At 53.9% G+C, this 70,300-nt stretch overlaps 1 protein-coding gene across 1 annotated transcript; it reads right to left on the reverse strand.

Annotated features, from left to right (window-relative positions):
• Positions 1-13,751: 13,751 nt before the first annotated feature.
• On the reverse strand, positions 13,752-60,348 carry EPHA8 (EPH receptor A8). The gene is given in 18 exon segments (XM_029962415.1): positions 13,752-14,360; positions 15,735-15,904; positions 16,849-17,040; positions 18,232-18,381; positions 19,679-19,888; positions 20,285-20,346; positions 20,958-21,143; positions 21,945-22,103; positions 22,540-22,607; positions 23,239-23,335; positions 24,058-24,220; positions 24,352-24,476; positions 25,409-25,744; positions 27,039-27,119; positions 27,122-27,193; positions 38,292-38,955; positions 47,802-47,866; positions 60,169-60,348. Coding segments are annotated over 18 exon segments (3,000 nt in total). The 5' UTR covers positions 60,254-60,348; the 3' UTR covers positions 13,752-14,245.
• Positions 60,349-70,300: the final 9,952 nt, after the last annotated feature.

A 70,300-nucleotide genomic window follows, 5' to 3' on the forward strand; every position in this document is an offset into this window, starting at 1 on the left:
GCCTCCTGCAGCTGGTTGTTTGGGAAGGAGACAACCAAGATCTTGCTGAGTGTGAGCCACGTTATCACATGTGTGGATGGAGCTGGGGGGAATGGCTCCTGCCATTCCTAGGATTTCCTGCACAAGGAAAGCTGAGGGGAGTTGGATGCACAGAGTCTCAAAGCCAATGGCACATATCAGCTCCAAGGTTACCCTAGGAGAGCAGAGGGACGAAGAGAGATGCAGAGGCACTGCTGTGTTCCCTTCTCCTGCCCCACAGAGCAGCTCTGGGAAGCCTGTGAGCTCTCACATCCCAGATAACTGAAAATTTGAACAGTAGGAACGTCCTTGCTAGGCACAATTAGCTGCCTGAAATAGCCCAGAGAAATTCTCTAGAGCCAGGCCTGGTCATTAGGAAAATCATCAGCATTTTGCTGAAGAGAGGATTTATGAGCCTGATTGGGAACCAACCCTACGTCCCTGGAGCAGATGCAGGAGCTCTGTCCCTGGTGCAGGAGGTACCTGGTTGCAGACCTTCAGATCAGGCAGTGTCCCATCACCTCTTCCCTGGGCAGTGCTGCTCCACCTCCAGTCATGCCCAGTCCCAACACATGGGGAAACCCACTCTGCATTTGGCATGGGGATGACCCACGGGAATGCCAGCTTAGGGAGAAGGAGGAAGGCAGATGCCAGCTAGAGTGGTAGGGAAAAGCAGGAGACAGCGGCGGCAGGGACAGGAGGGAGGGCGAGGCCGGGTGGCTGCAGGCAGGAGCAGCAGGCAGGAGCAGCAGGCAGGAGCAAGGGCAGGCAGTGGGTGGTTAATCAGCCGTCTGCTTCCGTGACTGAGCCCGGCATTCGCGGCAGAGAGCTGCGGAGAGGAGAAAGCCTCTGGCTCATGAAAGAAACATCAGGGCTAATCGAATCCGGGTCCAGCCCAGCAGCACGCGACAGGTCACGGCGCCTCATCCATATTTCATGCCCTGCCCCACTTCGGCAACAGAAAGGCCGGTGCAAAGGGTGGGGGAGCCCTGCCTGGGGTGGGGAGGACCCCAGGACCGGGGGAAGGGGGATGCCAGAGGAGAGGGGAACCGAGGGCTGAGCCACACGTGGGCTGGGTCCAGGCTGTGAGACCTGGCAGGGACTCAGTGGTGTCCCAGGTAAGCTCAAGTCACTGGTTTCAGCTTCTGGCCTCTGAAGGTCAGCAGAGTAAGTGGGTTGCATGGGACTCCATGGCTGCTGGAGGCTTTTCCTGGCCCCTGGGTTTGGGCATTTGCTCCTCAGTGCTGCCAGGGGTAGGTGAGCACCCAGGGAAGTCCAAGCTGGTCCTGGCTGGCAAGAGGAGGAGAAGACAACGCCCATGGCAGACAGCGACTAAGGTCTGTTTGCCCCCAAAAAGCATCTCTTTTGGGGCTTTACCCTTGTCTGCAAGAGAGACTGAGGACCCTGCTGCTGTGAGGTGAGGGTGTGAGGCACAGATCCCAGCAGCAGGGCTACTACTGGTGCTGGAGAGGCAGATTGCAGGCAGGATCCTCAGCCCATGGCAGGAGCTGAACCAGCGTGCTGGAGCATATCCAGAGGAGGGTAATGGAGCTGGGAAAGGGGCTGGAGCACAAGTCTGATGAGAAATGGCTAGGAGCTGGTGGGGCTCAGCCTGGAGAAAGGGAGACTCAGGGGGATCTCATCGCTCTTTCCACACCTGAAAGGAGGTTGGAGCCAGGAGAGGTCGGTCTCTTCTCCCAGGTAGCTGTGCCAGGAGAGGTTTAGAATGGATTTTAGAGAAAATTTCTTCACAGAAGGGGTGTTCAGGCATTGGAACAGGATGCTCAGGGCAGTGGTGGAGTCACTATCCCTGGAAGTGTTCAAAAACCTTGCAGATGTGGCACTTGGGGACATGGTTTAGTGGTGGCCCTGGAAGTGCTGGGTTAATGGCTGGACTTGATGATCTCAGAGGGCTTTTCCAGGCTGAATGACTCTGTGATTCTAAGGTGTCTGCTGCACAGTGAGGGATGTGAGCAGCTGTGGGGGGACTTGGCTGCAAACTCCCAGCAGGAATGGCAGAGGGAGGAGTGGAGGGAAGGGAAGGCTGATGGAGCCCATGATCAAGGCTGACAAGGCAGGAAAAGAGAAAAAACAGGATTAAAGGACAGGCAAGCTGGAAGTTACACAAATGGGCAGGCAGCCATCCCCATTCCTCATGGAGCTCTGCCAAGAGGCACAGAGGACCAAGATAGGAAACTCCCATTTTAGCTCCACTTGGCCCTTTCCTGGTGCTCATCCCCAGCATGCCCAGAGCAGTACACTGGCTGGTGGCAGCTGGTGAGCCTGTCACTGGGGAGAGCCTGCTGACTTTCCCTTTCCTGTGCCAGGTTTCCACCTCCAAGCACTTTCTGCTTTGGCCTTTCATAGAATCATTACGATTGGAGAAGCCTTCTAAGATCATCAAGTCCAATCATTAACCCAGCACTCCATCACAAAACCACATCCCCATGTGCCACATCCACACATCTTCTAAATCTCTCCAGGGATTGTGACTCTTCCACTGCCCTGGGCAGCCTGTGCCACTGCCTGACCACCCTTTCAGTGAAGAAACTGTTCCTAATATCCAAACTAAACTCCCCCAGTGCAACCTGAAGCCATTTCCTCTTGTCCTCTCTTATCCTTCCATGTGGCTCAGGAATGCCACGGAGATTGCATGGTAAAACAACTGGTTTTGGTGGAAATATCACTGGTGCTGGCTCAGAGCAACCTGTGGTTGTCTGCAGGACGTTCCAACCATGCCACCACCCTTCCCTCCCTGCCTTTCTTCCATCCCTCCTCTGAGACATTCCCAGGAGCACAAAAACCAGCGGCAGTTCAGAGATCCTGACGTGATGCAGTGGCAGCTGGTGGGTCCTGCACTCCACAGAGCATGTTTTGACCACAGGCCACGTGTCCTGACCCTGTGGGCTGTGCTCTGGCAGGCACTGGGCTGCCTGCTCAGCCAGGCTGGGGGGGAAGGCTCCAGGAGCAGAGTGCCAGTGAAAAATCTGGGGACCCCTCCAGGGCACTGCTGTCTCCCTGGGACTGCACCCTCCTCTCAGCCAGGAGCCATCTCCTGGGCTCCCAAAACTTTCCATTAAAAACTGGTGAGTCATTTCAGCGTCACATGAAGAGGTCCAAAGGCATTCCCAGCTCTGTGGTGCCGGGAGTCATCAGCAGGGAAGTCACCTCCTCCCCAGAGCAGATCAGTCTTCCCCCAGGAAGATGTTGAGGCAGGAACTTTGCTGATCCAGGCTCAGGGGTAACAAAGCCATGCAGGAGCAGAGCAATGCCACCAGAGAGGAAGAGCAAAGAAAGGACTGGCAGCAGCAGCTGCTGTGGCTGGGGTTCGTCAGGGATTGCCATGAGGCTGTGGGACCCCTCACCCTCCTCCCAGGGTAACAGAGGATGCTAAAATGCTCTGGGGTAGTGACTGAAAGGGTGATTGAACCCTCCAGACTGCAGGTCTCCCACAAGTCTGTGGTATAAGGCAGCATCCCACAGTGGGACCTGTGCACAGGGAGAGGTCTGGACCAGCATCCCCACACAGCCTGCAGCCCCACTTGAGGGCAAACCCAGCCTGGACCAGCATCCCCACACAGCCTGCATCCCCACTTGAGGGCAAACCCAGCCAGGGAGGTGACCCAGGGCAGGGTGTACCTGTCTTGGCCCCACAGGCTACATCCCCACCTCTGCCTCACAGAGAAGATGCCGAAACTGCAACAGGGAAAAGAAGGGTTTGGGCAAACCAACAAAAATACCTGCAATTTCCTGCAGGGTGTCTGCAGATGGAGCCTTCCCCACCTCCTCCTACCACTGAGTGTAAACTCAAGACGTGTTTGCTGCATCTGGTCTCTTGTCTCACGCCCCAGCTTCCAAAGCCCACACAAAAACACAGGCTCAGTGAGAGAGAGCCACAGCAAGACCTGTGGGCAGTCATCACAGATGCCTCCCATGGACACTGAATATTCTTAAAAGACAAGGAATGTCGCCCTCAGCTCTAATGTTGGCCCTTGAAAACCTGTCCCAGTGCCAACCCTGTGTAGTGTGAGTGGTGTGTCGAGCCCCTTTCAACTGCTCTTAAACTCTACACAACCCCCCTAATCTCCCCAAAGCACTGGGATTTTAGAGAGGCTTGAAAAGTAAATGTGAATACAGACATAGGAGACCTGGAAAACTGAGAACAGGAGGATGCAGGACACTGGAGAGAAGCAGCTGGCACAGACCCACTTGTTTTCCCAAGACTGCTTCACAAGGCTGGGGGAGAACTGGGGGTGGCCCTTGTGCAACTATTCCTTGAGCTCCTTTTCATTCCAACAGCTTTTTCCTCAGCCTGAGCTGTCCTCAGAGAATCACAGAACCACAGGAAGGTTTGGGTTGGAAGGGACCTTCAAGGTCATCTTGTTTCACCCCCTGCCATGGGCTGGGACACCTTCCACTAGCCCAGGTTGCTCCAAGCCCTGTCCAACCTGGCTTTGGACACTTCCAGGGATGGGGCAGCCACAGCTTCTCTGGGTAACCTGTGCCAGAGCCTCCCCACCCTCACAGGGAAGGTTTTATTCCTGATATCTAGAATAAACCTCCTCTATTTCAATTTGAAGTCATTTCCCTTGTCCTGTCACTCTCTGCCCATGTAAAAAGTCACTCTCCCTTGTTTTTATGAATTCCCCCTTAAGTACTGGAAGGCCACAGTGAGATTCCCACAATTACATGCTGTGAGAATAAAGTTTTTGTCAGCTGCACCAGAGCCCTGAGACAGAGCAGGACCAGCAGCCTGGGGATGCTCTGCAAGGGCAGGGCAGGCAAGGAGAGCTCTGTCCCGAGGGCAGGATGAACCCCTGTGCCAAAGGAGCCGTGTCAGGGTCTTGGCTGCTGGAATGAGGATGTGTAAAAGCCGAGGAGGAGCTTTTGTCAGTGGTGGGAGCAGCCCTGGGGGAGGATGAAACCGAAGGCACAGCTTTGCAGCTGTCAGCACCAGCGCTGGAGGGCTCATCAGAGCTCAGGGAGCTCCCCCAGCCCACCCCGAGCATTGCTCAGCCCAGCCACGTCCGTCTGTCCATCCTGTCCTCCCAGAGGTGGGCGTCTCTGACAGGCTCTCTGCAGAGAGAAAATAAAACCCAGCTCCCCCCAGCCCAGCGCCCCTGCTGACTCCTGGGATACGTGTGTGAGGAATTTCAAAGAGGCTGCAGGAAGGAGCTCTGTGTGCCATCCTCTTGCAGACAATGCACCGTCCCCATCACAGCTGCCCTCGGGCACTGCCCTGCTCAAAGGACATCGGCAGGGAGGTGAAATCTGTTGGAATCATAGAATCTGAGACTGGGAAAGATCCTGCCGTGGGCTGGGACACCTTCCACTGTCCCAGGTTGCTCCAAGCCCTGTCCAGCCTGGCTTTGGACACTTTCAGGGACGGGGCAGCCACAGCTTCTCTGGGCAATCTGTGCCAGGGCCTCACCACCCTCACAGGAAAGGATTTCTTCCTAATATTCCATCTAAACCTTTCAGTTTAAAGCCGTTCCCTCCCTGTCCTATGAGCACCTGAGCACCACGAGATCCCTGACCACCACAGATGCTTCACCACCCTGCTGGGTGCCCTCAGCAGGCTGGGAGGAAGGTGAAGGAGACACGGTGGGAGGCTTTCAGGGAGCAGCTGAACACGAAGTGCCAGGAGAGCAGGGGACAAGGGAAGAGTACGGAGCAGGTGAGCTACAGAACACCTCGGGGCCGCTCTCCCCCAGGACGGTGCCTCCAGGCTCGTTGCGAGCTGGAAGCGAAGCTTTGCCTGCAGGAAGCCGTCACAGGTCCCTGGACCGTGCCTCCTCCCGGCCATGTGCAGACACAAGCTGAGGCTGCCACCGTCTTGTCTGCGGGGGCACTGCTGCCTCACACGCTTGCCGGCTGTCAGCTCTCTCCACAAAGGCTGTGGGAAGAGCAGCTCCTCGTGCTGGCTGCCCTCTGCATCCAGGAGATGCCGGACAGGTACAGAGTGGGGGGAGGGATGCTGCCTATGGCTGCAGGACCAAGCCCTTGCTGGTAAAAAGGGTGGAAGGTGTGGAAATGTCCCGGAGAGCTGTATGAGAACGTTTTTGAGTGCTCTATGTACAGCATTTATCAACGAGTTCTGCTGCTTAGAGATGTTTCACTGCCTGGAAGTTTCACAGGATCCCCCAGGCCTGGTGAAAGGGACCTCCAGGTTCTCCTGCCCAGCATCATATCCGTGGTGGGGCTGTCACCTGTCACAGGGCAGGCTGCCCTGTAGCACCGTGTTCCCTATGCCACCCAGGGATGTGGCATGTCCTTGCTGAGCATGGCTGGGGTCCTGAGAGCCTCTCCTGATTACAGGCCCTTCTGCTGCCTCCCCCCCCCCAGCATGAGCCCCTGGGGCTCTCTGAACAGGTAATTCCAGGCAAACACAGATGTGTGGTGGCACCTGCACAGACACAGCGTGGGCACAGGACCTGTGGCATGGAGGGGTGAGAGTTGAACCTCTGGCTCAGGTGTGGGAGCAGAATTAAGAAAGCACGAGGGAAACTGAGGCAGGAACCTCACTGAGGACACTCATAGCTCCTGTCAGGCTGGATGTCCCCAAAGCCTGAGGGGGCTGTGCTGGGAACACAAACCATGTCTGTTCCTACTCCCCAAAATCTCAGAGCATTTATAAAGAAGTGAACTGAAATCAAAGTGCCTGGAAAAACAAGGATTCAGGGAGGAAGGTCATATTTTGGTTGGAGCAAAGGGTGGGTTTTTTTGCACGGTGAGAACATGCACAGAAATGTGCCCATGGCCAGAGAAGGAGCCACACACCAGCAAGTTCCATCCTCTTTTCATCTCTCTGAGCAGAGAAGGCAAAGATTTCACTAGAGCTTTTGTTCCCTTTGCAAAGCCTCAATAAACCTTTGCCTCTAGATACGAAAAGCCCTTTTCCACACCAGGCACAGCTTGCCCTCATCTCTTATTTCAGCTACTGCCCCACTCAGACCTACCTTGACTTCCCTGTGCTCCTCAGATCCAGTTCGTCCTCCTGCCTCAGCTCTTCCCAAGTCTCTCAGCCATATCCTACTTCACCCAAACCTGTCCTAGCAACTTTGCCTTTCCCACCACCCATCCCTCCACCTCTCCTGAAGAGCTCTATTGCTTGTGCAAGGTGCTCCTGTGTGATGTTCACACCTCTCAGTGGTGGAACTGTATCGATGGATCCAGCAGTCATCTCTCCTCTAAAGCATCTAGAGTCAAGGAGCCTTTGCTCCTGAGACCCTGCAGAGCCCCAAGATTTCCATGTCCCCCTTCCCACACCCCAGAAGTGTCACATCAAAGAGCACAAACTTTGGTTTAGACCCCGTTTGGAGTTTACTGCTAATTTTTGGTCTGCATGCAGTGGTGTTTGGCTCCTGCTTGTTCCTGGAATAAATGCTCATTGCATTTCTCTTAAATGATTGGAGACATCCAATTTTAATCTTTTATTCATAATCTTCTTTCAGCTCAGATATAGAAAAAAACATGTAAATTCAAAACCTGCGAAAATTGAAAATTTCATAAGTGCTGCTGACCCTTCACTGGCAGCTCTGAATGTGAGAGAAATAAAGGAATCGTAATGAGGAACCTCATCTTTTGATAACGGGTTTAGAGGAGCCAGGCGTTAAATGGGGCTTCATCCCTCCCTGCTGTGTGTCCATGCAGGATGAGGTTGGTCCTGCTGGGCAGGGAGAGTAATCCTGCTGCTCCTGCCTCTGTCATCTCCTGCACCTCCATCTCCTCCTGCCTCTCTGTCCTCTGTATCTCCATCTCCTCCCCTCTGCACTGAGATGTGAGCTCACCTGGTGACTTTGGGACATGCTGTGCCCATGTTGCATCTCCAGCCTCAAGTCCCATCAGTCACCAAAGCACATCCATCCAAAATGTTTCTGTCTTCCCACATTCCCTCAGCTCCTCTCCAGGCATGAAGACCATTGCTCCCCACTGCATCCCCTGCCTCTCCTCCCTACAATCAGGGAGTCATAAAATGCTGGAGTATCCTGAGTAGGGAGGAACTCACAGGGATTATCGAGTCCAACCCCTGGACCTGCACAGCCCCAACAGTCCCACCACGTCTTCAAGAGCATTGTCCAAATGCTCCTTGAGCTCTGTGACCCTTGGGGCCATGCCCACTGCCCTGGGGAGCCTGTTCAGTGCCCAACCACCCTCTGGGGGAAGGAACTTTTCCGGATATCCAACCTAAACCTCCCCTGGCAAACTTCACTCCATTCCCTTGAATCCTTGATCACCCATCATTTGCACAGTTCTGTGCTTGGGAAGAGCATGTTACCTGCTGTTACCTGCTCAGTGCCACCCCTCTGCTCCCTCTGTCCCAATTCCTGCTCCCTGCAAGGGTCACTTTTCAGGACATCTTCAGAATGTGGGGAGGAAATGAGACACAGGATGAGTAATAACAAATCTTTAAGAATAAGTGACTCTGGGGTCAGGTAGACACCAGTGAGCGCTGGGAATGATTTCACCTTCAGCAAAATGAAAATAACATGTCATGGCTGGGATTTGAGATCAACAAATTCCAAAGCTTTTACCCTTTTCACAAGTTCCCCATGTGGTGTGCAACCCCTTGGTCTTTTTATCTCAGTAAATCATTTCTTGCTTGTTTTTTTTTTACTTCCAGGGATAAGCAGGACAGGTTTAGGGAAATGTTCCCAGCTTTGCATTCGGAATTCTTTCTGGCACTTGCAGATTGCCTGCAATTCCCTTCCAGAAGGATCAGCATAAGCAGGAGATGCAGTAACTGTGCACTGGGATTTTCCAAAACACAACTGTCAGGAGTTTTCGCCCAGGAAATTTGAGAGGCTCTGTTGTCTGACTGGATGTTGGGGATTTTTGACAGCCCTCTCAGAAAAGCAGGTGTAACTGTGCCTGGGTTGCTGGACGAGGGCCCCACAAACTGCTGAGGCATGAGGATCCTGCTCCCATTCTGCAGAACCTCACATCCCAGGCTCCATGGGCTGGGACACAGGTCCCTGAGGGGCTGGGCTGCCGGGGGGTCCCCTGGCATTCCCCTCTGAGTGAGATGCTTTAGGCTGCATCCCATGGGCTGACGGGACTGCCCTGGATGCACATCATGTAACTGGAGGTTAAGCCAAGCTGCTTAGTCCAGGTTCCTTTTTAAGCCCAAAGGAGAGAGGAAGGCACCTGCACAGGTAGGAGATGAAATGCCATTCCTTTCCTCCTTTTACTGTCACAGCAGGTGGCTGCAACAAGGGATCCCTTCTAATCTGAGACCTGCCTTTCTGCTCTGAATCCTGCCCCATATTCCCAGCCCTGCAGCAGAAGTCAGGGTCGCTGCAGTCCTGGCTCATCCCTCCCCGAGCCTGGCTTGCTTGAGGTGGGGAGACACTGTCCTGATGGCAGAGCAGGAAATCCTGTCATCCTGGGATGAGCTGTGCTGCTATCTCACTCCTTGATCGTGGTTTCCAAGGTGTGACCTGTGGGGTACTTCAAAACCCAAGCAGAACTTAACCCGTAATCCTTCCAAGGGTTAAAGCAGCAGCTGGGGCTGATATTTCTATCTTACATCGGATTATCCTGAGTAATTTACTTGGACATGATGCTAAACGACTGTGCTAAAAGCAGAGAGAGAAGGTGTTTTGGGAATACAGCCTTCCTTGGCAGACCGAGCTGGTGTGTGATCAGACAGGAATCATATCAGTAAATCCGAAGGCGAGTTCACCATCTGTTCCCGCCGGCCACCGAGCACATCTGACCCTGCAAACCCTGCAAACCTGCGCGGGGCTGGCACCGGGGCTGGGGCGGGCAGCTCCGTGCAGGGCTCTGCAGGTGCTCTGCAGGTCCAGACTGCCACCTCCAGGCACACTGAGCTCGCAGAGCCTCGCCTGCTGATGGCACAGCCTGGGCAGCTGGGAAGAAAACGCTTCAGAGATGAGTTATTGGAAGCTCGGGGTAATGCTGGGTGTGGGTAGAAAGGAAAAGCTGTTTTACTAGAGGGAAGGACCAGCTCCCGGTGGTGCAAGCTGGAATAAAAGTCTCTTGGAAGGAGGGGTGAAAATCCTGAGGGCTCTTTTGACACAGGAAAGGGTTGGTTTGCTGGCATATATGAGCCAGGGTGTCCATCATCTCTCCTGGGATGGAAGAGTTTGCCTCTTGACCGGCCCCTTCCCCCAGACAGGTTCCCTAAGCTCCTCTGCTGAATTGGTTCCTCCCTCAGCCCTCAGGGTCCCTGTCCCCAGCCTGGCCAGATGGGACACCCCTGGGTACAGTTTGGCTCAGCTTAGGGAACAGAGCAGTGCAGGAGCTCTGAAAACATGGCCCTGTGTACTGGAGAAGTGTCCCCAATGATGGGCCTTTGCCAGGACTGTGATTTCATGGCAATATCTTTAAAAATGACACACCATTGCCTCGTCTTCCTGGGGGCTGTGAGCAGGGTGATGCCCTGGGCATGGTCCTCATGGTCTGTGGTTGCTGTGGGCCCCTACCCACACACCAGCATGGCTGAGTGCCACTGCCCCTGCCCAAACCTGCTGGGAGGAGCCAGGCACCAGCACTGATCCTTCCACAGATCAAATGTTTGGGTATGAAAAATATAAGAAAACCTTGTGCATTCTGCACAGTGTGGATAATGCCTTTATCAATAACTGAAACAAGGTAGTGAAACATGTGCCCTGGGTGAAGTGTGACAGGCCTCAGCACTTCCAGTCTGCCCCACTGTGCCCAGTGCCTGCTGGACCATGAGCAAGGTGTGATGTGGCTGCTGTCCCTGTCTGCAGGACGTGGTAGGAGTCTGGGCAGAACCTGCACAGGCGTGAGGAGGGCTGGGACGAGGTGACCTTCAGAGATTCCTTCCAACCATATTCGTCACAGAACGGTTTGGATTGGAAGGGACCTTAAAGCTCAGCTCATTCCAACCCCCCTGCCATGGGCAGGGACACCTTCCACTAGTCCAGGTTGCTCCAAGCCCTGTCCAACCTGGCCTTGGACACTTCCAGGGATGGGGCAGCCACAGGGGGAAAGGAGAAGGGATGGGGTTGTAGGGATGGGAAATGTAAGTAGTGAAATGGGGTAGGTGAGGGGGAATGCAGAGCACAGGGCTTGTAAGTTCAACCCTCAGCACAGGGGAGACTGCCCAGGAGCAGCTTGTCCAGCCTGGAGGCTAATGCTTCTGGAAAGGGGCACCAGAGAGAAGGGTGGAATGGGAGACTGGGAGGAAGGAAGCTCTGGATGGGCTGGCAGGATAACCTGATAGAGAGACAGTGAAGGAAGGGCCTGGGAGGACCCAGCTGCACAGTGCCATGGGCAGCCAGGCTGGTCTTTACCCATAGCCAGGGTGGGAAGCAGAGCTGGGCCTTGGAATGGTCACCTCCATCTTCAAAGGGTTACAAAGGCTGTGAGCACCTGAGCAGGCAGTGACATGTTTTGAACCAAACCCTAAATCTAACCTACCCTGTGCTGTGGTGCTCTTTTGGCTTTATATGGCAAGAAAAACATGCTCCTTTCCCAAAAATGTCCTGCAATTCATATGCTGATTGCCAGGCTCATTCACTGGAGGGCAGCTGGAACAAACACCCACAGGAAGGATCCTGCAAGCCCACCTACACGATACTTCAGCTCAGACTTTAGGGGATGAGGACAGAGGTTTTACTGGTTTGGTTGGGGTTTTTTTTCCTTCTTTTTAAAAAATTTCTGCATTTGCAGAATAAGGTAAACCTGGGTCTGGAAAAACCTGCAAGAGACCCCCGAGGTTCAGAGGAGCCTTTGCATGCAAGATCTCCTGTGCTTGCATCATCTCCTGCATGAGATGCTCCCAGCTAGCAATGACTTGGTGGGTTTGGAGAGTCTTCTCCCCACCCCAGCAAGCCTACAAACCACCCTCTTGTCGCTCACCTGTCCCTGTGGGCCCACCCCACGGATACTCCTGCTTCCCAGGGAAGCATCCTTCACATGTGGGAGGTTTTCTGGGGCGAGGAAGGTGGTGGCTGGCTGAGCATCCCAGTGCTGGCCCCCTTGAAGCAGCCAGGCTGTCCTCTATTCTCACTGCAAGTGGTGGTAGCTCTGCACAGACCAGGACAATAACAGGCAAGGAGACGGATGGTGGGAAGAAGGATTTTTATTGTCCAGGAGGAAGTGCACACTGAACATAAAAGGCAAACCCTGCCCTGCCATCCCTGCAGCCGAGAGCAGCCCAGTGACCCCACGCTGCAGGATCTGACTCATGAACCACCCGGAAAGGGGCCATCTGGCAGCTCCCAGCCTCAGATCCTGCAGCCCACCTGGCCAGGGTTGCCCAGCAAACCCCCAAGGACACAGGGCTGTGGCACTGGTCTGACCTCTGCTCTCACCAGTGTGTCCATGACGGACTCACCCTCCAGGGAGTCCCAAATGTTGGGAAGGGAGGACACGGCCAGCACCCACCACCCTGTGCTGCAGGGCTTGGGCTGACCCTCTGTCACTCTGCTGTCACTCTGTCCAGCTGTGGGGAGGGCCTGGGACAGGGCTGAGTGCAGGACACAGGGTGCAATAGAAATGAAACAACACATTGCATCTTGTCCCCCGTTACAAAAAGCTTCCATAGGAAGAAGTAAAGTGCCCGCCGTAGTCAAGAGAATCCATCAGGACATAAGAGCCCTGCATGGAAAGCCAAGCCAGCCCTGGAGAGGCCAGTTTAGCCAGGATTATTGCAGCTGAGAAATGGCTTTAACCCGCCCCCCACCCCCCTTGTGCCCAAACAGCCCTGGGAGGAACAGCCAAGTCCTACCACTACCTGCATTGGGTTTGCTGTGCCAGTGCTAAGGACAGGGTGCTGTGGGCCAGGCTGGATCCTGGCAGTGATTGTGGCTCCCCTCCAGCCCTTCTCCTCTCCAGCCCCCACTCCCCAGCCACATCCCCAGCAGATTTTTTTTGCAGTGAGTTCAGCCCCACAACTGAGGCTTCTGTGCTTTGAGACCATTTTTGTGTACTTAACTTCCTATTTCAGTAAAACAGTTCCCAAACCCATAGAAAATTGTATTTACACCCAAAAAAAACTTTCCCAGCCCACAGCCTGCCTCTCTCCCCAGTTCATCTGCAGCTCTGCAGCCAGCTCAGCCTCTTGGACCAGCTCCACATATCTTCAGAGGCATCAGGCAAGCTTGCCCAAAGAGATACTCCTGTGGGGAAGAGGAGGGATGTGGAGGACCCTCCACCCTCCCAGTCACTGGGGTCACCAGATGGGTAGTGGTGGAGATCCTCTGTGCCCAGAGCCCCTGTCCCCAGGCACAGGACTCTGCAGCTGGAAATGCTGGCAGGACCCCTCTCTGCAGGTCTCTGGCAGCCCTGGGCACAGGCAGCCTTGTGGCATCACAGCTCTTGGGTTTCTCTGGGGTAATATAAAACCAGAGAAGAGTTTGGCACAAGTTTCTCTGTCTCTCCATCATGTAAGATGGGAGCACAGTCTCCCACTCCTCTCTGTTCTAGAGGAGGCCAGGATGGTTCTGCTGGTGGAGAAACCTGAGCTTATGGCCCTAGAAAATGTGCCTGGGCTGCCCTGGTTGGCTGTGCTGGATCCAGGGAGAAGCTGTCCTGGTGGGTTGAAGAGGGAGAGAGTGTCCTGCTGCACCCTGGGGAATTCTTGAGGATCCAGGCAGCAGGCCCTGGACAACTCTCCTCCATGCTGGGAAGTCTCCTCTGAAGGCAGAGCCAGCTGTTCCTGGCACTGCCACCTTGTACTCTGTCCCCTGCCCTCCTGTGCTTGGCAGAGGTGGACTGTGAAGTCACCTGAAGGCTGGTGCAGTTCAGGACATCCAGGCTGGAGTACACTGGGAGGTACTGGGAGGCTGTGGGGCAGCCTGTGAAGCCCTGCTCAGTTCAGAGCTCCAAGGAGCTGTGTGCCATGGCAAGCCCAGTCCCACTCCTCCTGGTATTGCTGATGTGTCTGATATCCCTCCACCTGCGGGGGTAGCTGAGACCATCCTGCTGTGTGAAGGGGTTTCCACCCGTCCTGAACAGCTGTGTGGAGACCCCCAGTCCCACAGGGACATAGCAGAGAGGCATGACGTGTCCCTAGCCCACTTGGAAGGCTGCTCCCTCCTTCAGATGGGGGAAGGAGGCAGCAGGACCACCGAGGTATCTGGAATGCCATGTTTCCACCCATGCTGAAATCAGAGATGCTGGCAGGGTTCCAGCTCCTGGTCTGGTGCCCCTTTTCCCGCTCACTACCCTGCTGCCCCTTTGCCAGGGTAAGTGTTAAGGAATGCCCAGCGTGTGTCTGCGGAGCTGGTGATCAGAGATGTCTCCTGGGGCCATTTGTGTTCAGCAGCTGGGATCTCATGGCCTGGATGCTGCTCAAGATCTTCTTCTGGTGGCCCATCATGGTGATGCCCAGACTCCGAACATCCCTGGAGAACAAAGACACTGCCAGACAAAGACACCTGTGCCAGGCCCCGTGCAGACAACTGCACCCCAGGGACCAGTCCAGGGGCCCAGGCCTGGCTCCTCTCCCCTCGCCCATCAGCACAAGGCTGGTCCTGCTGAGGATCCACAGGCATCCTCCCAGACAGAGAGGTTGCCATTCCCTCGGGTGCATCCTCCTGACAGGGCCACTGTGACAGCCCTGGGGGGAGCAGGAGCAGGAGGGGGATCACTCCTGACAGGCTGGTAGGTGACAAGATCGATGCTCTGAAATTGGATTCAGTTTTAGTGAGATGCCCTCAGATAACCCAGTCAGAAAGACGGATGGATGATGAGCCTTCCACACTCAAAAGCTTCCCTGATGTGCATGAGAAACAAGGATCACTATCAGCTCAATCCCACAGCAAAGGCCCTGTGTACAGCCCCCAACTGATGCACATGACAGCCCCTCTGTCTGTCTTCCCTTTCCTTGCCTCCTCCACCTGCCACACCTCGACCAAGGTGTGCACTGGCACGTCTTTCCTGAGCCACAGGGACCACCATCCAGCAGCTCCAAGCCTTTTGACAGGGAACAAGTCTCCTTAGAGGCAGAAGAGGTTGTTGCCTGTTACTAATGGTAACAGCAAGGGATGGGGGATGTAAGGCTAGGGTAGGAGCAGGTATAGTTGCCTTCTTTTATGATACTACTTGGATGTTGCATCCTGGAAACTCCCCAGACAGGTGGGAGATCAAGCTCCTTACAGCAGGAGGAGGAGGATAGTGAGACACATCTCTGCCTGCCCTCCTTACTTAACCCAGCCTTGGTCATGTGTCAAAGACCTTCCACTTCCCCTGAGGCCTGGACGGTGCCTCCCTGCCTGGCTGCACCGCGCAGGGAGCCAGTCCTGTGCAGGGGGGGTCTCAAAAAGCTCCAAGGTAACTCCCAGCTCCATCTGTTTCCTGGTGATCCCAGAGAAGCTGTGTACTATGGCACAGCCACACTCTGGCCCAGAAATGCCTTTTGCAGGGGAATTGAAGGTGAGAAGCACAAGGAGTCAGCAACCTCCTGCCTGTCCCTGCTGTGACCAGGAGGTTGGGTTGAGCGACCTCCCGAAGCACCCAAATTACCTACGGGCCTCTGGAGAGCCACAGGAGGTGACTTGGTGCTCACACCCTCTCAGTGCAGCTCCCACACCTTCCCTCCAAGCTCAGCATGGCCTTGGACATTGTCCCAGGTCTCAACACCATTTCCATAGGGATGTGGTGAGGCACCAGGGACCAACCAGAGCAAGCCAGCCGAGGCAGAACGGTCACTGTTTGGGGCTAGTGGGTCAGTGCAGGGACACTCAAGCAGTGCTGTTTGCTCTCTCTCTGGCACTCACTCGATGTTCATGCGCATCACCATGCCCAGGGAGGAGTACCCAGCCATGGCAAAGTTGTCCCGGTAGTGCCCCAGCCGGATGGAGTCCAGCCAGTCCTCCACAGTCAAGCAGCTGGTCAGGTCCAGGAGACCCCTGTCCGAGTGTGTTTGGGTGAACCTGGGAGCAGGACAGAAGGGGTTAGACCAGGAGGTGTTGGTCTGAACTGACCAGGCTGCGAGGTCCAACTGAATGCACCTGAAGAATCACTAAGACTGGAAAAGCCCTCTAAGATCATCGAGTCCAACCATTAACTCAGCACTGCCATCTTTACCACTAAACCATGGACCCAAGGGCCACATCCACACATCTTTTAAGTCCCTCCAGAGATGGTGACTCTACCACTGGCCTGGGCAGCCTGTGCCAGTGCCTGACCACCCTTTCCGTGAAGGAATTCTCCTCAATATCCAATATAAACCTCCCCTGACACAACCTGAGGCTGTTTCCTCTTGACCTGTCACTTGTTCCCTGGGAAAAGAGCCCGACTCCCACCTGGCTCCACTCTCCTGTCAAGGAGTTGGAGAAAGCGAGAAGGTCCCTCCTGAGCCTCCTTTCCTTCAGGCTGAGCCCCCCCAGCTCCCTCAGCCACTCCTCATATGACTGACTCTTCAGGCCCCTTCCCAGCTCCCTTACCCTCCTCTTGACATGCTCCATCCCTTCAATGTCTGTCTTGTCACGAGGGGCCCAAAACTGACCCTGGGATTTGAGATGCCTCATTAGTGCCCAGCATGGGGGGACAGTCACTGCCTTGGTCTCCTGGCCACACTATGGCTAGTACAAGCCAGGTGCCACTGGCCTTCTTGGCCAGCTGGGCACACATCTGTGACCCTGCAGGGCAGGACAGAGAGAGCCCTCGCAGGCTGCTAAGGGCAGAGCATGGGCACTGCTGCACATACTTGACCTCGGCATGGGGATGCCACAGCTGGGAGCAAGGCAGTGAAGTGCAGGAAGCTTCCCACTGCCCACCACAACCTGTGCCCGTGGGCCCTGGGCGTGTCCGTGGTCTCCAGGGAAGCCATTAGTGCCAGAGCTGAGCTGAAATATCCCTTATCCCCACCACCCACCTGCTCTGCCCTCACCTGTTGACGGTGGCCGTGCACTTGAGGTTGTCAGGGTTGCGGATCAGCTTGTCCAGGATGCAGACGATCTGGGAGAAGCGCGGCCTCTCGCCGCGGTCCTTCTGCCAGCAGTCCAGCATGAGCTGATGCAGGGTGGTGGGGCAGCCCATGGGGGCAGGCAGGCGGTAGCCTTCCTCCACGGAGTTAATGACCTGCAAGGAAGCCACACAAACCGCAGTGGAGCTGCACCCCCACCCCGCTCCCAGCCCCCCCAGGATGGGAAGACCCCTGATGCCTGAGCTGCTGGGGCCGTCACACAGGGAGCAGAGCTAAAGCCTTCATGCTCAACGACAGGGAATTGTTCTGTGCAGGAAATCACTGCTATGGCAGCAGAGCTATTTAGAGGTCCAGTGGCCTAAAATATTGCAGCTTCCCTCCAGCAGACAAGCCACAAGGGCTGGACTCACACTTGGTTGTTCTACAGTCACTCTTCAGCAAGGCTGGAAGAAACCCTGTTTGAAGGAATTGTGTGGAGGAGGTGGTGTAAGCCACTGCATTCATGCCCTGCTGTCACCGAAGCCACTTTTAAAATAATAAAAACACTAGGAAAAGTGGGGGCTCTCAGGACTCCCAAAGCAGGGAGAAGCTTACAGTCCCCACAGGTAAAAAAAAAAAAAAAAGGAGTCCTGTGGTTCTTCAGAGTCAAAATGCTTGTTTTATTGCCTCCTTTTGGAAATTTTGAACCCAGGTTGTACTCAGGATTATAACTTATATTATAACAGATTTTATGCTACTCATAAGGTGAGAGTGGCCTCACATAACTCAGACAAGCCCAAAACCTACAGCTGGGTGGTGCCAGCCTGAGGCTCTCAGCAGCCTCACCTGGGCAGTGGAAGGGATGGACCCTCTGCACCAGGACTGGCAGGATCATGCAGTGGGACTGCAGCAATCCCAGGGAAGCCCTGACTCCTTCCAGGGACTGGGAAACTTGGCACGACATGTGCTGAATCTCTCCAGCCAGCATAAAAGGCTCATCCAGAGCAGCAGGCAGGGCTGGGGACACCCATGGTGCACACAGCCAGGATGGCAGGAGCCCCCCCTGCCACATTCACACCAGGGGCTTGAGTCGGTGTCCCCAGGCAGTGGGCAGGATTGGAAAGGGACAGTAGGTTTGGTCACTCGGGTCACCTTGCCAACAGCAGCCAGGAGCCACAGGGCTGCAAAGAGTGCGCAGCGCAGGGAGGGACAGCGCTCTGACGTCCCCACAGAGGGGACAAGCACGCTGTGCACAGCCCTGCAGGGACGCCAGGAGAGGCAAGAGCTGACCTTTGGGCCCCTTTTGCCCAGCCCCGTGCTGGGCTGGCCCGGGGCAGGGCCGGAGGAGGGGCAGGCTGGTCACTCACGTCCCGGTTGGTCATGTTCCAGTAGGGCCGCTCGCCGTAGGCCAGCACCTCCCACATGACGATGCCGTAGCTCCACACGTCGCTGGCCGAGGAGAACTTGCGGTACGCGATGGCCTCCGGAGCCGTCCAGCGGATGGGGATCTTCCCCCCCTGGAAAACCAAGCAAGAGTGGAGGCTCAGAGCAGGCAGTGCTCAGCGTCCCGACCTCTGCAGCCAGGACAAGCAAAAAGCTGGGGTGTCTTCCGGAAAGGACTGGGAAGGAGAGCCCATACGAGAGAAGCCTGGAAGTGTAAGTGAAGGATGACTTCAAGGTGTTTCCAGTAGAGCAAGGAGAACACTGTACCTATTTTACAAAGTCTTCCTGCGCAATTCTGTCCCTCAGTGCTCAAAGTGATGAAGTGGACCCCAGGGCTAGGAATTCAAAGTGATGAAGTGGACCCCAGGGCTACCAGAGTGTGCAAGCATGGAGCTGACGCTGGGCGTGGGCAGAGAGCCTGACTTGAGCAGAGAAGGAAAGGGATGGAATGTGCTCCCTGTTCCTCCTTGCTTTGGCAGGCAAGCACTGAAGAGGATGGTGTGTTGAGCTGAAGGACAATGCTGACAAAAATCAGCAATATATGGACTAAGAATACACTTAAGCTGGAAATGTGGTTAGCAGCCACCCAAAGAGGAAAGTTGTGGAGTAGGGAACATTGGGTGGTTCCCAGAGCACGTGGGGCAGGAATGGTGTGTCATCCACCAGAGGTGTGCCAGGGGAGCACACTAATTCTTTTCATGGACAAAGAAGAGTAAAAAGAGCTCTTTCTATTTAATGTAATTTATGTATTTCATGAAAATGTATTTGATTTTGCTTCCATTGACCTCCCCTGGAGGAGCACATCTGGCTCCAGAGCTGTTGGGTGGGTCAGAAAAATCTCAAAATGGCTTCACAGACACAAGTGTCCTACATAAAACAAAATCACAGGTTGCAAAAACAATGCCGACTTTTCCCACATCCATGAATGAGGCAGAGTCACATGTCAAAACTAGTGTGTGGCCACAATACTGAAGAGTGGACCAGAACAATAACCTATGGACCAATGGCTGTAGGATAGCTGAGGAGTGGATGGAGCTGCACAGTCTTGGGAAGGACTCCAACAGGGACAGGTAGGCCACACGTGCCCACAGGAGCAGCTGGCCAGGGATGTTTATCAACTCCCTGCCCTCACATCCTGCTTCTCTGTTCCCTGCACACTCATTCTGGGATATCCCTGTGTGAAGGACAATGCATTAAGGCTCCAAAGCTCTTTGAGTTCGAGCTGAGTTGAGTTTGAGCTCTTTGGCCCAAACGCCAGCACAGAGGTGACACTGCCATTTCTGCCCTTCCTATTTCGACCTGAGAGTCTCTAACTTTCCCATCTGCCAGGGCAATAACAGCCAGCAAGGACCAACACAGGGAGCCACCCACCGTGGTGGTGTAGGCAGCGTCGGGGTCGTCCTCCAGGATGCGGGAGAGGCCGAAGTCGGACACTTTGCAGACCAGGTTGCTGTTGACCAGGATGTTTCTGGCAGCCAGGTCCCGGTGCACGTAGCCCAGGTCCGACAGGTACCTCATGCCCGCTCCGATGCCACGCAGCATCCCCACCAGCTGGATGATGGTGAACTGCCCGTCGTGTTTCTGGAAAGGAAAAAAAAACAACCCAGTTTCTTTTGTGGTTTTCGCTGGCACCCTGTTGCTGCTGCTGTCATTAAACCAGCCCCCCCAGTGCCTCTCATCTTTGGCTTAGTACCTCCCCTGAGCCCAGCACCTCCCATCTGCCCCCTGCCCATTTCCTGCCCTCTCAGTGCCTCTGACATGTGCTCAGGCAGTTGTCCCTGCCTTTCCAGTGCCACTCCAGGGAGCCAGACATGATGCCTGGAGCCTGTGTCTGCTAGAGAGATGAGAGCCCAGCACACACAGCTCTCCCCCAGGGCTTGCAGTGGCTGTGAGGCCGAGGACAAGGAACCAGCCTTTCCTCCAGCCGCTCAGCCCAGGGGGATGTGCAGTGAATAAAAACACAGCCTTGCTCCTTACCCTGAGGAAGGTGTCTAGCGAGCCGTTCTCCATGTATTCAGTAACAATCATTACCAATTTGCCTGCAGAAGACAAGGGAGGTCAAGTTAGCAGAGAAGTCACCTTCCTCTGGGAAGCCAAGTGACAAGTTTTTACTGGGAGAGATGTGAATCCAGGCCTGTGGGTCTCATGCAGCCCCTCAGAGTGGTCTCACCCCTGCATTGGGCACCACTGGCAAAACAGTGGGGATGTGGCAGTAACCCAGGCAGGTACCCCCTCCCTCCAGGTGCTACTGATGTGGATAGGTCAGCTTTGTTATCCTGCTGAAATTTGCATGCCATTAGCATAACGCTTTGCATTAGAATGTGTCTTTTTGAAGGAGGACTTTCAAATTATGATTCAATACAGGCAGCCTTTAAAATAAACCGCTACTGAGTAGGACATCTCCCAAACCAATAACCCTGACCTGGAGCACACTGAGGAGCGAGGTGTGGAACCACCACTGGGAAGTCTGTCCTGTAAGAGATGGCACAGGGGCGGGGAGGAGGGCACCTCAGGTAAATGGATATCTGAAAAGCCACTGGGGCAGCTGAGGGATGGAGTGCACCTAAAGTGAGCCCTGACCCACATCCCTCAGGTTGCCCACAGGGAGATACACCCCAGCTCTGCCCCACCATCCCTTCCAGCCACCTACTCCTGGTCACCACCCCTTCCAGGTGGATGACGTTGGGGTGGTCGAACTGTGCCATGATGCTGGCCTCGCTCAGGAAGTCCCGTCTCTGCTTCTCTGTGTAGCCTGCCTTTAGTGCCTTGATGGCCACGGGAATCTCCCTCTTCCCTGGCAGCTTCAGGCGGCCATAGCACACCTCTCCAGACTCCCCTGCAAGACAAGGGAAGGTGAGGGCACGGAGAGCTCCCCAGCTTCTCACACCCACTTACCAACACCATGAATCATCCAGTCTACCAGCACACTCACAGCCCCTCTGGGTTTCACTGTGGATTTCAACCCCCTCCAACCCCTCCAGGACTCAGTCCTCTGAAAGAATTGCCCAATGCTGGAAGGGTGGGAACATCAGAAATCACCTCTGTCTGCTGCCTTTTCCTAAAGGGGCCAAGAGCAGTGATTACAGTAGCACTTGCTTTACTGCTTTTAATGAACAAATGTGGGAGTCTCAGAGCAGCAAGGATGACCCCCATCCAGGCTTCCTCATGCTGCTCTGGGTTAAGTCCTTGGGGTGCTGCTAGTGAAGTTCCAGCTCCATCTCTGCCCCATGCTTCCCTGCAAGCCCTGTTCCTATGCAAAACTCCCCTTTGTTCTGAAAATTCACCATTTCACTTACAGTTTCATTTGCATCTTGTCACCCCAGGTTTCAAAGCAGGGTGGCACGTTGGAGCACCCACATGGGCCAGGCTGAACCATCTGCTGTGTCAGCCTGAGCCGTCAGTGCCACACCTGCTGACAAGGAGCCCCCTGGCACCAGGCTGCTCCCAGTGGGTTCATTTCACGCACCAAAACCCCCACTCTACCCATGGGTTTGGTATCACAAGGGTAAGGAGCAGATGAAGCCCCCTGGCTGAGCACTGCTGTGGTCCCAGCAGGCCATGGGCATGGCACAACCTCAGACCATGAATTTCCCTGGGCAGACGTGATGCAAAGAGGCAGCTGGGCCCCGGGACTCACCAGACCCAATGACCTTCTCGATCTTGATCCGGGAGGCCTCTATTTCACGGGTGAACTCATGCACGGCCTGGCAGGGGTCTTCGTAGGCGTGGGGATCCACGTAGAACTTGGACTCAGGGAACTTCACTGCCAGGTTTCAAAGGGGAGAGAGGAGAACAGCTTTCTCAGGCAGCCCCATGGGGTGATGGGGTGATGGGCAGGGGCAGGATTTCAAGGGTCAACAGGCTGAGGGGTCACAGGGGTGCAGCCCAAGGAATCCTAAGTCACTCTTTGGCATAGCAGTCTCCTCAGAGCAGCCCAGGACCTGGCTTCCCAAGTGTTCTCCATGTGATTGTCCCTCTCCATCACCCCCCCCACCCCCATCCCTGCTGTCTGGGATGATCCTGCTTCAGTCTCATGGTACATTGTTCAACCCTTCAACCCCATTACCAGGACGCCCCTGAAATCAGAGCCCCTCTCAGTTCTCCTAAGACATGTTCACAGAAGCAGGCAGGAGTCAAAACCCTTCCCCCTGGAAACCACAGCAATATCAGGGGGTAACAGCCCTCCTCTGTGCCCACCCACAGGCTGGAGTTCTTCACAAGGAGAGTCCTACCTTGCCCATTCTGATAATGCATCTTCTCCTCATCAGAGTCCTGGAAAGCCTTGCTGTACCCACAGTGCCTGCCATGGGGGGACAAGGGTCAGAAGAGATGCCCCTGTCCCTCACTCCCACAGGCATCCCAAAGGCAGGGTGAAAGGCAGTGCATGCCAGGGCTGTGGGCAGCCCAGGAGGAGCTGCATCCCCGTGTCTTGCTGGACTGACACTTTGGCCTGGATTGAGGTACTTTCCTGGTGCTCTCCAAGGCTTGGCAGTGCTTAAAGCTGCAGTCCTTTTGGGACTGTATGCCTGGGCCCCACATGCCTGGCTCAGCCATGTAGCACAGAATTCCTTAGATCTGTCTGATGGCAAAAAGCTCTCTCCCCTTCTGACCTACCTCCAGCCCATCCAGTCAGCCCTTGTACTGGTAGTAGTACTGGTACTGGTATTGTTATTGCTAATGCCACTGATAATCCATATATTATATATATTATAGTGTATATATACTAATTTATTGCTATTCTGCCTACTGGCATTAGAGGAAGATCTGGAAACTGGCTCTGCTGCAGGGAAAGCAGTGACCCCTAAACGAAGTCTCTTGGCTGCTTATTAACCCCTGACCTGTGGATGCTCTGCACAAACCGAAAGGAGAAAAGTTGTGCTCAAGTTCTCCCATCCCTCCTGTCCCCCATCTGGCCTCCAGAAAACTTTTACCTCTTCTTGCAGATCAGGACCACCAGCAAGGCGACGAGGCCGGTGATGAGCGTCAGGCAGATCCAGACAATCGTCATCGTGTCGTAGCGGAGGGACACTGGGAGAAGCGGGGCAGGAAGGAGGTGAGCTGGGGTAGGGAATGCTCTGCTGAGCTCAGAAAGGTACCTACCACAGTGGGGTCATGGTCTTCAAAGATAAAACACTATCCCTATCCATTCCCAGCTTTCGGTCTCTCTCAGCATACGGGGACCATTTACACACGGGGAAACTAAGCAGAGATCTAAGAAAGCCACGGTGACACAGCAAATCAGCACAGAGAGGAGCTTGATGCCCCAGGACCTTTCCAGGTTTTCCCTGCCCTAACTGCTATGTCCTTCCTCCCTCTTCTTTCTAGTGTATAAGCACAGAATCACAGAATCCTTGAGTTTGGAAAAGACCCCTAAGATCACTGAGTCCAACCATTAACCCAGCACTGTCAAGCCCATCACTACACCTTGTCCCCAGGTGCCACATCCACATGCCTTTTAAACACTTCCAAGGCATGGTGACTCCACCAGTGCCCTGGGCAGTCTGTTCCAATGGCTGACCACCCTTTCAGTGAAGAAATGTTTCCTAATATACAATCTAAACCTCCCCTGCTGCAACCTGACACTGTTTCCTCTTGTCCTAAGTACCTGAGGAGGGCAACCTCAAGCAATCCCTTCAGGCTGAAGTGCCTCCAGGCTCCCTGCTCGTGTGACAGGGGAACAACGGCCATGAAGAAGGGCATCACCATCCTCCATGCTCCCTGCCCCACATGCCAAAACTGCACACACTCACCCGGCTTCCCTGTTTCCACCTCCACAGTCTGGCTGAACCTCCCGCAGCCGGCCGAGGTGCGAGCCCGGACCTGGAAGACGTAGCGGGTTGCAGGCTTGAGCCCAGAGATGGTGGCAGTGGTGCTCTTGGATTTCAGAGTCGAATAGCTCTGCATTTCCTTGTCCTGGGGGGAAAAAAAGCAACGCCAAAAACCTCGCTGCACCAGCACGGCGACCACAAAGCCTTCCAAAGAAGCCTCTTGTGCGAGGCTGGCGGGTGGCAGGGGCTGGCCTGCAGCAGCAGGCTCGGCGTTACCTTCTCGTAGTACTTGATCTCGTACTCCAGGATGATGCCATTGGGCTGGTCTGGCTCTTGCCACAGCAGGGTGACACTGTTCTGGCCCGTGCTCTCCTGATGCACCACCACCACCTGCGACGGGGCTGGGGAGGCAGACACAGCACGTTAGGGGTCTGCTGAGGGGGTACTGTGGAGGGGTGGGACAGAAGGAGACAGCAGCAGGGAAGGCTGGAACTGGAGCCCCAGGCAGGACCCCTGGTTTAAACCAGGTGTCTGGTTTAATTAAAGCCATGTGGAGACAAGTGCTGTGATGGGAGCTGAAAACAGGCTTTTCCTTGCTTCAGCTCCCTCGATCTCCTACCCATGGAGTAAGTAGCTCTGAGGAGATGAGAGGAGGGCACTGTCCCAGCACAGGCAGGAGGGGACACTGGTGCTTTGTTGTGATCTGGAGCCAGAAAGGAGAAGGGGCAGTGGAGTTGGAGATCATGGAGCCCTGTCCCACCTGGGCTAGAGCACTGCTCAGAGGAATTTTCTGGGGAAATAGCATTTTGCAGCAGGGGATTTGCAGAGGTGAGACATGCATAGGAGATACTTTTCTAAGCAAACACTGCTGTCACCTACCAGGGCCTGGCATTGGTGTGAGCTAAGAGCAGAGCACAAAATGTTGCCCAGCCCTTTGGGAAGGGACAGAAGGTTGGAGGAACAGCCTTAAAGATTCATGCTCCACTTAGTGTTCCTGTCAATAAAAAAGTGTTCTCTGTGCCCCTGTCTCCTGCAGAAAAGGAGCCTCCAACAGCAGCTGGAAGGGGAGAAGGAGGAAAAAGGACACCACGAACCAGAGAAAGGTAAGAGGTGCCTCGGGCAGCAGCTTGTCCCACCTCAGCTCCCTGAACCCACCTCCAGCAGCGGAGAGGACGGGGGTCACATCTCCCGGGGGTTCCAAGCCCATCACCAAACCAGCCCTTTGCTGTTAGAGCAGGTTCTGGCCCATGCAGATACTGGAGCGACATCAGAGCAACATCAGCATCACCCACACAGGCAAAGGCTGGGGATGGGGGGTGTCTGCTCCTCCTACCTGCCTGGTTTGTCGTGATGTTGGCGACTGCGGCTCTCCTGGACTCCAGGCTGAGGTCGGAGACGCCGTTCACGGCCTCCACCCAGAAGGAGTAGTTGGTGTGTGCCAGGAGGTTGGTGACAGTCAGTGCCCCCTGCACCAGGCTCATCTGCTGGGGCACGAAGCGGATGCCGCTGCCGCAGGCCTCGCACGGCCCCGCGTCCCCCGCGCAGCGCCGGCACAGCACGTTGTACACCACGTCGGCACGGCCCCCCTTGTCCAGGGGGGGGCCCCACTCCAGGGTCACCGAGGTGCCGTTCACGCTGGAGATCAGGTTCACAGGGGCGGAGGGAGGGCCTGGGAGAGAAGAGGAGGTTCAGGCAGAGCAGGGGGTGCCGGGGTGTTGGGAGTGGTGGAGCGCGGGACCAACGGAGGGATGTGCCTTGGGCATTTTGGGTTCGTGCCTGAGCGTACAAAGGGTGCTGCAGGGAACACAGAGCTGCCCAGGGAGAGGAATGCTCCGAACACAAGACAGCAAAGACACAGACAGGGCTAAGGGTGAAGTGCCATGGCTCAGGATGCCAAATGCCAGATAGCAAGAGCGAATGTTTGTTCTGGGGGAAGCAGGAAGCAGCAGTGATGCAGGAAGCTTTTGGAGGAAGAGCCAAGGTGTTGATGAGCTGGATATGCTCATCTAAAGGGAAGGGAAAACTCACATTTCCTGGAAAGATTAATAAACTTGGGTGGATATCCCCTAGGGAAACACAATTGGATGTTGTTGACCTGTCTTTCACCCAGACCTCAGCCATCAGCCTCACGCCTTTCTGTCCTTCTGGACCAACTACAGAAAGGTGGACTCCTCCTGGGATGTCCTTGAACCCCTTTTAAATAGCACTGGGTCCCTCAAAGCAGCCAACTGCAAAGAGCTAAGCTAAGGCCTTAAAACAAGCCCTAGTGCCACATCCACAGAGAAGGAGAGCACAGCAACACTTGAGCTGCCCCAGTGGCTGCTCAGGGGTGTGTGACCATTCGGTGCACTTCTGCAAAGGAAAGCTGCAAAGGCTAGAGATGGAGGGGGAGGAGGGGGTAGGGGTGTGCTGGTCTCTTCTCCCAGGGAATAAGTGACAGGACCAGAGGTTGTGCCAGGGGTGGGTTAGATTGGGTACTAGAGAAAATTTCTTCCCAGAGAGGGTGGTCAGACATTGGAACAGACCATGCAGGGCAGTGGTGAAGTCACGATCCCTGGAAGCGTCCAGAAAACCTGTGGATATGGCACCTGGGGCCATGGTTTAGTGGTGAACGTGGTGGTGGTGCTGGGCTGATGGATGGACCTGATTTTAGGGGCTTCTCCAACCTTAATGATTCTGTGATTCTAAGACTCTGGCCAGGGACGTTTGGAGAGCAGGATGGCACAGGATGAGGACGAGGACGACACAGAGGCAGTGAGGAAGCTCCTGCCTGAGCAGAGACTCAGGGTTGTAAGGCTCCAGCTGTAAGGCTCTGGAGCCCCTTGGGCAGCGTGCACAGGGGCAGGAGTGAGCCAGGCTCAGCCGGGGAGCAGCTGTTGTGCCCCAGGACGTGCCGCCTGCCCCTCTGCAGCGTTGGTGGCCACCAGGGCAGACGGGGCAGGGGGTCCTCGGGGGGTACTCACGTGTGCAGGCGGCCGAGGGCGGGTCCTGCACGGCCCGGTAGAAGCTGCTGTCGCAGCGGCACACCCGGCTGCCCGGCTCTCCGAGTGGCTGTGCAAGGGGCACTTGGCACACAGCTGGTCCCCGGGGGCCGACTTGTAAAATCCCAGCTGGCAGGCTGCAGGGGGAAGGGCAGAGGTTCAGAGGGATGCGCCTGGATGAGGGGATCCCACCAGCGCGAAGCTGGACCGCGCTCTCACCTGGTGCGTGGGAAACCAGCCCTTCTCCCCGAGCGCCTGCCCGAGTCCCCTCCTGCTGTCCGGCTGCACACTGGGCTCTGTGAAAACTTTTGGCCCCCGGACTGCACCTACTGCCATCCTGGCACCCGTTCCCCACTGCTCCACAAGCAAACTCGGGTGTTTCTACCGCTCCTGAGCCGCCTGCAGAGCTCCAGGTGCTTCCTTTGTGCCCGTGCCTGCTGCCCGAAGCTCTCCCCGGTGCAGCCCCTGTCTGGCCCAAGGACAGGGAGCCCACTGCCCACTCTCTGCGGAGGGACAGCGAGGACAAACGAGACAGCCTTGAAAAAAAATGAGTTGTTTTTTTTTTTTTCCTCCGACAAAACCCAACCTGCCTGCAGTTTCTCTGCCGCCTCCTGATGCAGGAGCTCGTCCCACGCCGAGGCTCCGCTCCATCCCACCCCCCCTTTCCCGGCAGCCCCTCGGGTGCATCATTTGTCACACAAACAAACAGCTCGTCTCTCGTTAGGAAAATCGATTCGTTCAAGAGTGACATGTGGCATGTCAGGTATCTGGGGGCGGAAGGATCTGCCCTCTCTTGCCGATTTAGATTCCAAATAAGGAAAAGCAGGCTCTGTCTGGGTCCCAGTACTCAGGAAGTACTTTTAGGACCAGTTACAATGATTCAAGGATTATTCCTGGCTCTGACTCATCTCTACTTTCCCCACTGAGGTAGTAATATCTTCATTTTCCTGTCTTTACATCCAGTGTCCAGATCTGCATACAGCCTCAATTTTTGCTTCCAAGCATCTAGAAGGGTTTTGTTTGTGATCCACCTCCCGAGGGAGGCTGGGTCCCTCCATGCTGTTTGTTTTGTTTCTTGCTGATTCATTTGCTTTTTAATAACACTCCTTTCCTTGCCACAGATCTCCCTGTGGCAGGCAGACCAGCATATTCCACCCATCACACACTGCACAGTAATACAGGAGCCTTTTTATAATTGAGCTAGTTTAGCAATGGCAGCTGAAGGCAGTGCTCCAGCCACACACATCCCTGGTGTGGGGACCTCTTGCTGGTCCTTCTTCAGACTCTGTCACCAGCTTCTGTGGCACTTTGGCACCAAGTGCTCCTTTAACAGCAGGGGAGTGATACCACCAGTGCTGCAAGTGCCAGAGGTGGTACTGCAGGTTGGTGTCACATCCTGCTGCAGCAAAGGCCACCAGTTCCAGAGTTTGCTCCTGAACTCCTGCTCCTCCACTCCCCAAAGGCCATCAGAGCAAGGAGCAGAAATACCTGAACTTCGGGATGCAAGGGAAGGCAGTTGTGAAATTGCAGCAGCTTGGGGGTGGTTTTGTTCCCCAGGTGTTTTCCTGGCACTTTTCACCTCCTCAAGGGCATCAGAAGAGGAGAGAACACAGGGGATGCAGATCTGGGGAGAGGTTTGCTGTCCCTTGCCAGTCACACCAAGGACAGCCCAGGACATTTGCCAGGCTCCTGTGCTGACTGGTCATGCCACATGCCAAGAGATTCAGGGACTCTCTACCCTTGCCAAGAGTCCTCTAATGCCACATCACCCTCTGGTTTGCAGCCCTTTAGTTTTGGGTATAAGACTGATATGAGTGCTGATACACCCTGTTCTCAGGTGGTGACAAATTTGGGAGGTAGCCAGCTGGTGGAAAACAAAACAAAACAAAAGAAAACAAAAAACTCTGTGAATTAAATAAATCTGTAAGAAATAAAATCTCCCAGTTTTTCCACATGGGGAAGAATGAAGACACAGAATGAGCACAGATGGGAGCTGAGCAATGGGACATTCACAGTTGGTTTTGGGCAGATGCAGGTCAGGAACTGCTGCCCTCAACTTGTGTGAATCTCCCTTGGACCTGCAAACCACCACCATCTCTAACCATGCAGCAACCAGCAACCAGGGACCTGTGATTCCAGAGGAACTGGAGTGGTTCCCTTCCACCAATATTTAACTAAGGGCAGAGAAATCAGTGCTGCCTCGGGTATGGAGACACAGGCAGCAGGAAGGATGGGAACATGAAGTGCAGCAGATTTGCACGGAGCAATTGTAATCACTTAGCATTTAATGCTGTAAAAAAACCATTAATTACCTGTAGCAATGAGTCACAATTATTTTAGATGCACTCAAGGGGAAAATTATACTAAATGACAAATTGCAGGTGAATTTGTGTGCCAGGGCAGAGCCATCTCCTGGCACAGGGACAGCATGAGCACACAAGGAGGACTGGAGAGCACCTGGGGCTGGGGCAGGCACTGCTCAGGCAGGTCATGCACCTCTGGGTATCTCAGTGCTTTAGAGGGAAGCAGAACACATGTGCAAAGCCTTTCACAGGAACAGGAGAGGGCACTAGCTTGAACCTGCACAAGATATAAAATCCCTACAGTACAGGACGCCAGGCATGTCCTGCTCTGGGTTGAGCTCTCTCATGCCAGGCCAGTGATGTGTGGAGGACCAGGACCTCCTGGGTTAGCTCTGGGAAGAGCAAACAGCAGAGAAGTGGCCAGCAGGAACAATTCAATCAATGCACCAGGTATAAAATCCACTGGTCTCCATAGCCATGGCTGTGGCAGCACACCCAGAAGCCTCTCAAATCTGAAGCCTCCCACCAGTGAGGTTGTGCTGCTGTCTTCACTGCAGCCAACTACTGCCACTTGCCAGAAGTGCCCTCCCAGGAGCCCTGCAGAAGGTGGGGTTCTCTTTTTTCCCCATTATTTTATTCAACTGATACCCTTTCTCTGTGTCTGAGGCTCTCAGGTCCTGCCTCTTTGTGAACTACCAGAAGTCCTGCTGCTGGTGTCCTCCTGTCCCCAGTGCCATTCCCCGGCAATGCCCAGCCCAGAATGCCTGTCCCTGCAGTTTCATCTCATGGTGTGGTTTTGCAGTGCAAGTGGGACAGGAGCAGCCCTTCACCTGCCACTCAGCTCAAGACTTGCACACCTGACTGGGCTTGCAGCCTGTGCAGACCTGGCTGGTCCCAGTATCACCAGCAAAGCCTACAAATCCCAACACTAAACCCACGCTTGGCAGAGCACACCTCTAGCCCCGTATTGCACAGGTGAGTCCCCAGTGATCAACCCCAAACCTGTTTGGTTCAATTCCATGGGGTTTCCACTCATCCCCACACCCTGCACAGCACATCTTGCCTGTTTTCCCTGCCCACCAGCCTGACTCTCACACGTCGTGTGCCCAAGGGAGCAGCAGGTTTGTCTCAGGAACAGTGAACGTGGGGAGGGCTCTGCTCACCATCTGGAGTTTGGTCCATTTGTTTCCCTCCTTCTCCATCCTCTGGGGACAGGACAACATCTGCTAATAAGCTGGCAGAGCTCGGGAGATGATGGATGGACCTGTCAAGGAGATGCTGGCTGGGAACAAGCTGCTTTTCTCACTCTGAAGTGGCTGTCTGGGTCTAGTGCTCTGCAGGTGGACCTGATGGGACCACCACGGGCTGCTTTGGTGGGGCTGCAAATGCAAGCACTGACCCTGTGTCACTCCCTTTCAGCTTCACCCTCCGCCTGGGAGGTTTGGGCATGGCTGAGAGGGTGCCATGGGGCAGCTCTGTGAGCCCAGTGCTGCCAATTGCTCCCTTTCCTGACCTTTCAACAGATCTGGGCATCTGCAAGCACCAGAAGAGCAGTCATATACTTCCCTTTGGCCACGCTGGGAAGAGATAGAGATGGAAATAGAGGTGTCAAAGCCACTGTGACAGCCAGAGACAGGCACCAGTCCCAGAGCCCTCCAGGCTGCAGAAGCCAGCACAAAAAAACCAGCTCCTTTCAATCCAGTTTTCAGCATGATGCCTCCAATCTCAACTCCCACATGACACAGACACTGAAACAGGAGCAGGTTATTCTCAGTCGTCTCCTAAAAAGAGGCATCTGCCTCATTGCCCAAAATCTTGTGCTTTTACAAGGCTGTGCTCCCCTTTCCCTGCAGTCTCAGGTCAGCCCAGGCTCTGGCCTGGTCGGTGTTCTGGAGGGGGTTTGGGGGCCTGGCTGGCAGATGCTTTCAAGTAAACTCCTGGTCCATAGATCATGGGTTGCCCTAATGCTCTGCTGATGCCCACACATCCTCTGTGTGCTCTTGCCCCTGCCTTACCTCTGAGTGCCACGTGAGCCTGACCACAACTCAGCTCCCACCTTGCAGTCCCTCTGCTGCAACCCTTCCCACTCCCAGTAACCCATCACACCACTCCACACACCTCAACTTGTCTCTGTCACCCCAGACTCCACCTCACATCCCTGCTGCTTGGCCCTTCTTCCCACAGTTAACCCTTTGCACCCCTGAGTGTTTCAGAGGGAGGAACAGGGGCACTCTTTTACCCATAAAGACTTTGCAAAGCCAGCAGAACCCTGTGCATGAGGCTGCCAGCAAATGGCACGTGCAGCAAAGGACTCCCTGAGTCCTTCTTGATAACACCCAGACTTTTTTGCCACCAAGACAAGTTGCATAAGGACAGTCCTGCTCTTCCAAGTGGAGTAATTCCACTTGTAGTGCTGGGCAAACTGGAACCATGGTGGTCCAGACTGGCTGCATCCCAGACTGGAAATCTGCATGGTGCTGCCATAGAAAAATCAGCAGGTCTTAGAATCTCACAGCATGACTTAGAATCACATCTCTAGCCTTACAATCCCAGAATGGTTTGGGTTGCAAGGGACTTCAAAGATCATCCAGCTCCCCTGCCTTGCCGTGGGCAGGGACACCCTCCACTAGATCAGGTTGCTCAGAGCTCCATCCAACCTGATTTCAGCCCTGACTCTCTTCTGATCTTCTTTTCCACCTCTTAAAAAAAAAAAAAAAAAAAAAAAGGACAAAAATAAAAGTAGGAAACATCCAAATCCCAGTTTGCTGCTTCCTGGTGCAGACATCCTTCTGTGGGAGTGGAGGTGATGCTGTGCAGACTTCTGTGGGAGAGACAGCCTGGCACACTCAGAGCAAAGGCTTTTTTATAAAGCTTGTCTGGGGAAATGCCACAACTTGCAGGAGTTGGATGGAAACAGGCAGCCTAATGCTAGAATTAGAAAAAAAGCTGTTTCCCAAACTCAGCCTTGTCAAAGGGTTTTAGACAGAACTATCCAAAGCTTCTGAAAAAAAAACCCCACAGATTTCATCAGACCAAAACCAGACCCAGAAAACACAGTCTGGAGTAGAGAAAGGGGCCGAATGGGAGCACCCCTGAAGGTGACAGTGCTGGAGGTGTCCCTGCTGTGGGGCAAAAATGAAGAAAGGACACACAAAACACTAAATACTTCATCCCACCCCTGGCAGGAGCTGGAATGGAGCTTTGGGGGCCGTGTGAGCCCTCTCACCACATCCATATAACTATGGATGTGTAGAGGGGCTGAGCTGCAAAATAAAGGTTCCCAGCCCTCCAGCAAGTGAAGAGCATCACAGTGGCCAGCACAGTCCTCACCCACACACAGCTGAACCCCACCAGCCTTTGGATCCCCTTCTCCTTCATGGCAAAGTGTCAGCAGCAGCATGTTGTTTTCAGAAGAGGGAGAAGTCATCACTTGAAGCAGTGACATGGGTGGGATCTGGAGCTCATGCCAAGTACAGAACAACTTTTTGGCAGGGTCCTACTGCTCTGTGGGATGAGGAGCATCTTCCCCATGCAAGGCAATCACACCAAGCCTCTGAATATGCTGGTGGGGAATTTGATGTCCCCAGCCCCCCATTGTGTTACACTATCCCCAGGGAAAGGACTGCTGTGGAATTCCAGCTCTTTCCTGCAGTCTGGCTGTGTCCCAACTCCCCAGCAACAGCTTCCCAGGCACCTGCACATGGGAAATCCAGAGCGACAACCTGTGTTCATTACCTGAACTCAGCCAAATTCTGTGGAAGAGTTCAAACAAACAAACAAACAAAAACCCAAACAAAAAAAAAAAAAAACACATTCCCAAACTGGTGAATGTCTTTGAGTGCTGCCAGTTCCATTCATCATAGCCCAGCTGCTCTTTGGCACTTCTTAGAGGGGCCACAGAGACCAACAAAGCACAAATTAAATTTGTTTCATCCCCATCACTTCCCTGAAATCCAGCCTAGCATCATTCTCACCCTTTATCTCTGTCAGCAGAAAGACACAGAAAACTCAGAGGAAAAGTGGCAAACAATAAAATATTCAGCCAGGGACAAAACCTGTGTTGTTGTGTTGGTGGGACAAGGGCAGCTCTGCAGGTACCTCTGTCCTGTTTGTTTGTTCCTTACCAGAAAACTAAATAAATAGGTTTAGGTGCTGGGATGCTGCTTTGTTTTGTTTTCCCCGTCATTGCAATTAGCCACTGGATTTTGGAGGAGAGAGTGAGTGTGCTGGAGATACTGAGATCACCTTGTCCTGCCCCCTGCCTTCTCCAGCCTCCTCCCTGGGCTGAATTAGCCACACACACAGCCCAGCACCCCTGGGATCCAAACAGACCAGCAGCCAGGGCTGTGACTGTGTGCTGGAGGTCCTGGTATGAGGCAAATGTGAATCCAAGGATCCCATCCCAGGGCTGTATAAACCTCTAGGTGAAGAAGTCTGTCCTAATGAAAAAAGGGAAGAGAGTAGGTTTAGATGAGATATTAGGAAGAAGTTGTTCCCTGTGAGGGTGGGGAGGCCCTGGCACAGGTTGCCCAGAGAAGCTGTGGTTGCCCCTGGATCCCTGGAAGTGTCCAAGGCCAGGTTGGACAGGGCTTGGAGCAACCTGGGCTAGTGGAAGGTGTCTCTGCCCATGGCAGGGGAGGGAATTGGATGAGCTTTAAGCTCTGCTTCCCCCTTGCCCCACCAGCTGCAGGACTGACTTCCTTCATAAATGTCCATGGATGCAAAACTGTATTCACAAGCACATAATTACCAAGCTGGGTATTTTCTCCTCTTAATTAGCAGTGCCATGGTTCTTTAATTGCTCGATTAAAGTTGCCCACAAGGAAGGTTTAAGGTACATTAAATCTGCTGATTGGTTCATCAGCATGAATCCCACCAACTGGAAAAAATTAACTGGCTTCCAGATTGCTAACCAGACTCTCCAGATCCATTTCCACCAGCCGTGTCCCACAGGAGGCAGGAGAAAGCCCAGAAGTCCTTCCCCTATTCCCACTTCTCCTTCAGTTTGGGAGCTGGAGGGGAAGAGCAGTGGCAGCCTCCCTCTCTTCTCCCTCTTTGCTTCAGCCAAGAAATGGACTTTGTACTCTGGACAGAGCTGGGTAAAGTCTAAACCAGGGCCAGATCCTCATTCAGCCACACACAGCAGACCCCTGTTTGGTGGCCACAGGCACCCATCCTCATGTGCAAATGGGCTGATGGAGCAGGAATTAGGACTTGCTCAGGTGCTGCTCCCCCATCCCTCTTTTCCATCCAAAGAAAACAGCCAGGCTGAAGGCCCCGAGCACAGCAGAGGGAAAGCAGAACCACTTGTGAAAGCCATGGATATACCACAGAGATGCTCTTTGGGAATTCTGCCAAAGGCTCATCCACCTGCTCTCACAACAGGGAAGAGGACCTGTCCCTCTGTTTTACCCTTTTCTATTTCTTCATTAAAGAAAATGCTTCCTGGGAGATTCTGTGCTCCTGGAGGTCTCCATGGCTGGATGCTGGATGGGTTTGTGTCAGCTCCCAGACAGCAGCTCTGTGATCTGTAGCCATGGCACTGCCACTGATGCTCCAAACTGACTCTCTGTGCATGGACAACCTGGGATCAGCTGAACAGATTTTAGCTCAATTTTAAGTTTTGCTCACTGATAACTGGTGAGAGATGCAGCCCAAGGAATAATTCGGGGTCCCAAAAGGTGGACCCTCATGCAAGGACCTGGCTTTACCAAGATCCATCCACCAAGGACCATCACACAAGGTCTTGGTGGCTCAGGAGCCCTCCCAAAGAGGACGTGGTAGGAGGGATGTGGTTGGAGAGCCACTGTCCTCACCTGCCTGAGCTTCCCATCCACCTCTCCATCCATCCACCCACTGGACATGGTACACATGTCTCAGCCCTCAGCCTTTGAGGAGGTGGGTTACAGGTCCTTCCCTTCCCACAGAAGCAAAACCAGGGTTAACAAGCTCCCCTTTCCCATCTCTCTAATTGCACTGACCTTATTGAAATGGATCTCTTATTTGTCCTGCACAGCAGCTGCATGTCAATAAGGTGAATTATGCTGATTGCCTCCTTATCTGATAAATTGCTGGGACAGATCCTTTTCTCTCCTGCTCTTGCTTATTCTGTTGTTTAGGCAGAGCAGTTGCTATTTGCTGTGTGTAAGAGATGTTAATGTTGCTATTTGCTGTGTGTAAGAGATGTTAATGTGTCGTGTGTGGACCGATGCACTTCAAGGAGGAAAGAGCAACGACTCTGAGGCTGTGGGTGATGGGGTGAGGGAAGCAAAGTCCTTCAGAACCTTGAAAACCAAGGGAAAAACAAGTGGGGCAGCAGGGCTGTGCTGTCCCAGGAGGGATTTCATCCTTGTGGTGGCCGTGGCAGAAGGTGCTGTGGGGCTAAACTGATGGGAATTTTAGGAGCTGGCAGACCCCAGGATGCCATCAGGAGCTGTGGGAATTCCTGCTCAAACCTGGTTTCTGCCCAGTAAGGCACTGCAGCACACAGCTGGAGAAGGGGGTCACATCTGATGCCAAGCCAGCTGGCATCCTCAGGTCGTCCCTATCCCAGTGTCCCGGGGCTGAGATCTGGCCCCCTTGATCCCATGGAAACTACCCCTCACATCCTTATGGCAAATGTTAAGACATCAAAACAAGGTGAAACGTGTGGATCCCACTGAGACGGGTGCAGAAGTCAGAGATCCCAAACACCACCCTCCTGCTCCCAGAAAAGGGGTATCCAATGTGATGGATGACAGCAAAGACCCATCCCTGGAAGTATCCAAGGCCAGGTTGGATGGGGCTTGAAGCAACCTGGTCTAGTGGAAGGTGTCCCTGCCCATGGCACGGGGGTGGAAAGAGATGAGCTTTAAGGTTCCTTCCAACCCAAACCAGACTGTGACTCTATGACTCTGTAAAGAGGATGAGAGACAGAGAATTTCCCAGTGTTCCTGCACATATTCACCATGTGGCACCTCACCCTGTCCTTCCCAGCTCTGTGGCACAACCTTCCTTCTCCTCTGAAGGGCTGGGAACAGCTCTGGCTTTGGTCTGCTTTCCTGAGCTGTCCTCCATCACTCTGGCAGGTCCTTAGAAAAATGAACGTTAAAGAGGAGAGGGAGAAACCTCCACTGTTCAAACATCTTTAGCTTTGACAGATAAGGTGTCTGGCTGTGAAAGGCAGAAGGAAATTAATTTGGAATCACATTTTAAACACTGCCATAGAGGCAAAGTATCTTCTCTCTAATTTCCACACATCCCCCTGCCCCCCCGCCCAAGCAAAAAAAATGAATTTCCCTGATATTTATAGAAAGATTATTAGGGCCACTAGGAGTGATTTATATCATCTCATCCCTGTGGCCGAGAATGAAAAATTGCTGGGGCGACAGTGGCTGGAATCCTGCTTTTGTCCTCCTGACAATTAAAACGGCTAATTTCCAACTCCAACAGATCTGCTGGTGTTATAAATCACTCCAGGAGGGCATTTTTTCAGCCTGAAAAGTGAACTCTGCCCTAGTCAGGCACAAGATCAGAGATTTGCATCTGTTTGCTTTTGTATGTACTCTTGCTCCACACCCACCCACCAAAGGGGATGTGGGCAAGGAGGTGCTACCCCTGCTCACTTGATGCTGGGTCATCAAACTGTGCTGGGAGCTGGAAAAATGTGACAGGGAAAGCAGGAGAGGAAGATGACACCGAGGTCAGAGGAAATCCAGTGACATTTCCGTCCGGTTTCTGATGCCACAAGCCTTGGAGAGTTTTGCTGGGTCTGGGTCCATCTCCATGCAGAGGGGCCATCTGGGAGCACATGTTGGACCACATGTGCCATGCTTATGGTAGGAGCAATCCCACTAGAAAAGGGTAGGAGGGCACAGCAGCTCTCCCACAGCTTTGCTTCCAGGAGAGAGCAAACCTGTCTGAGAAATCACAGGAAAATGAGGCAGCACTGATGCCACAGATTCCCTCAGCCTCCTGGCTTTGGGATCTCCTGGGGCAGAGACTGCAATACAGGACTGCTGGAGGGGAATACAGGGATTGGGTGTTTGGTGCTTCTGAACCAACTCACAGATCTCTGCAGTGGTGGAGCTGGACCCAGCCCTCCAGGAGGCCCTTGCTGGTGTCCCCTCCCACAGTGGCATGTGCCTGGCCCCATACACACCTTGCACCCACTCTTTAGCATGATGGAAGACCCTTTCCTATCTACCCCAGGATAACTCTCAAATCAACGGTCGCAGACAGGAAGAGTTTGGGATAGAAGCATTTATTCTGCCCATCCTTCCCACTCTGTGTAGCCGGGGACCTGCGGGAGCCAGCGCCAGTCCCAGCAGCCCTTGGGTCTATTCCAGCCCGGTGCCGGACGTCCTAACCTTGAGCCAAGTCTCCCTAAGACAAATCCTCCACCTGACATTTCCACGGAGCTCAAACAAAAGGCCCCCGCACTCATATTTGTGCTGCTCCCCCTCTCCACATCCCAGGAAGGAAGCGAGCGCAAACAAATCCGTGTGCAGGGCTCTCCCGGGGAGCTCTGTACACACACATCCCACACGCCTGCTGCTGGTCACCCCACTTCCTTATCGCAGTTTGTACAGTCGGCAGCTCACAGCCTGCCCAGAGGGCCCCCCGGGAAAGCTCCCCAGCAGCCCCGGGAGGGTGAGGGATGGACACAGTGACCTTGTTTCATGAAAGCTCGATGTTTTTCTTTTTTTTTTGTTTCCCTCCCTTTCAAACCCCTGCCAGCGGCGGGGGGTGCTTTGGAGAGGCCAAACAACACATTTGGGAAGCGTGAAGCCAGCCAGCAAAGGCTTGGGCAGCCCTGGGCCTCCACAGGAGGCTGGCTGTGCCAGTTTTTGTGAAAGGGCATCTGTCCTCAGCCCTTCTCCAAAGAGGCAAGAGCCCCTCGCGGCCATCCCTCCCCTCGCAGGCACTGCAGGCAAGAAGCAGGGAGACTCACCCATGCAGGAATCCCGCTGCTCTTCGTAGCCAGCACTGCACACGCACTTCCCGATGGGCACCAGCCACTCTCCCTCGGCGCTGCAGTACATCTTGGGGGTGTCCCTCTCCTCCGAGTGCCCCACGCACTCTCCCCGCACTTCCACCAAGGAGGACGAGTCCGCCCCAGTCACGGCCTCAGAGAAGGATGCCAAGTTCCTCACTGTAGCCGGGCACTTCTTGTAGTAGACCCGCACCGAGACGATGGCAATGCACGCCCCGATGTCCTGGAAGGCCAGGTAGAAGCCCCTCTTGCTCAGCGGCCCCACGCCCCGCACCTCCGTGTTCAGCTTCAGGCGCCGCACCCCCAGGTCCACGTTGGTGAAGCTCTCGTCCGCCGCGATCGTGTCGATCTTCATGAACTGGCTCTCCCGGGTGCTGGTGCCCAGGTCCCGGTCGGACTCCATGTAGTAGAGGTTGAAGGTCTCCTTGCAGGTGCCCAGCACCCCTGGCATGCTGTTGCAGTCCCTCAGCGTGAATTTGATCTCGGCGTAGACCCGCCGCGCGCCGTCCCGCTGAACCCAGTTGGTCCGTAGCCAGTTGTTCTGGTTGGGGGTCATGACGTTACAGACCTGGTAGGTGTGGATGGGGCTGAAAAACTCGTCCATCTCATTGATCGAATCCCACTGTGGGACGGAGAGAGAACAGGTCATTCCTGATGTCCCCAGCCACCGGCTGAGCACAGAGCATGCACAAGTCTGCTGTCTCCTGCCCCAGGATGAACTCCCTCTGCTCCTGTGCCTGGCTGGGAGGTCAGTGCTGCCACAAGGCAAAGGGAAATGAGGAGGAGCAGCATTTAACCAGCACTGATTTGGGCAGTGACTCCCAGCCCACCCTGCTGCAGCTCTGCGTGAGGTGCACCCTGGCTATTCCCGTCTGGGAACGCTTGCGTGAGGTTGATGTGCTGGCAGAGGCTGATGGCAGCATGTGCTTGGGAGGGCTCCAAACTCTCTAGATCATGTCTGTGAGTCCCTTTTCTTGGTGCTCAGCCCATCATTGGCAGCAGCAGGAACCACCTGTGTGGTGCTCACCTGGGTCTCCTCTGGCTCGTGCACTGTCCATGCACAGACTCAACTGGGTGCTTTCCATCTGGAGAAGGAGTGTCAGGGTGGGTAGCACAGGGTGAAGGGGAAGCATGCAGTGAACACAGGACTTCCAGCAAGAAACAGGGGCCCCTGGGGGCTCAGAGCCCTCTTCTTCCCCACAAGGTGATGCCAGCGTGGCTCCTCGGTGTGAACCCACAGTGCTCAACCCAGCTGAGAGGCTGGATGGGGACTGGCTCTGGGAGCACAAAGGTTCATGGCTTGACAGCTCTGGGGTGAAAATTCCATGTTGCAGTGGCAGCAGGGGGAGTCTGGGGAGGAGAAGCTGGCAGAAGCATGTTGCAGCAAGCAGGATTGCAATAAAGGGTGGTCTGGGTGAGTTTAGAGGGACAGTGACATGGGTGTCACACAAGGGAGGGATGCTAAAGGGTTTAACTTATGAGAAATGAGAAGTAGTGATATTTTGAATACAAATTAATTCCATAGCTGAGGGACAAGTAGAACTTAGATATTGTAGGCTACAGGACACTTTGGGGGGCTCACTCTTGCCTCAGGTCTCCCTCTCGAACCTCAGCAACCCCTCGCCAGGACTCACAGACCTTCCCTTCTCACCCACCACCTCTTCAGCTCACATTCCTGCCCAGACCAAGCACTCTGATCACACCCCCATGGATGGGTCTGGGGCTCCTGAATTGTTACGGGAAAAGGGGAGGAGGTGGAGAAGCAGAGGAGAACTTCAAACCTTCTGACTTTTCCCTGGACTTGGAAACAGGCTTTGAAGATGCCTGAGCTCCACTCTTGTGCCCAAGTCCAGCTGTGAGGGGCAGCCCCAGATGCACTGCTGCAGAAGCTGGGGAAGATACTGGCACTGCTGCAGCAATTGCTCCTCTGCCTTCCAAATCATCGCCCCTCTCCTCACACCAACATCAGCACCCCCCTGCCTGCACCATCCTGGGGTCCTGGCTCTGCCTGGGAGCTGGCAGGGAGCAGCCCCCACCTCAGCACCAGCTGTCTGGGGGGAATGGGGAGCCAAGGAAAGCTCCAACCATGCCTGCACAGAGCAGGAAAACAAGTCTTTTAAGCAGCATTACAAGCACATTAAAATAAACTGCCAGGCTTGCCCTGACAGGGCAAAACTGGTGTTTTCTTATGCAAGTGGTGACCCGTGTTTCATTACAGATACAAAACCAACAGCAGTCCTGAGAGAAGGATGCTCAGCTCAGAGACAGTGAGCCTGAAGCCTTCACCCCAGTGACTGTGGGAGCTGACCAGGATGCAGATCCACTGGGACAGGCACCTGCCAGCCTTGCTGTGTGGCCACCAGCACTGCAGGGACAGGACACAGCTAGGGGAGGGCAGCACACCTCCAGAGCGTGTGAGATACTGGAAAGATGTATCAGTGATACCTGTAAGACAACCCACTCCCTTTTCCCCTCTCAGGTGGGAATGTCCTTCCTCATTCGACCTCCTTGACCTGCAGCTCCTGGGGAGGTGGTGTGGTGCCTTCTGCTCGTGTGAGGGTGATCAGAGCAGTCATTTTGGTGAGGTACATCTTCAAAACTTCCCCAGCATCATGCATTTAGGAGAAAACTCTGCTCTCAGCTCCTAAAGAGCTTAAAGTTACCTGGAACAGGCAGTAGCTCCAGGTGCGAACTAACACGGAAACTCATTCCAAGGGAAATACGTCTGCAAAGGGGGTGAAAGTCAAGCCACTGCCAGAGGAGAAAAATGTTTCTGGTTCATTTAAAAAAACTTGTCTTCTGAATTCCAGAAATGCCCAGGTTTGTCTGGGGATCACTGAGCTCAGGTAGACAACACAGAAAGGGGCCAGGCTACCGGTGTGCTTGGCTGGAGGGGTGAGGGCAGCACCCCTCAGCTTCTCCAGCCACAGAGATGAGCCTGTAGACGGTGCTGTGACACCCGGGACACCCCCCTGCTGCTTGCCCAGAGGGTACAGTGGTGCTCAGGAGTGTGGGCAGAGCCAGGCACGGCACAGCCCCTCTGCCTCTCCCTGCTCCCACACCCGCCTGTGCACACGCTGAGGCTCTTCCGAGGGTGTGGAAGTCGCTGTCGAAATTAATCGAGCACAAATTAACACAACATCTGCTTCCTGTCTTTTCCCTGCTGAGTTTCCCCGGGGGAAGTGAGGCAGAGCCGAGCATGGGAGGAGACACGCGGGGAGAGGGCAGAGCTGGGGGGGTGAGCAGGGATTACCCTCCCGATGCACAGCCGGCTCCCCTCGGAGATGCCCGTGGGGCCAGGGCCCTCCAGGAGCGTCCAGCGAGGGAAAGATGAGGTTATTGTGTGCACCAAAACGCTTTGGCTCCAGCTCGTGTGGTTGCTTTGCGTCCCCAGACATTCACTTCTCTCCCAAATCTGGCATAGGAGATGCAGCTCGTGACTGCAGTGTCCCCACACCCTCGTGGCACTGCCAGAGCCAGCAGAACAGGGAGATATAAATGCCCACCTCCAAACACGGGCAGCAGTCGGCATCAGCCCCATCTCCACCCCCCAGGTGAACCTGGAGAGTTTGCATTTGCACCATCACTCTTTCAAACGTGGTGCTTTTTTTTCACAGGGGCTGCACTGTCAGTTCTGTCCCGGGGTTGTGGGCAGTGCCTTGGGATCCCAGTCTGAGACCAGCCCAAAACACCACAGCTGCCCTGCAGGGAAAGTGCTCTAGGACCAGTGGAAACGGACAGGGGCAGGCAGGTCACCTGAACTCGTGGCTTGGGTGCCACAGGTGCATCTTCCCAGCATGTCACAAGGCAAGTGAGGTCTCATGAGCTCTGCCAGATCCCAGGACCTGCAGGGTATTTGGAATCATAGAATCCCAGAATGGTTTGGGTTGGAAGGGACCATTTTGTTCCACCCCCCTGCCATGGGCAGGGACACCTTCCACTGGACCACAGTGCTCCAAGCCCTGTCCAACCTGGCCTTGGACACTTCCAGGGATGGGGCAGCCACAGCTTCTCTGGGCAACCTGTGCCAGGGCCTCAGCACTCTCACAGGGAGGAATTTCTTCCTAATATCCAATCCAAATCTACCCTCCTTCAGCTTAAAGCCATTCTCCCTTATCCTATCACTGCCTGACCTTGCTGAAAGTCCTTCTACAGCCTTCCTGTAGGCCCTTTTAGATACCAACGGGGGGATGGAGGGACCTGCTTCAGGAATCCCCATGACTGGAAGGGTTTTTCTGTTTCACCTCAGTTACAGGCTCCATGGGCAGGGAGAGGTGTCCGTGGCTCTGGGTACCACTGGATGAGGAGTGCAGGCCCTGTGCACACCCCCAGCATCACCAGCTGATGGGTTGAAGTGGTTTTATTAACCAAAGCTCAGCTCGGCCCATCCACTGTGATAAGATCCCCCAGTGAGACGGAAATGAGGACATCATAATTAACATGGTGAGCACATGTGCCCTGGGGGGGGGGGGGGAACATGATTGCATCTGCACTCAGGGCTTTTGCCTAATAGTTTAAATTAAAGTCAACACCGGTTGTAAAAAAAATTGCCAGATTATGAAAGGCAAAAGATGCAAACACCAGATATGTGGGCAGCTGAGCAAGGTCTTAGAAGTCTCCTAGGGCCTGTGTGGCATGGCTGAGGAGAAGGAGGAGGAGTGGAGGATGGACTGTGTCCCCCTGGAGCAGCAGCTCAGCCTCCCACCATCCTTGCAGTGCCAAGGGACAAGGTCTCCCTAGTCCTGGGACAGCTTCCAGGAGGGATGCCAGGTCTGCCTGGCATAGCAATGCTTTTGTGGCCACTGAGACATCCAGCACTTTCCTTCCCAGTGAACCACAACACTTCCCCAGGAGCTGCCAGGTCCCTCACACCACTGTTACTGGGAGACAAAAAAAAGAGAAGGATGTTATTGCAGCTATAAATCATCAGATGGGAGGCCTTAATGGAGATAATCCCCATGAAATCAGTCACTGCTGTGGCTAAGGAGGGATTTGTCAGGCAGTTAACTACCCTGAGCTTCACTGCAGGTGATTAACTCCTGGTAGTGACCAGCATCTGGGGAATTAGCAATAACCCAGCATTTACTGAACAAGCACTGGGAGATGAGCTTTTATCTCAATTACTAGTTTAAATCTTTATTTTCCAGTGTTCCCTTCCAACCCATCTTTTTTTTTTTTTTTTCAAAGAAAATTAATTTCACCACAGCTTGAGCTGTAACTTGCTGATATTCCTGGATCCAGGCAGAGGCTTCAGCTTGGAAGAGAAACACAAGAAATGCAACAAGGACATCAAAGTGAGGGAGGGCAGAGACGTGGCCTTGGCAGATGGGAGAGCCCCAGCATCTCTTGGTGCTCTGAGGAGAAAGAAATGACCCTGAAGGGAGTTGAAGTGCCAAGGACATGGAGCAGCTTGGACTGGGGGCCAGTGTTTTACAGGGTGGGCTTGGGGCAAAGGGTCCCCAAGCTCTGTGACAGACAAGGTGCATCCAAGCCATGAACTGGTTGTTGGCTGCAGGACCATAGCCAGGCAAAAGAAGTCCCCTGGTGCCTAGGCTTTGCTCTGCAAACAGCTCAGTCCCAGGACATTTACAGCATCGTGAAATCCCCGTCCCTGATGCACAAACACTGCTGGGAAACAATCCTACAGGCTCATCTGTGCTCTCAGCTGGGTGTTTCAGCAAATCTAGTGCCTAACAGTTTTCTCCCTGAGCACTGTAGGGTGAGGGAGCAGCATTCTTGGCTAATTGTGCCCAGGGGCCTCAGGATACATCCCTTTAGGAGGAGCAGAAGGGGCAGAGATGGGGAGCTGCAAACCTCCTCTGAAGGTCTTTCCTGGTGCTTCCACCAACAAAGCCAACATGGAATATGCCAGGTGGGATTGCTGGGAATTGTGCAGGGCTGGGAGCTGGACTCGATGACCCTTGTGGGTCCCTTCCAGCTCAGGACATTCCATGATTCTGTGATAGGTGTAGAGGCAGCTGCCTGGGTGGCAGATGCCCACCAGCCCTCTGGGCTGACTCCAGCCCTCGCAGTGAGGGGGCTGTTGTGGGCCAGAGCATGGGGGTGCTGATGGGAGGTCACAGGCAGCATGGGGGGGCCTTTCTCCAGCACTCCAGGTGCTCCCGTTCTAATAAGCTTTTGCAAGGCATCACTCCAGCTCCTTAGATACCCTGCGTCTGAACAAAATCATTTCCTGTTTGACTTTGTAAATCAAAGTAGATGATACAATAATTATTAATAATATGTTGACTTATCTCATCAGCATTTTAATTAGTCAGTAGAAAAGCAATTTGCAAAGGGGCCCATCAGGCCCCCTCTGATCCAGAGGGTCATGTGCCGAGCAAGGAGAGGGGAGAGAAAGGCACTGGGGCATTTTGCTGGGGAGAACTGGGATAGGGGGAGGTGTGGGAGGGGAAGGGGCAGCCTCTTTGACGGCACTGATAAGAGTTTAATTTTCAATGCAAAGGGAATTGTTCCGGGAAAGGAGCGAGCTGAAAAGCTCCTGGGAGACCTTTGAAGTTCTAATTGAGAGGAGCCGCAGCCCGCGGGACAGGGAGGCTCCCGGTGACCCTTCCCTTCCTGCACGTGTCTCCAGGGTGGAGGTGAGGGGGGGTGCGATTAAACCCCTGAGCAGCAATTACAGCCAATTACCCCTCAGTTAATTGTCTGGCAAGAGAAAATGTCAAAACAGGCCAGGCATGGCTCCCTGATGGCCTGACACTGCCCAGGGCCCACAGCTCTGCTGGCTCTCACCATGCCCACTGCTCCCAGCCCCTGCTCCTCCACTCTTGCTGGTCCACAGCAAACCAAGAAGGGAAACAACCTCCCAGTGAGGCAGGTTCACTTTGCCCTCAGCTGGGATGAAAACATCAGGACTTTGTGGGTGGCACCCTTCCAGTTTTGCAGTGCTGATGCTTTGGACTGTTGCCCTGACCGTGTGGGCAGCTCTGGGATCAACCAGTCCAGAGGAGGAAACCTCTGAGGCTGCTGCCTTTCCTCTGGCATCCCCAGAAGACCCAGAGAGGTGGGACAGAACGTGCAGGTGCTGGAAAAGAAAGCTGTAGGGCACTAGGCAGTGAGCTAGCAGACACAAGTCCCTTCCTGAGGCTCCTCAGGCTGGAGACCAAGGCTCTGTCTGCTTAGTGCCCTGCAAAGACCCAGAGAGAGCTACTCACCTCCCAGTGTCACCCATGTAGTGGCCCTGGGGGAAAATGGAGATGTGGGTAAAGCAAAACAAACATGTCTTCAGCTAGGGAGACAGGGTCAGCAATGCTCTCCCTTGGCAGGAGGATGCTGTGTCTGTCTGTGGATGGCACAGATACACTGTGAGGAAATCCTGCACCCTTTTTATTATTTATTATATTTATTATTTATTATTGTTGTATATTTTTAGCAAACATCACTAATAAGATGGAGACTTTAGATGTATTAGTGTTCAGGAGCTGCTGGTGAAGGGCTGCTGGGCACCTGCTGTAGAGGACTGTCCTGAGACACAGCCCCAGCACCCTGTGGTCACCCAGTGCATGACACCTGACAGCTCAAATGAGTTGGGACCCTGGACTCATCCCCTGGATTTGTGAATGTGCAGTACAGGATGCTGCACCTTAACCACCCATGGAAGTCCCTGATGTGGTGAGAATGAGGCTCCTTTGGGCTCAGTCCTTTGTCTGCTTTGGGAGTGCCAGGCCATGCCCAGAACAACCAGCTCAGGTGGATTCATCTTCACCCAAGTCCCCTCGGTGGTGCGATGGGTCCCACCTGCATGACAGCAGGCAATGGGCCTGGAGATGGGGTCACAGAGGCATCAGGAGAGCTGGACTCATGGAAGAGGATCCAGAAGGAGAGCCTTGGGCAGGCTGTGAGTGGCAGAGGATCTGACTATGAGGAGGAATTGCCTAGGGAGCGATGAAAGGCAGAGCACTGGATGTGGACAGAGGAAAACATCCCTGACTCACAGAAAATCCCAGAAAAGTTCTCCTTCCCAGGGGAGCAGAGGAAGCCCTGGTCCCTGACTCCCTGAAGGTGTGCTGAGCTCCTCCAGGGTGCCAGGTTTTGGCAGCAGGGCTGAAATGAGATGACAGCTGAGTAGTGACAGGACAGAGATCCACACAACCAAGGGCAGCCTATGGATGACCATGAAGAGGACAACATCTGCCTCATGCAGGCAGTGGCAGAGGAAAGTCTGGTGGCTGGAGACAAAGCCAGGCACACCCTCTTAGCGATGGGTTTTTAACAGGGGCCTGTTAACAGCATCACCACAGGACCTGGAGTATTTACCAGCACTGGCAATTTTGCAGCCAAGGATGTTTTCTCCTAAAAGCTGGGCTGCTCTGAGAGCTGAATGAACTGACAGGCCTGAAGGCCTGTATTTATGCAGGAGATCACATCACATTAGTTCCGCGGTCCCCTCTGACCTTGTACCTCTCAATCTATTACATTCCCAGGACACTCATTTGCAACAGCTAACTGCTAAAATTAGAGCTAACAATTTAATATATTTACATATACGATAAAGTCTGATAGAAATCTGATCATTGGTATTATTATGAATTCACCGTTCTGATCACTCCTGCTCAAGCAGCGCAGGGACTGAAAATCTCAAGCAACAGATCAATGAAAATTATTAGAGGCCTGGGAAGATTTCTGTGGGAGGTGGAATTGAAAAGATTAGGACCGTTTAGTTCAGAGAAAGGATGAAAAAGAATGGACATGAAAAATCAAAACAGTAGCAGCAGCCAGGTAGGCACCCCAATTTTGCACGTTTCGTGCCTGCAGCAAGCCCCACTGTGCCTTGCAGTAGGTCCTGTGGGTATTTATGGGATTGTTTCTGTTCTCTAAATGAATGAGAAAAATCCTTCCAGCCAGGTCACTCTGACATCTGGAACTCTATTTCCAGAAAGCTGCTGCAGCAGAAAAATCTGGCAAGTGAAGGGGGCACGGGGAGAGGATCCAACCAGTGTGGATGGCAGGCTCCCATGGGGGTCACCACCCCGACGTCCCTCCCAGCCACACCACAGGGCTTTGTGTCTGCATCCCCATTCCCCATCAGGAACCATCTGCAGGGGAGTCCCCCTGACCCTTTTGCCCAGTTTCCCCAGAAACTTCTCTGATTACAGGCAGTTGGGAGCTTCCCAGTTGTTTATGGCTGTTCCCTCTGATGCAGCAAGGAATGAGATGCTTCTTAGCATGAGTCCCACCTCTTGAGTCCCCTCAAAACTCAGGACCTGGTGACAACCTGGTCCCTAGCAGAGGACATGGAGGGTTAAATGGCATTTCCAAAACAGCTACTTCCCACTGCTAGTCTTTTAGGCTGGCATTTTCCCAACAGACTTTGTCTCTTTGTCCCATAAGCACTGACCTGGGGCTGAGATGTCCATTCCCTGTCCATCCCCTGACCCCCTGCCCCAGGGACCCACGGTGACCTGTCCCACTGAGTTCCCTCTGTGCCAACAGCCGCTTCATACTTACCCCATGTGAGGGATAAGTCATCCAGCCCCAGTCCCCCGGGATTGTTGATGTGTCTAGCAAGTTCACTGGAAAACACAGGAGCAAAAGGCTGTGTTAGAAAGCTTTGTCCCCATCTCCAAGGGGTGAGGAGCCAAGGCACCAAGAACCCCCTCCACACATGACACTTGCTTGAATATTCCCCCCCCCCCATCAATCTGCTGGCAGGGACTGCCTGGCTGGACATGAGGAAGGCGTGGATGAGGGGATGGCAACAAGTGATGCTGCCCAGAGCTGGGTGATCAGGACAGGGTTGAGTCCAGGCTCCACAACAGAGCACTGCGACCTTTTGGAGGAGAGTGGGCTGCAAACAGCAGGTCAGAGGGAATGCAAAGCAAGGAGGGGCTGTGGAAACAAACTTCCAACACCAGGTTGTCAACCATTCCCACCTTGGGCCAACACTGATGCAGCTGGAGCATCGTTCCTGGGTTGGACACTTCTCCTCTGGAAGCCCTTTAGGCTCAGCTCCCTCCCAGCATCCCTGGTTTGAAGTCTGTGCTCCAGCAGCTGCTGTAATTGCACACTGCAGTGCCTGGCTCCAGCACAAAGTGACCCCCCATGGTCCTGGCTGACACCCCACTGGAGAGGTCCATCAAAGCCAAACCTTCCAAATCCCTGCCACCACTGGGAGCCCAGCTTAACGAGGAGCCACAGGCAAACTGCAAGAGGAGAGCAGCTTGTGGGGGGGGAGAAGTGAGGACGACTTTGAATGTGCTCAGGAGCTTCCTGTGGAAACCTGTGCAGTGTCAGCAGTGGGGGAAAGCAGGATGCCATGGCCCTGCTGCCTCAGTCATCCGAGCCCCACACCCAGATCCCACAGCACCAGGCAGAGGAGAGCCTTGCCAATGCCTGATAACCCCCTGACTTGCTCAGCACCTGAGGAAGGAGCCCAAGCCCCAGCTCCACAGTGCAGATTCAGAGGGATGGAGGCTTGGGAGAGGGTGCCCTAACCCTTGGGAGTGAGTACAGAGGGCACCAGCACCCTGCTGCCTCACCACCCCTCAACAGCACCAGGCTCCCACAGGGCCCCCAGTGCCTCCAGCTTTCCCCGTTGCTCCTTGTCCTGCAGCCACCCAGTAAGGTGCTGTGCCCATGCTGGCTGCCTTTCCTCACCCTTGAGCAGCTTCAAACTGGACCTCAGGGCACCTTGTCACAGCATCCCTCTGCAGCACCAGGTCTGGGCTGGTCCCTGGGCTCTGGAGGGACACTGGTGTTGGTGCAAGGACCAGCTTTGTCTCAGCGGGGATGGGGCACATAAGGACAGCAGCTCCAGCCCTGGCAGAGCCCGAGCTCAGCGTGAGGCTGGTCCCTGCAGCCCGAGGAACGGGTGCCACTTTCATTTACTATTACCAGGCAGGGAAGGAGAGGGGGGGAGAGGGGAGCAGAGACGTGAGCTGGCTGTGAAACACCCGTACGTCATGCTTCTGACAGAGCAGATTAGGAGCTTTTGAGGCATTTATTAATGTTAGCAGAACAATTTGAAAGAATTTCCAGGGTTTCTTGTGTGGCTCCATTGGCCCAACAGCAGGCTGAGCCCCTCCACTCCCCGCACGGCACTGCTCCCACTGCTAAGGAGGCCCCTTGCCCTCAGTATGGAGTAATTACCTCGAAGATCTCAAATCCATTTTTATTTGTTATTGTTAATCTGAAGATTTTCTGCCTATTTTCCCTGGGTAATTCGCCCAGCAGGAGCCCAGGTTTGGGAGTTTCCCTGCTCGCAGTGCAGGAGCACGGTCCTGGTGACCCTCAGCAGGCAGGTTGCAGGGAGGGGGCAGTTTTCACAGACCCTCTCTCCCCCCCCACCGTGGTCTCCGCACCCTCTTTCCCACGCCGAGATGCTCCGCAGTGGATGTGGGTGCCTCCCACTGCTCCCCAGGCAGCACAAGGAGCCTGCATGGACCGGGATCCAGTGGGAGCATCATGTTGTGAGGGACGATGTTGAGACCACATAGTGGGGTGTACCCCAGACTTGTCTGCACAGCGGGGTGTGCAAGCTGGAGCCTCCTTGCCACACCCATATGCTGACCACGTTTTCACCCAGTCCCACAGAGATGGAGGAGTCGTCTCCCTGTGGGTGCTTTGGTGCCCACCATCTTGCATCCGTGCTCAGATTCCTCACGCCCCTTTGCAGGAAGAGGGACAAGCTATTTCTTTTACTCTCTCCCAAGCAGTTCAGCCAAGTGCACGGGAGCCCTGTGCATTAAGCCCACTGTGGCAGGCTCTGTACAAACATAAAGGCATCGCGTGCCCGAGAGCTCCTGCGTTAACTCCCGGTGTAGCACACACATCCCTGGATACAAGTGGCCATCCAGCAGCGCTGCGGCGTGCTGGGCTCGGGTACAGGCAGACCAACAGTCTCCCAAAACCCAACCTGTTACAGACGGGGCTCCAGCCCAGCTCTGGAGGGGACCATGCGACAAGTGCCCGTCCAGCCCCTCGCAGGTGATCTCCCGGCTGCGCCGCCTCTCCAGGGGCGACGCTCAGAGCCCGCCCTCGCCGCCGGAGGGAGGGCGAGAGAGACCCCCACAAAGGACCCCTTTCAGGACCCCTTTCAGCTGAAACTTCTCTCTTTTTTTTTTTTTTTTTTCAGAAAATGTGCCAGTTTGGGAGACCTCTCTCTCCTACAGCTGGGCGATTCTGTTTGATGTTATGGACTGTCTGCACGTATCAGCCTCAAACTGCGAGCTCCATTTTGTTCTCCCGAGCACCATTTTGTCGTTCCCCTATTCTGTGCCTTGGCCTTGCCTCGGCGTATTGAGCCAAAACACCAGGAGGTGTCAGGGGAAATTCTCGCCCTGGTGGAAAAGCTGTCAAGCCTGATTGCCCTTTCAAATGGAAGCACCTAGGAGTGAGCAGGTTGCTTCCCAGCACCAACTGGGGTCTGGAGACCGAGCCTCACGTAAGGCAGACCCTCTTGCTGCATAAAGTTGTAATAGGGTGTGAGTAGTGCACATTGCAGCCACAGATTAGACTGGAGTCAAAGTGTATGAATCTGTATATGATGTATATGTATATTGTATTTCTACCTCTACCTTTATTTTTGGATCTGTACCTATATTTGTATCCATACCCATGTCTACCAAATCCCAAACACCGCTTGGGACGAGAGAGGAAGCTGAGGCAGGGACTAGCATCCAGAGGACGTAAGTTTTTCCTGGAACCATCTATCTCTTGTCATATATCTACACCTATATCTTATATCTATGTTTATATCTGTATCATTTATATCTATATCAATATCTATATTTATACCTCTATCATCTATAAAGAGTGAGTGCTCAGATATCCTTCCCAGCACTTGCACTGGTGGCCACAGCTCCTGCAGGGCTGTATTACATCCCTACAAGCAGATGCATGAGCACCTCGGGGTCTCACATCCAAGTGTCCTAGGCTCAGAAATGGGCTCATGGTATCTAAGGGAGCACGTGGACCTTCAGCCCACCCAGGGGTGCATGGTGGGGTGGTGAAACAGGTCTGGGGCTGACCTGCTGGGGGATGTGCTGAGCCCCAGCCTCTGGAAGAGCAGTGGGGGACCAAAGAGGGCTCTGAGCACCCTCACTAATTGTTAACCCACTGCAGTCCTTCCTCTAATTACTCCACCGTCTCCCTCCTAGGCAGGGGCTTTGTAGCGCAGGCGTGGGGAGGAAGGGTCAGTGGGAGCAGCCCTGTTCCCTTGGGCTTCAGTTCCTCTCCATCACAACTTCAAAGGCCTCCCAAGATTCCCAGCCAGGCTCCCCCCCATGCAACAACGCCTTTTGCATCGATAATTAAACTCTTATCAGCGCGGTTTGGCACTCCTGCTCCCCGCTGCCCAAAGACCAGCAGGCTCAGCTCCGCGGCCCCAAGCGGGTCTGCACACCCCACACCAGCCCCATTCCATGGGGGGACAACACAGGGAGGGTTATCCACAGCAGGGAGAAAGTCAGGGTATGGGAAAGGGACAGGGAAGGCTCCCTGAGAGAAGGGGAACGAGAGCCAGTGGCATTCATTTCCTGTGAGATCGGGCAGGACTTTGAAGGGGCAGATGGGGCCGGGCTGGGTCAGCTATTTGTATCCCACCGTTTAATCCAAGAGCCTGCTGAATAGCCAGCCACGACCTTTCCAACTTGTCAGGCAAAGCTGAGACACAAAGCTGTGTCTTGCTGGCCTTGGAACATGGCAAGAGGAAAGGACGGGAAGCTTCACTTTCAGTTTCCTGATCCCTGGGACAATATTTACCTTTAAGGAATGAAAAATAACCATTTATTCCCCAACACGGGAGGCCAAGCACTGGGGCTCAGAGGGAGGAGCAGCAAGCCTGGGGGGTAGGTCAGCTCTCCCCATCTGGGAGCTGTGCACAAGGGATGTTCCCCACAAACCTGGGTCAGCACTGCAGCACTGGGGTGCTGCTCTGCCAGACCAAAGACCGGATCCAGGTGGGATTTGTCCAGCAGCTGCTCATCCACAAGGCTGCACAGACTAAGGACACAGCAGGGATGGTGCTCAACTCAGCACCCACCAGCCTCGGCTGCCCAGAGAAGGAGTTTAGAAAAGCAATGTGGGTAGATCTAAAAAAAATGTCACCAAATCCAGGATTTCCACACTGCTGGAAATGCCAGAATCAGGCTGGGGAAAAAAAAACCCAACAACAACCCCTCCCCCAAAAAACCAAACCAAACCAAACCAAAAAAAACAACCAACCAGAAAAAAAACCCAAACTATAAACCAAAAACAGTCAAACAAACAAAACAACCCCCCCCCCCCCCCAGAAAACCCAAAACAAGCTAAAAAGAAACATTTTCAAACTAAAGCAGTGCTGCTTTTTGGCCATGCCCTAATTCCCATTTCAGGATTTCTTCTCAGACCTCCAGATTGTTGCTGTGAACTTTCTGTATTTAATTTTATATCGTTTTGTAATGCATCAGGAGCGGTAATGCCCATAAGGACTGCCCAGAGGGTCACCCCTTTTCACTATACCCAGAGCAGGAGATACTTTGATGTAGGAAGAAAGCTTGTTTGTTCAATCAGTGCTAATAAAAAGCTGCAGTTCAGGTTTTAAAAATAAAATTATCAACCTGATCCTTCCAGCCCCTGCATGATATCATGTGAGATAATGTGCAGCGCAAGAGCATAACCTGCGGTAGGGCTGAGGTGTTGTGAAGTAATGTAAAAAATGAAACAAAACAAAACACCCTGAATAAAGTATTTCTAAAGCTAGAAACCTTGAAATTATAGGGCAGGGTTTTTTTATTTCCCAGAAGAAAAAAAAAGAAAAAAAAAAAAGGCAGCACATCAAAAGCCAAACAGCAAAAAGATGTTCCCTCTCAAAACTACGGGTGAGAAAATAGAGACGTAAAATGGTCATGTTTCCTGCTCACTTTGAGACTCCTGATGCTTGTCTGCAGTGGGATAGACAGGGAGAGCTGGGCACGCTGGCTTAGGAGACCCAAATGAAAGCCCACACACTCCCCACTGCTGGGCAGGGTGTTACAGTGCTGGTGCATATCCCCAGTACTGATGTGCATCCCCATTACTGGTGTGTGTCCCCAGTACTGGTGTGTATGTCCCCAGTACTGGTGTGTGTCCCCGGTACTGGTGTGTATCCCTGCACTGTGGCACTCACAGGTTTCAATGCAAGCAGTGTGTGGTCAGAGATGGACATAAATAGCTGACTGGAAATGTTAACCCCCCTGGGCTGTCCCAGGGCTTGAGGACGGGGTGCCTGGAGCCAGACATGGGGCTCAGGGTGAGCACATTCTTCCGTGTCGCTGGTCCAGGAGCTCGTGCCAGCGGGGAAGGAACTATTTTGAACTCAAGGGGTGGCTGGACTTGTAATTCAGGGCAGAAGCCAGAGGAGGAGGTGAGAAGGCTCTGGGGATAGGGGGTGAGAAAGGTCAGGGAGGCAAGAAATTCCATCAGTCTGATGTGAGCAGAGCAAAGAGCAGAACAACGGTGAGGCTGGGAAAGGGACAGGCACCGGAGTCCCTGTGGCCCTGGACCCTCGAGGGGTTGGTACAACTGGTGACCCCAGGTCTGGATTTGGCCATCTGGGAGTCACATGAGTCCTTTCCATCACAGTGTCCCCAGCCTGAGGGACGGCGAGACGATCCGGCCCTATCCATCAGCAGAGAGGAGCCCGTGCCTTGCACAGCCACCCCTTGGCATCTCATCTGGCTGAAGACCTGCAAGAACTGATCCACTGAACCCCCATGCCACCAAAGGGTAGCTCCTGGCATCCCTGACCATTATCCCCAAGCCCAGAAGCTTGAACCTGCATCCAAACCCAGGCACAGGAACAGAATAAACACCTCATACCACCAATATCATGACAGCCTTTCAAAACCATACAGAAGTTTTCTAGCACAAAATACATGTCCTCTACTTGCAGTCAGCAAAACCTATGTGGTACAGACTCGAAGAAATGGGAGTCATGTCCAGAAGGGTTTGTCCAAGAATCCTCACACCAGCTCTGTGTGTGGTGTGACATGAGCCACGTCCCGGATGGCCAAAACCTGACTCCCTCTTCTCTTTTCTCACATCTGTTGGGTATAATAAAATGGCACAAACGCTTTTTCAGCTTTGGTCACTGAGGTTTCTGACCTCTGCTGCGTTTTTTAGGCATTGAAGCTCATGCCAGGTAAGCTTCTAACACCATCCCAGGTCCTTATCCTAGAGCATCTCACTCCCCACCCGTAAGTCGCGTGTCCACTCTGTTATCTCCTGCCTGTTTGGCATTTTGCAGATTTCTTACGTAAAACTGTCCCTTCCTATACCATCCACAGTGACTCAGGTGCTGGAGACCTGTGCCTGTCTCAGATCCTGGAGTCCCAGAGCAGGACAAACCCTGCAGTACCCCGAAAATGACACCCTGCCCTTCCCATGAACCCCTGTGTCCCAGCAGTCCTGGCAAAGATTTCAGTGTTATCCTCTCTGGAATCCTCACTAGGGAAACATGGGTTTTACAAATGTGCTTGCTTATCTGGATTATCTGGAGGGGCTTTGCATGGCAGTTTTTCAGGCTGTCGGATGCTTTTTCCCTAATTTCTCTGAGGATGTCTTTGCTCTCACACCAGTTGGCCACCCTAAATTGTGCTGAGCTGTTTGTACCCCAGTGACATTTTTAAAGCAAGATAATTTCTTTTAAAGGCTTTTGCCTTTGCTGTCTTAAAAATAGCTTTCTAAAATGGAACATTTTCACAGACAAAAATACCAATACTAACCGCGTTTGAGGGGACAGGCTGAATATCTCATACCACTGGTAATTAAATATCACAAAAGTCCTTAAAAATTGCATGGGAGGTACATAAAACTGAAGGTACTTCATCCAAGGGAAGGATCCAGGGACTTGTGGCATTGTTCATTGTTGATGCTGGGATGGAGCTGGGACAGAGCTGGTCGATCCAGCTGCAGCCAGCGCTTGTTGCCACTCACTGATGTGGTTAAATAAGCATTTTAAATACGAGAAACTGGAGACAGAGCAGAAAACACCACAGGCACAACTATGATACCAGGGCTGGAGGTAAAAAAATATCCCAGAAGGGAACCTGCAGAGCCCAATCTGCTCATGCCCACGAGGGCTGAGAGGTGCCCGGGTGCGCTCAGCACACTTTCACAGCTGAAAAATGTGGGCTCTTTAATCCTCCAGGAAAAGCCTAACAAGAACAAATGGCTGGAAGGTGAAGCCAGGCAAATTTGTACTAGGGAAAGAGGGGGCCAATCTTTAAAGGCTGGGGCTGATGAGCCCTTGGAAAGGATTATTAAAGGCAGGGCTGGGTCTGCTTTTGCGGATGCCTTCAGATAAAAGGTGAATACTTTTCTGGACTCAATTCCCGGGCCAAACACACTTCATTAGGCTTTATTGGTGTGCCTGGATCTGATCAATTAAGGAGTTACATCTTATGTTGTTATTTATGACCCCGAGTGCCGTGCATCGGCGCGGGCAAGACACGGGGGGGTTTGTTTGGTTTTGAAGGAAATAACGCCCGGCTGATCCCACCACTCACTTTTGAACCAGCAGGGCCGAAGGGGTTAATCACTTCCCTGTGACAGAGGAATCATTTTGAGTGTTGGCCAGGCAAACAGGCTGGGTTAGGAGAATGAACTATCAAAAAACTGTCAGGGTATGAATAGAGTTATCATATGAATGGATGTTCCCTGGAGATAAAGGCAGCACCAAAGGCTGCCAGCGAGGCCAGCGGGGACAGGCGGAACACAGGACACGGGCGGAACACAGGACCCAACCGGAACAAAGAGCAGAGGTGTCGGGGTGTCTCAGTGAAACCCACACTCCCCCAGGTCCTGCCTGCCAGGACCCGCTCACCAACCCCGGCAGGACGCCTGGGATGAGCCTCTCTCCTTCCCTCCTCTCTCCCTCCTCTCCCTGAGCATCTTCTGGGGCTGGGGTTTGCCGCCGAGCTCTTGCTTTTCTTTCGGGTAAAATATTTTTCTAATAATTTCTCAGCAAGCAAAAAAAAAAAAAAAAATAGGGAATTCTTTCTTCCGTGTAGCAATTCACCGGGTTTTCTTTCGGTTGTACTTAAATTGGGCTTCATCAGATCCATTTTCGCCGTCGCCAAAATGGGTGCCCATTTATTGTCACTGGAAACAAACTCCTCGCGATTTCAGGAAACAAGAATTCCAGGAGAATGAAAAACCCTCACAGAGCAGGTGTGTTTTGTGCGCTGTCGTGTTATTTATTTTTTTTCTGCAGATTTGGGGGCTTGATTTTCGGAAGTTTTATAAGCTGTTAATACAGGAAGGATGGAAATGAAGATGACACCAGAAACATATCCCCGTGAGCCTACCTAAAATCATGCAATATCAGCATGCTTTATATCAAATGTTTTATATCAGCGTTTTGGAAGAAATAAAAAAAATTAAAAACATTAAACACCCCCAAATTTATTGGTTTTTTTTTTTACAAGCGTAGCCCGAATCAACTCCCTGTTTTAAACTAACCCTTCTCCATCTCCCATCACTAGAAGCCTGTGTGCCTAAACTCTCTCGTTTCCTATTCTTACAGAGGAACACACATCCCCACAGCCTTTTGAGCACAGAAAAGGCGATTTCCTCTCCCTTTCAGCGCTTTGCTTCTCCCCCGGCCCCGACTTCAGCGCTGCTGCAGAGGGGTAGGAAAGTAGCACTGAATAAATGTGCAGATGAGTTTTTCTGTTTGAGCAAAGAGGCAATTAATGAGATTACAATGAGAGATTAGTGGGGGAGGCCGCCACGGACCCTTCCTGTGGCCCCCGTTTTGGTAGCGCGGCAAGCGGCTGGGCTTTCCTGAGGATCCTGGTGCTCTCCTACACCCCATCCCCGCTGAGTGGAGGAACAAAACACCTCAATCCCCAAACCCGTGGTGCGAGGAGAAGACAAGCATCCCCTTGTCATCGGCTCTGCGTCCTCCCCTGTGCATCACCACATCCCTGTCACCTGCTGTCCGCCTCGTCCGGACCTACATGCCCCAAAATGCTGGGGGAGATGTCCCAGATCCCCCTTTCCTGCAGGGCAGTCCCACTCAAGCTCACCCGCAGGCCGTGGGGTCTGCGCTGTGATGGGGAGGAAGGTCGCCTTCCTCACAGGCATCACCCCGGAGGAAGCAGACCCCAGCAGCAGCATTTAAGTGCCGTTTTTTGGCAGAAAATATGATTTTTTTTTACCCCCCGCCCAAGCTCCAGATGTGGTAATTTCTGCTCGTCTGATTTTCTTTCAATATGACAAAGATATTTCATATTTTATTATTTAACTTCAATTTGTGGTATCATATAAAACACCCACTTTATTATTTTCACCTGTGCAACTCAGTGTGCAAGAGTGTAAATATTTTAGTCTCTCACACTATCTTCATATTATTAAAAATAACTTTTATACTTCTCTGCTCTAAAGCAATTTGACAATTTCAGACAAATCTTTTTTACAGTGCTCCAAATAACAATCTTCCACATCCTGCAAATTTTCACTAATCTATAAAAAAAAAATAAAAAAATCTGAGTTTTGGCTTTCGGTGCATTTTGCAATGGCTGCCGTGCCGAAATGGGGGATTCCCATGGAATGGTGATTCCCTTTTCCTCCCATTTCTTGGGTACCCACCGCATGCAAGACTGAAAGGAATAAAAAAATATGAGCTTAAAACTTCTCGGAACAAATATTTCAGGAAAGAGAAAGGCGCTGGGAGCTCCTGGAAGAGGAAAAAACCCGGGATTGAGGCTGTTTTTTCGGTTAATACGTGTTTTTATACACAAATTGCCTCCCAACACGCGCATGCGAGGCGCAGCACGCCCGGCCTGAAGTCTGCTTTGCGGCTGTAATTTTCTACCCTGCGGTTCTCAAACCAGCGTTGGGTTTGCCAGGGAGCACAGCCAGGGGTGCAGGGCACGGAGAGGCTGTGGGAGCAGGCAGAGGTGACGGGCAACGGGGCACCCTTGTGCCGTGGTGATGCCCTCGCTCCGTGCCCGCGTGCACCATGTGCAGTGGGAATGGGGCGGTCAAGCCTGGCACGACTGGAATGTGGGAGACCCCAGGGCTGGGTTGTGCTTTGCAGCATCTCCCCACGTTTCCAGCCCCATCTCCGTGCCAGGGTGCCCAACGACCGGCACCACAGCTGCCCCAGAACGGGCGCTACTCCCAGCTCATCCCAGCACCCTGGGACACTGGGAGCTGGCAGGAGCCTGCAGCCACATCCCCAGCTCCACCACCCGTGTTGTGAGGCCCGGCTGGCACTGAGCTGCCCCGTCCCATGGCACAGGATCCACAGCATCCAGAGCCAGGAACATCTTCAGGGGCGGAGGACGGAGCACCAACAGCTTGCTGGAGCGCCCCACAATTTTTCCTGATGTCACCCAGCACTCAGGCCTGGCTGTCCATGCAGACACCATAAAATCCACCCCAGCAGCCAGCGATCTCTTCTGCAGAAGACACCAAAGAGGCCCCAGCCTGGCTTGTCCATGCCCAAGGTCCGCCAAGTCCAGGCAGGGCTGTTTGGCTTTGTGGGGCTGCAGTGCCCAGGGCAGCATGGGCAGCGTCCTGCACTGCTCTGTGCCCGGGGCTTGGGGCACGGGGCAGCATCCTGCACCACAGAGCAGAAACCAAGCAAGGGCTGGAGTTGTCAGGGTGCTGGGGCCCCATCCTGCACCCTCATAGCCCATGCCCAGGAGTGAGACCCGATGCAATCTCCCTGCACGGGCAGGAAAGCTGATGAGGAAAGGAGCAGGAGGAGGGTCGGGAAGTGGGCAGTGGGCAGAAAACAGAGTTAGGACCAGCAAATAGCTGGAAATGGGGAATGGAAGGGAGGAAGGTGCTGGTGTGTGTTGGAAGACGGCAGTGAGCACAAGGAGCTGGCCCAGCGGGGTACCACAAAGCACATGAGGCACAGCAGCGCCAGCCCATGGGCCTCAGCATGCCAGAAGGATGGCAGGGATGCAGGGGCAGGGTAAGGGAGAGGTGCCACTGCCAGCATGGGGCAGGGACACCGGCCCCAGGGCTCGTTGCAGAGCTGCCGTGGCTCTCAGGCACAGCAGAAGGGAGGAAGGATGCTGCTGCCAGTGCCAAGGACATGCTCGGGAGCGGGAACGGCAGATCTCTGGTGATGAAGATCAGCAGACCCAGGAAGCAGCCGTGCCGCTGCTGCCAGCACAGAGGGAGGCAGGAGAACGGGTGGGTGGCAAGAGCAGGAGCAGCACTGCCGAAGCCGAGTTCTCAGAGAGAACTGAGGCACCAGAGTAGGGACGTGGACAAAGGCCAGGGATGAGGGCAGCCAGCAGCAGGGCAGAGCAGCCGGGTGGAGGGAGCAGGCCTGATGTGGCTGACACCAAGATGTCGGGAGAGGATCCCTGGCTGCATCCCTGCTTTCTACTTCTGAAGTTTCCAGCCCTTTCTCTCACAAGAAGTTTCCCACCTGAGTGCCCTTTCCGGCTCCCTGCATCCGCTGCACACCTGCCTATGCCCACCTGCTCACGCCAGCCCAGCCCATGCTGCTCGGCCAACATGCACGGCCCTGCGCTGCTGCCAGCTCTGGTGGTGGGGATCGCCATGGCTGGGCTGGTGCCGGTATCCCCGTCCCTTCTGCAGCCACCCCTGCGTGCTGCAGCAGAGCCCCGGCAGGGGAGGGAGGCAGAGCTGCCGGCACTGCTGCAGAATCAGGTCTTCCTGCCCAGCTCCAAAGTTTTGCCTCTGGTGCAAAAGCTCCAGGATCAGCAAACTCAGCCAGGCAGCAACCTGGAGCTGCGTTCCCCTGGGAGCACGGAGAAGCCAAACCCGGCAGACCTAAGCCCGGCAGACACATCCAAACAGCCGCAGCGATCCCGTGGGTCCCCCCAACACTGCCCCGTCGCTCCAGGGCCACCCCGGTTCCTACCTTCGCTGGTGGTGGCAGAGAGGCAGGCAGCCAGCGTGATGACGATGGAGAGCGAGGATGTCAGACCCCCCTGTGCCCATGCCATGGTCCGGCGGGGCCACCAGGCGCGGGACAGGGCCACCTCTGTCGTCCCAGCACCTCTGCGAGCCAGCTACCTCTGTCCAGAGCTACGGCACTCACGGGCTAATGCAAAGGCACTTTGCGCACATTGCTCGCAGCCACACGGGCGAGCGAGCGGGGAGGGAGCAGCCTGCCCGTCACCGCTCGCAAGCCAATGGGCTGGGTGGGCTCTGCAGCGAGCCCCCCTTCCCGCGCCACACGCGCACGCGGTACCCGGACCCGGCATCCCACTCGGGCTCCCGCTCCCCACTTTCGCTCGCCCTCCCGCCCTCGCAATGCTCCAGCATCCCCGCTGCTCCCCGTGCCGCCCATCCCTCCTCGCTGCTCTCGGCCGGCTGCGGCGAGACACAAACTCGCAGCCCCTGCAGGAGGGAGCTCTGCGCTCGGCCGGGGTCAGGTGTGAAGGGGACGGGGTTACCCCTCCGTCCCGGTGTGCGCGGAGAGGAAAATCCCTTGTAAGCGCTCCCCTTGCATGGCTGGGGAAGACAGGCAGGACACCCCCCACCCTGATGCTTTACAGGCCACGTAGTTCTGGGATAGACACTGTCTGCTTGCCCTTGACTTGGGGCAGTGGGAGCAGGGGACAGCGGGGCCAGGACTGACAACACCCTGTTTACAGCCACACTGGCCACCTGAGAGAGGGTCTTTCCAAAGCAGTTGGGGAGGACAAAGCGGATAAAAGGCCGGGCACTGGGCACCGATGCCCTGTGACAGAGGGTCTGGGCTTCCTGGGGAGCACAGAGCATCCTTCCCACAGCCTCTGCATCCCTCCTGCTTGAAGCTGCCAGAATTGCCAAGCCAGGTGAGTACCTTGCTCAGCATTAAACACTCAACATCTGTCAACAGACCCCCTACAGCGGCCACGACTGCTTCCCCATCTAAATGCTGAACAATCACTAATACCTGCCTGTGGTAACCACAGATGCTGACTCCCACCTATGCCACGGGCAGGGGGCTATTTGCTCCTTCCTCTATGCACTCATAGCCAGGGATTGATGTGTGATTGCAGCTCTCCCCTGCCCCAGGAACTCACCCCAGGACGAGGCACATGAGGCAGAATGAGCATCTCTCTCTGTTGTCTCTCTGTCAGGCCATACCTTGGATAAAACTCACCTCAGACTTGCTCGGTGGGGTCAGGGTGGGAGGAGTGTTGCATACCCTCCATTCTACCCTGTATGCCAGTGTGTTCCCTGGAGATGCTGCACCCCATGCCAGGGCACCCCAGGGCACCACCAGCAGCTTCCTACGTGCTGGAGTGAGAGGGGCTCCCTGCCCAACTCACGGCATGTGGTGGCAACAATTCCTCATTCAGAACGGATGAGGACTGTGCCTGCAGGGACACGTCTGCACCACTCATCACCAGGACCTGGGAACGGCACAGGGCCTCAGGTCCCTCCAGGTTTTTTCCCCTGACTGCCTGGGAAGCTGTCCGTCCAGAGGCAGTGCTGGAGAGATCCTGTCATCGGCGGTATCATGGGATGGGCTTGCAGAGCGGCTCAGGCGGGGACACAGCTGACAGGGAGGACGCCAGACATTCCTAAGGCAGCTGGCAGAGGCTGAGCTGTGCTGGGGGGCCAGGGGTGCAGCTACACGGTGGTCTTTGCAGTGGACCTTGGACCAAAGGGGTTAGGGCTGATGGTCTCCCAAATCGCGCCAAGCCACCAGGAAGCCCCAGAGGACACTCCACCCTTGCAGCTGGTGGGGAGAGTGAGAAATAAAAGTCTTAAAAACACCTTCCCCCCACCCCTCCTTCTGTGTTCTCCCTCCTCCCCCCCAGCAGTGCAGGGGGACAGGAATGGGGGTCACGGTCAGTTGTTGTTTCTGCCGCTGCTCAGGGAGAGGAGTTGGAGTCCTTCCCCTGCTCCCGTGGGGTCCCTCCCACGGGAGACCAGTCCTTGTATGCCTCTCTGCAGGTTGAGTCCATCCCTCGCGGCAGCAGCTCTTCCCAACCTGCTGTCCCGTGGTCCACTCCTCCATGGGGCAGTCCTTCACAGATGAGCTGTACTGGTGTGGGTCCCCCACAGGGGCCACGAGTCCTGCCTGGGAAAAACCTGCTCCAGCCTAGGCTTTCCTCTCCATGGGCTGCAGGTCCCTGCCAGGACCCTGCTCCATCCTGGGCCTGTCACGGAGTCACAGCCCCCTTCCTGCATCCACCTGCTCCAGCGTGGGAGCCTCCATGGGCTGCAGGGGGGTCTCTGCACCCCGATGCTCCCCCACGGGCTGCAGGGGGGTCTCTGCACCCCAATGCTCCCCCATGAGCTGCAGGGATGTCTCTGCACCCCGATGCTCCCCCATGAGCTGCAGGGATGTCTCTGCACCCCGATGGTCCCCCAGGGGCTGTAGGGGGGTCTCTGCACCCCCATGGTCCCCCACGGGCTGCAGGGATGTCTCTGCACCCCGATGCTCCCCCATGGGCTGCAGGGGGGTCTCTGCACCCCGATGGTCCCCCAGGGGCTGTAGGGGGGGTCTCTGCACCCCCATGGTCCCCCACGGGCTGCCAGGGATGTCTCTGCACCCCGATGCTCCCCCATGGGCTGCAGGGGGGTCTCTGCACCCCGATGCTCCCCCAGGGGCTGCAGGGGCACAGCTGCCCCACCCTGCTCTGCTCCACGGGCTGCAGGGCCTCAGCTCCGGCACCTGGAGCACCTCCTGCCCCTCCTTCTGCACTGACCTTGATGTCTGCATTGTTGTTCAAATGTTCTCACTCCGCTCTTCCCTGGCTGGAATTCCTTCTGTGCAACAATCTTCTGTTCTTAAATATGTTATCCCAGAGGTGTTACTATTGCTCCCGTTTGGCTTGGCCTTGGCCAGAGGCAGGAATTCCATCCTGGAGCCGGCTGGCATTGGCTCCACAGGACAGGGGAACCTCCTGGCAGCTTCTAACAGAAGCCACCCCTACCAAGCCTCTCCCCCTACCAAAACCCAGCCTTAGAAAAACCCACTACAAATGGCTGTGGGAGCCACTGGCCAGCTGAGCAATCAGCACCCGATCAATTCAGGTCAAGGCAGGGGAGGCCTGGCATGCCTGTCCTCCTTGTCATTATCAGAAATGCTGTGTATTGATATCCTTTATATTAAAAAAAAAAAAATAATCTTATCATAATTTTTCCTCATTGAAGGAGACAGTTTGGAGTTGGAATTGAGACAAACACAAGCCAGGAGCAGAAGGGGAGAGTTTAAGAACGGCCTTTTGGTAATATCCATCGTTTCCTTATCAGTGAGGATATTAAACGTATTGAAATGCTAAGCAGCTCTTTAAAGGCTGTCTCTGATTTTCATTAAACAAGCAGAGGATGAGCAGGAGGGAAGGCAATGCAGCACTGTTCTCTCTCTAAGAAATTCTGATTGCTGGATATTAACGACATTAATGTCCTTTTATCCAAGAGCGCTGGGGTTGCGCTTGCCTTCTTGCCTATTTTCTGTATTGCTGAAGTGAAACTAAGTCTTTGCTACCTAAGGTGGGCACACAGTGACTGTGGAGCTGTCAAGGACCAGGGCTGTACAGAGATGCAAAGCAAGAATCTCCCAGGGACCATGACTTTTCTACTAGCATCTCCCAGTCCCACTGTGTCCCTGCTACCCAAAAGGAGGTGTAAGATCATGCCTTGGCAGGGTAGTCTGGTCCTGAGAGGAGATGGGGATGAGCAGTCAGAAGTTTAGCCCAAGTGAAATCACCACAACAGCCCCAGGCCCAAGCTGGAAGCATCAGCTGAGGGATGGTGAGGGATGGGCTACACTGGTGAAATGTATATGGCAGTAAGTCCTGGTCATGGCCAGGCATCTCCAAGCATGGGAAAAAATGCTCCTGTGCCCTGCTGAAGGGAGTACCTTTGACCCACCTCTGCACCCAGAGCTGTAATGACCTCAGGGACCCGAGTGGGGACATTGCTATGGGGAATGTTGGAGGAAACCATCACAGCATTCAGTGCCACAGCACGAGCCCACGGCATGGCTGGGACCACGCAGGGGCAAGCAGTGATGCTTTGCTGGCTGAAGAAGCAGAGGTGCAACACAGTCAAGTCCAACCAGTTCAAAGGCACGTCACAAAACAAAACCCATAAATCAGATGCCAGAATGGCACAAGAGCTACAAACATACCTCAGTGCTCTTATATCTCTCCTTTGCCTTCCGGTTTCTAACCTTGGCTCTGTTCTGCATGGTCACAGAGGCCAAAGAGTCTGCTGCTGTAACGATAGGCCTCCAGGATCTGGGGCTTGAAAGCACCCAAAAATAACATAATGCTGCCCATGGCATTTGTGAGAGACAGCAGCTGTGGAGGAAGGCAGGTGACCCCCATCAAATATACACACATTTGGAAAAGAAAGGGACACAGGGACAGCCCCAGAGCTCTCTAGGGAAAGGCTGGTACAAACAAACAGAAATTAGCTGGAGCTAATAAAGCAGGGGCTGTCACAAGCCCAGACAGCACGGCATGTGTTTAACCCCAGTCTCCAGAGCCCGGTAGCTCCGATATTGCCAAAGGGAAAGTCTTTGTGGGCTAAGCAGTTGGTTTGAAATGCTCAGACTTTGGGAAAACACAGGGTCCCTGCAGGACAGCTGAGCCTGCAGCCTAGCTCACTACCCCTCACACATGGGCATCACCCTGCTCTGGGGTAATCCTCGTGTGTGTCTTGGACCCAGCTTGTGTTTCTTTCCTCCCAATTTATTCCACACCTTTTTTTTCTTCACTCCCCTCTGTCCTCGCTCTTTCCTTTCTTGTGCCTGGTTTGTTCTTTCCTGTCTCTGGGGCTTTATCCCTCATGGACAGATGAACAGCTTTGTGTCTGCCAGATGGCTGTGGCACCTCCATCCCCATCCCCTGCCACCCACCACTGCCTCCCCTGTTCGCAGGGCCGGTCACCGCTTTCATGGAATCCCAGAATGGTTTGGGTTGGGAGGGACCTTAAAGCTTATCTTGTTCCAACCCCCTGCCACGGGCAAGGACACCTTCCACTAGACCAGGTTGCTCAGAAGTTGCTTTGCTCCCTGGTGGGTACCAGCTCGACTTCACCCTGCCTGCACCATCAGGCTTCTCCAGCAGCAACAAGTGCTGTCCAAGGCACCCAAACCCCCTGTCAGTTGTGCTGTGGGACACAGATCCTCCACAGGATCAAACAGGGCATATCCATGGTTATTTCTTCTTGTGGTTTCTGGACCAAAATAGTTAAGCCTGTCTCTGGACACTGTCATGAGGTGGAAAGGAAAGCAGGACAGCACTTCCAGAGTCCTGCAGCTTGCCTTGGAAGTACAGCAAGAGTTAACACCCTCTGGCATCCCCAGCCTCTGACTCCAAGCTAAAGATCTCAGCTTGGCCCTAAACTGCTGGGGCAAAGGGCATAGGAGAAACAAGGTGGGCCAAAAACACCTCCAGCCCCATCTGAGGCATCCCTTGCACAGCCAGCAGAATGCTCTGGTGCTGCTGAAACTATCAGCACATTTTTTCTGCTGGAAGTGGAAATCTCAAAGAGACTTAATTACAGAGCTGGGCAGACCCAGGCATAATCCTTTTGAAAGCTGACAATGAGACTCTGTCCAAAATTAATTTTGATGCTGTAAAAATAACCAAACAAAATTTGCATTTAAAACGGGGCGAGTGATGGGAGAACAATAGTAAAACAAATGGGAACACCCACAGCCACTTCAGAACCCAGAGAGGGTTTTCCTAGGCAGATCCCGGGATCCCCAGCTGCAGCTTCAAGTTTAATATTTGCTCTGTCTGATGACAAAGTTCATCTGTAGCAGGGACAGTGCCACCAGCTGGGCCTATTTATTACCCAGCATAGGTCTCTGTGTGTGCAGTGTGGAGCCTGCCTCCTGCCCAGGAGCATTGCTTTCTGTGGCATGTTGGATGCTGGAATATTTAGGGAGAACTGAAGCCACACACCCAGGCCTGGCTATTACAGAAAGCTATAAATAACGTAGTTACCTTGGGTAACCTTGCAGAATTGCAGCCTAATTTCTCCAAACATCCACCCCTCCACCTTATTTCACTGAGATTGAACTCCCTGTGGGATGTGAGGGGTCACTGACAAGCCCTTTGTCAGTTCAAGGGTCAGCAGAAGATGAACAAACAAATTGAAATTTTGTAAAGAGAGTGTATTCAATTAATACTGTCTCAGGAAATAATTAACAGATTAACTTGGAAATTGTCTGAAATACAATCTGTGTTTCAGGGGAAGTGGCAAAGGGTCAGGGAGGACACGGGGTGTATTTCACGGGGAGAGGACTAAGGTCTGGGTCATATCACAGCTCCAGGTTTAGACACCAGTTTTTTCCCTGGAGAATCTTCAAGGGCTTGACCAAACTGTGTTGTGCTGCTGCCTGCTCAGCTGAAGACAGTGAGATCAGCAGCCAGGTCTGGAGCAAAGGATCACATTGCCAGATTCCGGCATCACTTTTCCCTGTGCCACATTTTCAGACATCGTGGGATTTTCCTAACTTGCAGCATGGGGGAAGTTTATTTCTCCTCTGGTTTGGGAAAGTTGGGCTAAGTCGAACTCGAGTGTCTTCAGATGGGTGTGTCATCAAACCCCAGATATTGCAGGGCCTGAGACAAGTGCCCAGGAATAGGCATAGACACTCCACAGTCATCTTCCTCTTGCTCTGACTGACAGCAAGCTGTCTCTAATTTTTAAATATATACAGATTTTCCCATTCTGTCTCTGGAAACAGTCTCTCCATGAGGCAAAGCAAACAGAGCCCCAAGCAGAGCTGATTTCATCACTCCACATTCCCTATGGCTGTTCTCCTCTCCAATACCCCATCCCGAGGATGCTGCAGCAAAGCTCCTCACCCACTGTCAGCAACCCCTGCACAGGCCCTGCTCTGCTGTGGGAGGTCCCGTGGGGCACCAGGCACAGGCAAGAGCCCACCCAAGGCTTTGCTCTGGCTGCAGGGCAAGACCCTGTCTCCTGTTTGGGCAGTTCAGCCCACTAGGGCATCACACCTAGGTCCATACCTTCTTTCCAAGCTCTCTTTGGAAAGACTTCTCAATAGAATAGTAATTCCCCTTCAGAGCAGAGTGCCTGGGGTCTCGAGGTGCCCTAATTTAGGCAGTAGGCTCCCTTTGAAGGCAGCTCTGCTGTCAGCTGCACTTCTGACCGTGTCATGCCCTGGGGGTCTCTCATCCCAGTCTACCCCCTGAGAGCTTTGCAGTAGACTCTGTACCCCTTGCTCCTCTCATCTGTCTGTGCAGGAGGACATTCCCTAACATGTTTCACTCTTTTGGTCCTCCACTTACAGCACTCAGGCGCTGATGTTAGCAGAAATAGGTTCTTATCTGGTCAGTGGCACACTCAGGTAATGTTCACACGTAACAGAGACAAGCCTCTTCACCACTTTCAGAGGTGGCTCCTTCTGTAGAGATATTTTCTGGTTTGCTCTCAAATATTTGTATTCAAAGTAAAGCAAGTCGCCTTGACCTGGAGATTTAGAGTCCATTTGCCTTCTGCAGCAGCCCTTTCCTTTCCTGTTTTGAAGAACTCATCTGAGCTAATAGAATGGCCACTTTCTTCTTTATCCTGCCCGTGCATCTGCTTGTGTTTGCAGGCTCCTGCACTCACTGCCTCCCCCAGCCATGGGCCCTTTGCTTTGGTGCTTATCACAGCCCGTGCAGCATCCAGGTGCTGTGCTGGCTTCATCCCTGCTCTCAGATCTGCTCTCATCTCTGCCACAGGTCACTCTGCTGGTGTCAGGTGTTTTCAGCCGTGCCTGTGAAAGCTCTGTGCTGCTCACCCTTCAAAGGTGTCGCTCTGGACAGGGTGACTTCTGCTGCCTGACAAATTCTAATTGCTCTGCCCGGCACCAGACCTTGCTCGCTCCCTCTGCCTCCCTCTAAGTTGCCTGCTCTCCAGCCACACATCAGTCACCAGCTCTTCTGAGATTTCTCTTTCTTTCAGTCCTCTCTGATTAAACCATGTCTTTCTTGTGTTCCATTTTTTCCCATGGTGTTCCCATGTGCCTCGGGTTTCTGTGCCACAACTGTCGTAATTAGCTTCCTCAGCCTCAGTCAGCTGAAAGCTACCAGAGAAATCAAATGCTTCAGAGCCAGCTAGTGTCAAAAAAAAGGCCTTGACACCTGCCTTTTTTACTGCAACCTACCACTTCAGTGGCCGTGAGAAAGCTGCTTGAAGCTCTCTCCCCATGCCAGAGAAGTCCAGCTCCGAAGGAACTCCAGCATCCTCCCATGGAACAGGCTGCACCCCAGCAGCTGGAGGAGCACATCGAGAGGAGAAACACTCCTGGTCTACAGCAGCACAAGTGACCAGCAAATTCACACGTGGTGTGGGGCAGAAATGCCACATGTCCCTCTTTCCAAGAGGATTCAACTTTTACCTCTCCAGACTGAACTCCAGCCTTTGGTGGATGTTCCTCCCAGGTGCATGGCTGGGTACCCCTTGGGCAGTGCTTGTGAGCCCTGAATACAGAGCCTTGTGCAGCAGATCACCCTTCTGCAGGGCTTGGAGAGACAGATTTTGTCCCTAGGAGGTCCCTGAGAGGTCAGGTGAGGAGACCAAACTCAGAAGATCACTCTGGAGTTGGGATCTTACTTGAGGTGTGCCCCAACCTTAAGAGAGAGTAGAAATTTTGGCTTCTCAGCTTTTCCCAAGCTCCAGAAGACTCCAGCTTGTATTGGCCTTATACCAGGTGCCTTGGATTAGGAAGGTGGGTTGCTCCAACCAGGCTGGTTTTGTGGTGCCAAAATCCCATTAAAGATGTTGCCTACAGAGCTGAGGCACATCAGACTGAAGTGTACCAGGCTGTAACCAGCCAAGTAAAAATTGTGTCTCCCTGCTTGTCTGGGAAGCTCAGTCTTGTACATCAGACCATCCATAATATGAACAAAGTTGATGACTTCCAGAACCATATTTTTCTACCCAGAAGAAAATGCTGTTGCCTCAGAAGTTATTAAATAAAATGACTGAACAAAGTGCTCAGAACAGGAGGGAAAGGGACAGAGAGGACAGGACTGCCTTTGCACAGCAGATGGAGACCTGGATCCTGTTCTCTCCTTTGCTTACAGGTTTACACCCCAAGTCTTGCTTTGCCTTAAAGCCCAGGCAGCAGATGTCCTAGCCAGAGTACCACCTCTCAAGTTCTTCCACACACACATTACATGGAATGCCCTTGTCCTGCCCCATAGGATTGGAAAATCTTCTTATTCACTCCCAAAGACACTGTGAGTACTTCACATGCAGCAGAAGAAAGGAGATGAGGACAACCTACATCAAGGAGTGGCAGATGTCTCAAAGACTGGGCTCCAGCCTGGCACCAGGGTCTCCCATGCAGGGGACAATCTCCTCAGTGGATATGCTGGAGGATATAAAGCTAAATCTAAACCTAAGCAGGAACCCTTCTCCTGTCTAAACCATTTGGATAAGACATACACATCACCAAGGAAAAGGCTCAGAAATCAGTGGGTGAAGTTAAGGACTGTGCCAGGGACTCTGCATGGCCCTGATGGATCCACTGACCATGTGTCCTTCTCTGCAGCATAGCTGATGCCAGCAGCTGCTCTGTTATCACCCCGGGGCAGGGTTACTGTGCATGGGAACAGCAACAGAGAGCAATCAGCTTTGGGCTGGAGTCAGAACTGTGATTTGTCAGAATTAACGTCCCTGTAGCTCTGGGATTATCTTCAATCTGTCCCACTTGGGCACAGAGCTGTTGACTTTCCCACAGAGGCATTCCCTGCTCCAACAGGTGGAGGGGAGAAAGGACAGGGGCTGCTGGGGTTCTTTGGAGACATGCCCCCAGATTTTCCAAGGCCCTGGGAAATCAGAGCAGCACCCTCACAGCTCAGAGCTAAGCGTGGCCAGACACCTGAGGTCCCTGGTGAGCAGAGGTAATGTCGGGAGGGGAAAGCAGCACACCGGGTGGGCTGCAGACTGGCCTCGCTGAGGGGTCTGCCAGGCTGTGCTGTGGGTGCTGAGCTCAGCTCACAGCATCCCCATGGGCTCAGCACGCTGGGGGGGGTTGGACAAGTGTTTGAAGCGCTGCAGCGAGATGCCGC

This window comes from Manacus vitellinus, unplaced genomic scaffold, assembly GCF_001715985.3.
Source record: "Manacus vitellinus isolate BGI_N305 unplaced genomic scaffold, ASM171598v3 scaffold_46_pilon, whole genome shotgun sequence".
Taxonomy (NCBI): domain Eukaryota; kingdom Metazoa; phylum Chordata; class Aves; order Passeriformes; family Pipridae; genus Manacus; species Manacus vitellinus.